The sequence below is a fragment of the Passer domesticus genome, chromosome 8 (assembly GCF_036417665.1).
Source record: "Passer domesticus isolate bPasDom1 chromosome 8, bPasDom1.hap1, whole genome shotgun sequence".
In the NCBI taxonomy this organism is placed as follows: Eukaryota; Metazoa; Chordata; class Aves; order Passeriformes; family Passeridae; genus Passer; species Passer domesticus.
The window spans coordinates 50,485,537-50,545,987 of record NC_087481.1 but is presented as its reverse complement, the minus strand read 5'-3'; the positions used below and the strand labels follow the sequence as shown (position 1 = coordinate 50,545,987).

The 60,451-nt window shown below is 38.9% G+C and overlaps 2 protein-coding genes across 3 annotated transcripts; one reads left to right on the top strand and one right to left on the bottom strand.

Annotated features, from left to right (window-relative positions):
* Positions 1-13,734: 13,734 nt before the first annotated feature.
* Positions 13,735-44,469, bottom strand: NHLRC2 (NHL repeat containing 2). The gene is made up of 11 exons (XM_064431356.1): positions 43,913-44,469; positions 41,853-42,005; positions 39,381-39,836; positions 36,918-37,039; positions 35,712-35,841; positions 25,773-25,872; positions 25,112-25,343; positions 24,538-24,660; positions 23,260-23,469; positions 21,972-22,197; positions 13,735-21,130 (listed from the first exon to the last, which is right to left on the bottom strand). The coding sequence occupies exons 1-11, from the start codon at positions 44,073-44,075 to the stop codon at positions 20,865-20,867; spliced, it is 2,181 nt and encodes a 726-aa protein (XP_064287426.1). The 5' UTR covers positions 44,076-44,469; the 3' UTR covers positions 13,735-20,864.
* A 47-nt stretch (positions 44,470-44,516) lies between these two features.
* On the top strand, positions 44,517-60,097 carry DCLRE1A (DNA cross-link repair 1A). Of its 2 annotated transcripts, none has more exons than XM_064431353.1 (9): positions 44,517-45,651; positions 47,179-48,663; positions 49,988-50,121; positions 51,275-51,393; positions 52,883-53,026; positions 53,929-54,074; positions 55,033-55,187; positions 58,573-58,714; positions 59,325-60,097. In XM_064431353.1, the coding sequence occupies exons 1-9, from the start codon at positions 45,237-45,239 to the stop codon at positions 59,489-59,491; spliced, it is 2,907 nt and encodes a 968-aa protein (XP_064287423.1). In that variant the 5' UTR covers positions 44,517-45,236; the 3' UTR covers positions 59,492-60,097. The 2 variants fall into 2 exon arrangements, with proteins under 2 accessions (XP_064287423.1, XP_064287424.1); XM_064431354.1 differs by lacking the exon at positions 44,517-45,651 and adding an exon at positions 46,522-46,680.
* Positions 60,098-60,451: the final 354 nt, after the last annotated feature.

The window sequence follows — 60,451 nt, the reverse complement described above, 5'->3', positions numbered from 1 at the left end:
TGGACCTGCCCGAGCCACCACCAGGGACAAGAGCAACCTCACAGCTGGGGCACGCCAGCTCTGGCAGGCAGGAGGTGTTTTTATTCGCAGCAATCAACACACAGAGGGCAGGAATCCTGTGTGCAAACAGGCTTCTGGATGCAGCTCCGTGGAGGAGCAGATCAGAAGAGCAAACAGCCCTTGACACAGCTAATGAGTCACTCTGGGCTGTGTAAAGGACAGTGGCTTTGTGGAGCTGCTGCCTCACAGCTACTCTACAGAAGATAAGATCTGCATTAAGCTATACTTCTTTTGTTCCATGAGTCAGGGAAAGAAAAAGTGCAACAAAAAAAGGAAGGGCTGGAAAGGAGATAAGGATTCCATTCTGAGTTCTGTTAAAACCTTTCTTTTTGTGAGACAGCTATTTTCTCCCTCCACAGCTCAGTGTCCGAGGTAAACCCCTCTGAGAGAGCTGTACCCAGGATGCAGCTGGAGTTTGATGCAGTAATATTTGAAGAAATATTTAAAGACATGTGAAGCACACATCTTCATATAAACTAAGACATATACACACCATTACTGCATTGATTATTATGTTTTGTACACAAAAGGAATAGTATTTGTACTATTTTGTTTAGTGGGGCCATTCTGTATCTTCATTATAATAAATAAGATTGAGATTCCATCTTGACTAAGAAATGACTGTAAGAATGAAAGGATAAGGCTTCTAATTCTCACTCACTCGGTATAGAGATATAAGAATGGAATAACATCACCCCCAGGAAACCTTTCAAATGCATGATTCTGGAAAATTCAAACTTTCCTTTGTAGCCACTCCTCTGTATGCTGTTATTCTTTTGGGGTTTCATTTGGAACCAATAATGTCTATAGAAATGTTGTTGGTGTTCCTGTGACCTAAAGAACTGAAGGTCAAGCCTTAAAGCTGAATTTAAGAAAGCAAATTTCAGCTTAGATTCTGCTTCCTTAGAAAGCTGCCTTAGCTTATTTTTCCTCCCAAGAAAAGTTGTAAAGTTCATATTTTTTGATTTGTTTGTTTCTGCTTCCCTTACTGAAATTGAAGGAAATTTGAGAAGAAATCATGGCAAGTTCAAGAAGAGAAGCAAATATTTCTGTCTGGGCTGGAGAACCATGGATTCTTTGGAATTGCTAGCAACAAGCCAGCAAATCCAGAAGCCAGAGAAAGAGCTGCAATTTTACAATTTCTAAGCAGCTCTGACTGTCCCTGGCAGTCAGCACTGCTCTCAAACCAGCAGAGGATGGAGAATAGAGTGGCAGTCCAAGAACCTTTGGCCATGCCGTTCCTCTCAAGATGGTAATGACCCACAGGCAAAGTGAAGATGTAATATTCCAAATGTTATGAGCAAACAGCACACAGAGCTTTCTAAAGTGCTGGTGTCATCACTATGGGGCCCAGGTGAAAAAAGAAAGGCAACAAACCAGCTGTGTAAAAACTTCCTTGGTAATCCTAAACAACGCACTGCTAAGTTTGATGTGAAGTGACTCCTAAAATGTGCATTGGTAAAACTTAAATCTTCAAAATATACTGTAGAATTCACTGCTAGAAGCAAGACCTACCTGCAGAAAAACTCATTTCACTGGTGCCAGAGCTCAGCAATGGAAATGAAGTAGATGTCCCTGCATTGATCAGGATCATGTTCTTTTATATCTTCTCTAATGCTTTGTTTAGCTTCATTAGAGCAAAGTGAATTTCCACATTACACCCATTTCCATACAGCTCAGAAACAAAATACTTTTACATTTAAAACCATGTTCCAATGACAGAAAGAAAGAAACCTGTATGTTTAATAGAAAATGTCTCTAGTGTCTGCAATATTTAAATAAAATAGCTGCATTTGAGAAGTTAGTAAGGTGCTGCTTTCCTGGGCTCCTTGTAATGGAAAGGATATTATCCTGAAGAAAAGAAAGAGAAAGAAAAAAAAGAAAAAGCACAGACAGAAATAAAAAAACCAAAAAGTCATAGAACCCAAAAAAATCTATAACTGAGTTGGCAAAACTACATGCCAAGTTTCAGCTAAAGACATCGAATTTCCGCTGACTGGTTCATCTAATTTACTGCTTTGTTTTGGACACAGGTTAAAATGCTTCAAAGGAAAGCTGGACCAACACAGCTATGCCCTGAATTTTCCAAGTGTGATGAGCTCAGTGTGGAGAACGAGCTGAGTATTTGACCTTACTGTGCACAACTTGGGTTCTCAATTTTTTTTCTTCCTTATTATTTTTAAAAGGGTTATTAAACCATGTATCTTATAACGAGAATATCTTTTCAGGGCAAAGGTTTAAAAGCTCAAGGAGGACTTCAGGGAACACTAAAATGAGGATTTGTGCTTAAGGGTGATATTCAGATTGTGACCCAGGTGCTGTGTAAGTCTGGCCTTGGAGAGCAACCAGATTGCCTGCACCCCAGAGGAATCTAAATACCATGTCTAGATTTGGCTGCAGAAATCTCTATATTCCTGTTTAGGCACCCACATGTGTGTGTGAGGGTCACAGCACTGAGGTGAGGGAGCTCCCATCCTCCTGGGACAGCAGCACTGGCCCAGCAGCCCAGTCCTGCTCAAGGAGAGGGTCCCCATTGGCCTTTCCTGAAGTGTATGGAGATTTGGGAATCAGGATCCCAGGCTCTTGCCTCTCTGCTGCTCATTCCCTTGTCACAGCAGCCAAGATTTTCAGCTCCCTGTTTCACACCCAAGCCATGATGAGCTGCAGGACCTTCAGCTCCTGTGACTCCTCTCTGCAGCTGATGTGCATCCAGCACAGGTTGGGCATTGCATCCTCAGTGCAGCCCCAAGAGCAGAGCACAAAGGCAAATGAAGTTGCTCATCCAGTGATATTCTCTGTGGGCATATGTCCTTGGGGGATAAACAGCAAAACCCAGCTGAAATGATTTGGAATGCTGCAGCATGACTGAAGTGCTCAGCCCTGAGGATTTCTAGTAACCAAAGAGCAAATGATGCTGCAGATGATGACTTAGATGAGCTGGCAGAACAGCCTAAGGTCTGTACACACTGTTGCCTAGCCACGTTTTTAAATCATTCCAGTTACCAAAATAGCCTAGAAAGTCTGCTCTGTCTTTCACCTTCCCAACATAAATAAAGTAATAAAAATGTTGGCTGGATTTAATTTGTGTATCTCTGCTTTCTGCACATTCTTTTTGGATTGGAATAGAGAGGGACAGTCCTCTCATCCACAGGACAGCCCCAGTTGTGAGAGCAGCTATTCAGGATTAACCAAATCTGGGGATGAAATGTACTGCATAAAAATGTCTGTTATTGTCTTTCCAGCACTATATTTTACATCAGTTCTGGAAAGACCTGCTGGAAGGCACTTCCCTTCCCAATTTCCTCAGTATTTCTCCTTTCTGCACTCAGCCAAATGCCAGTCAGCTTTGGTGACATATTTCTGGAGCCTGGCTGCATGACCACTGAGAACAGACTGACACTTATAAAGGGTATTATATAGCTATGAAGTGGACAGTTCCTGTTTGCTCCCTACTTGGAAACCTTCTGGCCCACAAATTTCTGGTTTCTGAACAAGCAGAGTTTTGGTAGATGTAAACTGAGTGAGAATGATATCTGTATGAATGAAACTCACAATATTATCCCTTCCACTCTAAATATTCTAACATTCTGTGAGCGTTTCAGTCCTCCCAAATGCCACACACGCTCTCAGAAGTTTTGGTTTTGCTGTTCATGGATATTGCTGCATACCTGCTGCAAACTCTTTGCAAATTTTGCTTATAGTCTTTCACTCAAGAACTGCAAGTGTGGTGATTTAATCAATTCCTGAATGTCATATCCAATATATATTTTCCCACAGCTCCAATAAAAGTCTTTCATAGCTGGATTATTTATTTGCTTTTTTTGTCTGCTGTATAAGTTTATTGGTGTCACTCGTTGAAGAAGAAAAGCAGCAAAGATCAAGCTTTAGGTGGAAAGCAATACAGTTTTTGAGGTTCTTGTCATTATTAGGGAAAGTAATATCAAAAGAGACAGTGAAGGGAAAATAATTTTGGGAGTCCAAGGTGTCTAGAATTCACAAATCCATTCAGATGACTTTGTTTCTGTTATTCCTACCCCTTGAGGCTGTGCTTTTTTAGTTCACAGCAAACATAAAGTAATCTGAGTTACTGTGGCCTTTGCTCAGATAACCCTGCTGGTGACACAGGCAGCAAAATGTCCAGCTGATCTTTCTAAGTCACTGTAATTTGACTTAGGCATAAGAATTTTAATTTTTTCTTTCCAAGATGCTGCCCTGATGTGCTGAGGGTTCCAGTTAAAGCTGGCACTGATTCAGAGATGTTCTCAGTGCTCACCAAAGCTCCCACTGTCACATTCAGCACTTCGTGAGGGGTAGGGTGACACCAAACCCCAATGTGGGGGTGATTTCCAGCAGCCCCTGGCAGCTTGGTGCTCACTGGGAGACATTTCATCACTGTCAGTGCCCTTTAGGTGGAGTTTGAGCTCTTCAAAGGTCCCCCACAAACTGTTGACCTATGAATATGAAAAACTACAGCCATATCCATTCTGGAAACCATTGTCCTGGCTGTATAAGCAGATTTAAGAAAATCACTGACCATAAATCTTCAGTATTTCCTTTGCCTATAAGGTTGTATCTCCATTTCCCATGTTCCCTCATACATTTTATTCTGTGATTTATATCCCATGCAGAAGCAAAGCTTTTTAAAATATAGAAGACCTGACAATTCACAGTTGTTGTAAAGGGTTTGCAGTTAAATTGTTGCCTCAGTTTCTAGATAGCAGAAGATGAACAGCCATCCTTTGTAAATTAGCTCCTTTGGGGAAACATTAAGTTGGGAATCCCAGAATTGAGTGCTTAAGTGCTTAAGTCACTTAAAAATATTTAGAACAGAGAGCTCACCTGACAATCTGGGAGCAGTAAAGTGCTCACAGGACTTGCATGGATGAAAGACTTTGTGGTAGACTAGCACTGCATTGCCAGATTCCTGCTTGATACATAATTTAATTTTGAACTTAAAGCTGCTCAGGTTATTTGATTTTTTTTATTGTGTTTATTGAGGATTTGCTCTGTGAAAACGTTCATATGTTTTAAAATCAAAGGAAAAGAAGAATTCCAGGAGATTAAAGATGAGAGTGTGTTAACCCCTGAGATTTAGGATGACAGAGCATTGTACAGCAGACAATATCTTGCTTACAGGGTGGAGGATGTGTACTACCAAGCTGGCATGCATAAAAATCTGACAATCAGCATTAACCACCTGGCCATACCACTGAAAGAATCTGTTTTAAGAAGTTGTGTAAATAAACTTTGATAGTTTGCATAACAACATATTCTTATCATCTCTGAAGCTGATGAGTTCAAACAGCAAGACACAGAGATTAGCAGCAGGAGCTGGTAATCTTCCACTTCTTTGGAAGTGAGATCCAAATTCATCTGTTCTCTGAGCAGACTAGGACTTCTTTGCCACAATGAGAACCTCTCATAGACACATTACAGGCTTTTTCCCTCCCCATTTTTTCCATGTTTATTTTGTAGGATAAGTGGTACCTACATGCTTTATTCAGGGCTTTTAATTCCTTTTTCACACGGCAGAAAGTTTTCATTAACAGCACAGAAAATGTAGCGCAACCTCTTAAATATCAAGCTAAGGAAAAAAAAATCTAGAAAATGCTTTTTATGACAGAGCTATTTAAATATAATCACATATCTGTCACCATATAGGACTGCTTATAACAGGCTGTCAGTTCTCTCAGAGAGAGGGGGATCTGCAGTCAAAGGTTTTAATCAAGGCAGGGTAGAATTTTTAAAACTTCTATAATGGGCATCCAAGAAGGAATATAGATATTCTGGGGCAGGGGAAGACAAGTACACTAGAAAGTAGTACATTAGTAAGCCAGGACCAAACAAGGAGAGTACTTATTTATGGTTGAGAGGGTAGGAAACTGATATATAATCACTGAGAACTGAGTACTCTCTCCTCCTACTGCCATAAAGCACAAAACCTGATTGGGGCTCTGTTGTGTTTCATGACAGCTTTGGTTATGCAGCCTTCCATTCTTGACTAGAATATTAGCTGCATTAACTATAGGTTGTTTATTTTTTAAATCTGGAAAGGTGTATGTGTGACCCTCTTCAGGCTTTAAAAGAAATAAACCAAAGTTAGAGAATCTGGAAAAGATCCTAAGATAATATCTTACTTTTTGTTGCTGAATTCATGGGTCTTAGATGCCTCTTTCCCAAGTTAATATCATGTATTAGGTGTTTTACACTTCAAGCCCCTCAATTTTACAGAAAAGGAAAAAGAGCACATTGTTCCTTCCAATATTTTCCTTAGTACTCTATTACCTCAATAGCAAAATCAACTAGGGAAAGGTGTGAAAGAGTTAAAAAGGCAGCTTTACTGAAGAGCTGAGCTCAGGATTCCATACATACTGGAAATAGGCTTTGCAAGTTAGTTCTAATAAAACATCAGAAAACAAGGTTAGCATATCAGACAGGAATTCTTCAGGATTAAAGGTAAAAATAAACCAGACCAGGCCAGAAGATATAGGTATCATTGCAGAATTTCCCCCAGAAAAGCTTTTGACCATCCATCTGTCAGGGTGGTTCCACTGGGGGTGCAGCTGGAATGCTCTGTGATTCCTCACTGACAGGGAGGGATCACACAGCTCCATCTCAGGGCAGGGCTTTCCACCTCCCCCACTGACCAGGAGACACCAAACCTGGCAGAATGTTGCTCTCATTGTGAATGCCTTTGTTTCCTGCTGCCTGGGCTGCAGCTCTGCAACACTGAAGGTGAAATCATCACTTGTGCCATGAACTGCAGCAAAGTCCTGGCACTGAGAGCAGCAAGCGCGAGGTCAGCACATCTTCCCTCTCTGCTGGGAAAGGCTCCCCATGGAAGAGTGTCCTGTAACTGGGGCTAACAGGGCTTTGACTCCTGCCTTTTCTCAGAACAAACAGCCTGTGCTCCACACTGCCAGGAGCCTCTCCCTGCCAGAGGCACCTGAGAGCCTGAGCCACCCTGCAGGAGCAGCGGGAGCACACGCAGCAAAGGTGATGGGAATGATGGGAAGCAGCTTCTGATGCTGAGTGTGGAGAAGTGTGGAAAAAACAGTTCATACAGAACAGGAGGTCTGTGGCTGAGGAGATTGAATCCCCCTGTCCCAATCTTAACCCTTCAAATTAAACCCAGGAAATTGTGACTTTCCAAAAGTTCAGTGCCGAAAAGTCAGGGGGGTGTTAAGAGCAAGCATTGATCAGGCACTCAGATCCCCACATCAGGGTAACAACCTGCAGTGCAGGGGACTGCCTGCTGGCTTTTCCAAAGCCATGGACTGCAGCTCTCTGGGAATTGAACACAGCCACAAAACTTCCCTCCCAAAGAATCTCTAAATGTGCCCTTTGCAGCAGCCACAGCGGGAAGGCTCATCCCTCCCCTCACATGTGTAGGATCTGCTGTGTTTTGGAGGAAGTCAGAGGTCACATCACAGATCAAACCCCATGTGTGATGTTCCTGTGTTTTTTATCTGTTTCAATCGTCTCCTCATCCACTAGAGGAGAAAAAAAGCCAACAAATATCATGAAGGCAGATGCATCTCTAGCCAACTTCAACATTTTTTCAGTATGTGATTAAACATCCCTATAAAAAGAATGATAAAATCTTTGGATCCTTTAGGATTTGAACCAGGACAGACATCCAGCTCAGCTGAACTCCATGTGCCCTTGTGGAATTCCTGGATTAAGGACAAAATTCCCCCAGTTCAGAAAAGTTTTTTTTAAAATTTATTTTCCTATGCATTGCTTAAGCTTCAGTGGGACAAGCAATGTGAGATTTATCTACCAACAAGTGGGCAAAATCAAGACATTGGAATGATGGAAGCAGAAATTAAAATTTTGTACAAGTCACCTATTTTATTCTTCTGGCTCCCAAATCAATTTTAAAAGCTGTTTTACTAAGATTAAGCGCTGCCAGGGAAATAAACCTGTCACACCAACTATTATTACCCTTTATATTAGCACAGTTCTCAGGAAAAACTCCATGGCACTGAGTGCTGTGTAAACACATGAGGAGAAGAAAGTCCCATGTCCATGGAGAGCTTACACTGAGATTTTACAACTGAGGGGCAACCCCAGGCACCAAGTGATGCAGAGCACAGCCAAGAGCCAGAGTCTGACAGCAAACAATGAGATATTATTGGTGTAGGAGTGAGTGATCTCAGTCCAGGAGAGCCTACAAGTTGATGACATTTCAGTGTTGTAAGAAAGGCTTTGCCAGTGTTGATGAGGAAATCCTTTTGAAAAATTAAGGGAAGCTTCAGAGCTTAGCTGTGCAATATTTGCAAGAATAATAGTGGATAATGGTGCAGAAAGATTAAAAAACCCCAGAGGATGGAGCTGGTGTATTGAAAATTAATAGAATTTCACAAATAGGAAATGACCAGGCTGAGAGGCACAGTGAGATATGTGAAGGGTCAGCATGTGAACAACAGCAGCAGGCAGAGCTGGCACCTGGGTTCTAGAAAGTCACCAGCCTTTGGACTGTGAAATCAACACCTGACAGAGTCACATCTGGGACAGGCAAGAGCAGGCCAATATTCTGTAGCTAACACTGTGTATTGTAGAAACTGAGACATGAGGTAGAAAACCTCAAACAAATGTTCAGATTAGAGAGAGCAGAGAAAAGGTGGGGGGAAAAAAATCTGCAAACATTCAGATACTGTCCAAATGCAAGGATCCAGTGAGCTGTTTAAACTGAATGAACACTGAACTTCTAAGGCTTGTCTGTAATCAGAATAATAAATAATTTGTAACCAGATGAATTTTAATCTAGCAAAAGATTGCTTGCAAAAGGAAAGGAGTGACATGAAGGAGTAATGAAGAGATGATTAGGAGTTTTTGGGTGTATTACATTTTATTAAGTCAAAGGAAGATAAATGGTGAGACTTTAGTGGAAAGAGACCATTCTGGAGGGGAGAGGGAGGACTCTGACTCCTCAGCATGGATGGTTGAGGAACTTTGTACCATCCAGGGACAAAATGTGCAAAGGCAGCAGGGAAAGAAGGATAGCAGTCCACAGGAATTTTCACCAAAAACTGGAGAAGGGAAAGAGGACTATTCAACCAAGGACATGATGAAGGAACAGTGTCCAAAGTCTGCAGAGATTTGGAATAAAGAGAAGTACAGAGGTAAGCAAAATGAAAATTTCAAAACTAAAATAGTGTTTGTGGACAATGAAGGCAACTGGCAGGCCAAGGAGACTGAAGATGGTTAGCAATGGATAATTAGAAACCTTGCTGAGAGCAATTTCAGTGGTCAGCATTGAGACATCACATTAGTGGGAAGTGGTACAGAGGTGAAATAGAGGAAGCAGAACCTCCTGCAAATAACACATCTCATGAGAGTAAAAAGAAAAGGGTAAGGGATGTACATGGTAGTAGTAATTTTTTTCCAACACAGGAGAAATTAAATTGCTTTTCTTTTGAGAGAAAGAAGCTACAAGCAGAGAGCTACTGGGCTGCAAGCCTTGGGAGAATTAATTACAGAGATGAATGGAGAGTGAAAAGGGTCACATGATGGCCATTAACAAGAAATTCAGCCGAGATTAACAAGAGGAGCAAAGCAATGCAGGGATAAACACATCTATTTGCTGCCTGAGAGAAATGTATAAACTCCACTGCCCAGTTAGAAGCAGGAAAATTTATTCCACCTGAGGGTTCAGCCTTCATCACAGGGTCAAACTTACCAGTGAATTGAGTCTCTTCCCAAACTAGGAGAACTCAGTAAGCTTTAATGCTGAGATGTGCTATTGAAGTGCTGTGCTGGAACATAATTCTAGTGGATTTTCCTCACTAATTTCCTTAGCTGACAGGACCAAAAAAACCCCAAATGAACAACAAAAACTGGAAAGTATGGGATTATAGAATCATAGAATAACTTGGGTTGGAAGAGACTTTAAAGATTGCCTCATTCCAGCCCCCTGCTATGGGCAGGGACACCTTCCACCAGGATGTGTCATTGCTTTCTGTAGTCCTCACAATGTTAAAGTGGCAAGAATTGCTTTGGGATAACTTGATTCCTCCTCCTGAAAATTTCTTTGCTTGACTGCAAACATTTCTGAGTTTAAAACATACAAGTTTTCTAGGTCAGCTTGTTGGGATTTTCTGCAAACAGCCAATTTCTTTCCTGGGAGCACTTTAATTGTAAATACAGCTTTCCTGTGAGACTGTTAGAAATTGAGTATGGATTAAATCCTGGTAATTTTTTTTGCTTGTCACTGTACAAGGTAGTCCATAAGCTTTCTGCATGTTAGGAAAGGGTGGAAAACAGCCACTCTGACAGGTTCACCTGAGCTAGGCTGTTCTTGGAAACCAGATGCATGCCTGCTCTCAGGTGCCTGTAGCAGGTGGTCCCTCTTATACTGTCAAGAAAAAAGCTGTGAAGTGCAGGGTCCCAGAGGGTGTTCAGGGTGGTCAGCCCACCCCTGAATGTGAAAGACCCTGTACCAAATATGTAAGAAAAACACACAATCTTGTGATTACAGGTGATGCACTCACATAAATGGGTCTCAAAGCTGCTGAGACCTCCATCTACTAACAATTGAACGAAAGTATTTAAAAGTCAGCAAGCTTGCTATATATTGGAAAAAAGACACACTTCTATATAAAATATACCATCCGTCCTGTTTCACTTCTCTGGGCTAAGTTCTGTATTTTTTCTCTATTTTATGTACTTCCATGTAATCTAAGCCTCCTGTAAAGAGAATTGTTCTGTTCAGCAGCCTGAAGTAAATAAGAATTTTAATCCCCTGATAGTTTAAATTCATAACTAATCCAGTTATGATTCAGTAAATGTTTCATTTTACACTTAGCAGTGAATTTGTGAGGCAAATTTTTGTCACTGTCTGGTAGAGACTCCATTACACCCTCTGCATCTTCCTCATAAGCTCTCAGAAGTTCTGCCACATGCACGTCTGATTTGAGTCTGTGATAACAACAGCACTTTATAGCACTTCCACTGCTAAGAGCATGGCAAAAATGCAAATTAAATCCATCTTCTTCACTCAACTGCATAAAGGAAAGAAAAATTTAAATGATGGGTTTTTCAGTAGCCCCCAGCAAGTTTCCTTTGGATTTAACTGCCACTTAAGCATTGATGCACCTACTCACTGCTGGGTGCATTTCAATGTTATATTTTATCCTGTGGTTCCACTTGCTGAATGTATTAAGATTTTGAAAGAATGTTATATCACTTGCTCTTGGTGATCTCTGTGTCTCAGTATCAAGCCCAGATAACTTCGAAAACATCACAGCTTTAGTCAAGTGTGTCAGTGTGCACAAGGAGGAGGAGGGAAGGCGCACAGACCTTGATGAAACGACTGCTTACGCTTGCTGCTGACACACATCAATGCTCTCATCAATGATAAATCATTATATCAATAAAAACATCATTAAACTGCTGAGTCTGCTTTGCTCTGATTAAAACACGTCACACTTTATGTGCTGTCATCTCAGACACAGGGCTCACTTCCCTGCAGAAGCAATGTGCTCACCCAAGTCCTGCTGTCTAAAGTGGGTATTAAACCTGATGTGCTGCCTTCTTGCTGGAAAATAAAGATGGTGTTAGAACAACTATTTAGTTCTCAAGGACAGTAATTGTAATGATAGCTTCAAAAATAACACTGCAGCTCCATGGTGAATGGATTTCAACAGCTATGCAGCACAAGGGTAAGTTTGACTAAATATTTGGTTGCAGTGAAACAAAATCTTCATTAATATCTAACTACTCCTTAATATTACAGCTTTGTTCAGTGTTTGGAAAATATCCTCAGAATTTACAGCCTGAGCTAGGAGCTCTGAGCACTGGCATTCCCACAAACTTTGCTTAAGGGAATGTCTGAGATAGTAAAATTATGGGGAGATTTAACTAAGGGTTATAACTTGCTAATGCTTCTCCAAAAAAAGAAACAGTATGTGCTGCTCTAGCAACACTTTAGAAAGCTACTCCTTTACAGGCAAAGGCTGAAATCCTCACCTCTGCTTTGACTTCTGTGCTTCAAGCAGAGGGCAGAGGAGCACAAACCTCCAAAGCCCAGTTACAGCAATGGTGGAACTTTGCTGCCCACACTGGCATGTAAAATAGCCATCAGGTATTGTTTTCAGTTCCTGGTGGGATTGTGTGCACAAAATACCAGGGTGACAGGCAGAAAAGATAAAATTCAGAAGGGCAGCAGAGTCCTGAGTTTGAACAGCCACAGGAAACTGCTTCAGATGGGAAGGACAGAGGGAGGGGAGCCCTGTTTAAAGCCCCATTTACCCAATCTCCAGATAAATTGCTCTTGGCAGGAGATGGCAGAATCCTTTGCAATAACAAGAAAATATCTTGGCCCTGTCAGTGATTTTAACATGAAAGGCTCTTTTCCCTTGCTTTTAGAAACAAGCTAATTAATAGTTTCCTAGAGCAGTAGCTTTGTGACCACAGAAATCTGCACCAGGCAGTGCCTCCTGGGGCTCTGGCAAAAGGCACCAGCCCAGCTCAGCCCCACAAATGCCATCAGCCATGAAAACATCACAGCCTGGTCTGCAGCTAGAATGTGCAGGTCTGTGCTCACACAGGATTTCTGTTCTAAGAACACACAGAAGTTGGGGGTAAAGGTGTCATTTCAGAGATGACAACAACGCCAATCAAGGCTCAGCTTTGTGACCTGTGGCAAACGCTCACTGAGATGCTGAGAGATTGTGTGATCTTAACTTGCTGAGTTTAGCTTGGTAGAAGCTTTTGATGAACTTTTAAGTAAAACAGAGAAATTACAATCGAATTTGAGTGTCTGCCAAATCTAGACTTGTTGCTGAATATATTGCATCTGCATGGAAATCAAAGAAAGTTAGCAGAGTTTTATAAGTAGTGTGTATAAATATTTTAAATATTTGAATAGATGAATGAACATGAGGAATAATCTTTATTGGGGTGGTGGGAATGACACAAATTCAACATAGTTACACTACAGTTTATAAGGTTGACCTACAGTAGACATTCCAGAATTTTTGTCACACAATGCTTTCATTAATGAGAAATCACTGTTTCAATAAAAACGTGATGAGCAGCACAAATAATAGATCATCTCTGGAGGCACGTTGGTGTCCATCTCCAGTTCTACAGGAGCCCATGACAGCCTGCAATATTGCCCTGTTCCCACAGGTTCTGGGTTAAGGCTGCAAAACTGTTCTCAGAGTAAAACAACTATGCTTTTTAGACACTGCTGCTAAAATACAGTTCAGCCATAATTATAATTAAACAGGGACCCACATGCTGCAAAGTGTGGCACAGTCTAACCACAGCAACAAACACTGAGTCAAGTGGAGCTCCGTGCAGAGGGATCTCATCCCGCAGCTAAATTTGCTCTGGGATCTCTGCAATAAACTGAAGGACACAATCAGGCAGCCTGTGACTCATGCAGTGCACTATTTCTAATGTGCAGAAATGAAAATAAAAGCAGATCTCTTGTTGCCAGAGCCCTGGAGGGGGGAGTCCTCACGACTCAGGCTGTTTTACAGACCCTTGGTCACCAAAGGGCTGACTGACACCCACGGCTGCAGAGCCTGTGGCAAAGGGAGTGGGAAACACACAGTACTTCTTAATTACAGCCTTTTATTCAAGCTGCAACCCCTCACAGCAGACACATTTCATAACTTCTAGATCTATGTTCACACAAAGATTGACAGAAAAACCCAGCCATGAAAGAAAACATAAAATTTTTTAATGTTTATTTTTCCATGAAAAAGCTTTACAAGGAGAAAGAGGCTGCACAGGAGAAAGCATACATTCTTTAATCACTGTTTATCTGTTGGTTTGATAGCCAAGGCTGACATTTCTTCTACAGTGTATTTATTTGTTCTCATAATATTACAGGACATTTACCCTTTATTTATAAAGGATATCATCATCTATGAATATTGTTAAGAACAGTTAAGCAACACTGTCAGTGAAGAATTTACACGACCTAGATCAGCTTAGATGAATTCTTCCATTTTAGTTCTCCTCATATTTTGTAACAATAAACGTAAACCACATTTTTAAAATATTCAAATATGTGAAAAGCTTTGCATCAAATGTAATGGAGAAACAAAGGTTTAGTATCTCAAAGAACAGACAAAATTTTCCAATTGCTACAAAGCAACACTGAAATTCTCAAGGAAGAAAATAAAATTCCTGTCTTTCCCCTTAAACCACCCGGAGACATTTATTAAGGTGTTAAGTGCTTGAATGTGACTTCCCTCACTAGCATTGTACTGCTGGGATTTTTAGATATCCCAGCAGCACAACCTAAATGAAGTTACACATTTTCACAGTGACATAACCTGACCCTTCTTCACTGCCCCTACACAAAACCCTCTGCTGTGTAAAGCATCTTTGCTGATCTGTAGAACAGATGAAAACTCCAAAACAAAGACCAAGTCTCCGTCCCTCAAATACCAAGAAGTGTCACCTTTGCCTTCCATCTCACTCAAACCATGATTTCAGCAAGCTGTTTGAAGTCTCCCTGCCATATTTGATCTGGAGTGTACAAAAGAGCTAACAATAATTTCAGGAGTAAGCTCACAAGACTGAGAAACAACCTCATTTTGAAGTATTTTGTAAGGAGTTTGACAAATAAGCACCTTAATTTCAAAGTAATTCAGTGACATGACAGAGAAGGAAAATTCTTCACAGTTTCAGAATTAGTAGAATTAAATCCCTCTGAAACTTGCACACAATGAAGGTTAAATAGCTTATTTCAATCAGTACTCCAGTATTTCTGTAAAGAAACACTTTCAAGTATTGTTACAAAAGGCACTGATTTTTTCCTTCAGCCATCAAGATGTAATAAAAACACAGAATTTCTGTCACACTGGGCCAAACTCCTGGCCCTAAAGGTATTTTCCACTAACCTTAGAGCACCTGGATTTCACCCAGTCACTGTTTAACAACCACCTCCTTCTTCTTTATTGATTTTCTTACAAAATCACATAGATCCACCACAGGTTTTAATGATACAATGATTAATGGTACATTAATGGGAATGACAGAGAGGAGAACATTTTAGTTGTTCTTACTCTATTTTAAAAGTGAAATTGCAGACTTCTGAAGTTAAATATTCAACATATAAAACATTTAGCAATTTGTTTCTCCACTTTACTATCAATTAATTTTTGAAATCTGGAAACCAGATTTGGAAATATGATTCAAGCAACTCTCAGGACAGATTCCTTGAACATATGGTTCAAACTCAGTATTTCAGATTAATCAAAAGCTTGGAAAATAGGCATTTTTTTCTCTTCTTTTAGATGGATGTAAAATCAAATTGGAAATTGCTGTTTTGCTTTCTATGAAGTCTGACAATGGCCAGATGGGTTGAATTTCTCAATCCTTAGTCAAAATGGGAAAGAATACAGTGTGGAATATCTCTCTTCTGAAGCATGTTGAGTACAGAGCATTAAGTTAAGGCAGATGTATGAACAGGTTTTCTTCAAACGGGATTTCTTTAGCTCAAAATTGTCAATGTTTCAAAGGAACTAGGCAAGACTTTAAAAATACTTGCAATTCTTTTGCTTAGCCCTAGAGCCTGCAATTGGACAGAGCTCCCTGGTATGCTTGAAAGTAAAGGACCACCAAAGAGGTAAACCAAGCAGTATTTAATTATAGCTACACAAACATTCCTCAACTCACACCCAAGCTTCCAGCTTCTCATCTGCAGCAGGAGCGCATTACCTGACAACAATTAAATAACCTGCAACAAGAAGCAAATTACTTAAGAGCTAAAATATTTAACCTATAGCAGCTGAAGTATTTAATCTCTAGCATCAAAGTTTCCTGAAACCAAGAGCCATCAGAATCCCTGCACAGGCTGCTCAAGTTTGAGGGGATGCTCTGGGGCAGCTACAACTCAGTGGACAGGGCCAGAGGTAAAGGGAAAACTTCTGACAGCAGCTGCACCAGTGCAAAGCTTGACCTGAGGACATCTTCTTACTCTAATGCTGTCTAGAATCACTTGCTGTTTACATCCCCTCCCTGAAGCAGGGGAGGGGCATGGAGCTGGTGGAGGGAATTATCCTTCCTACTTGGATCCCTCCATGGTAACGTGACATGGGCTGCATTTCACTGTGGAAACTACAGGAGGAAAGGACAGACCCAAAACCCTAACCAAAACCTCCCAAAATTGTATGACAAAGAAACTAAGATAAACTTGGAAACTTAGTCATAGGTGTGATGAGTCCTGGACAGGAATGAATCCTAATCCTAAATGAGAGTAGTGGCTTTATCTATAATAGTACAAAAACTATAAAATATAGATCTGCTGCTTCTAATGGAAGACAGTAGTCAAATTTGGTTACATGAACATAATGGAATGTAAAATATTAGTATGTTCTAGAATATTATAATATTGTTTCTAAATTAATGATCTCTTGTTGAATGCAAAAACAGATGCTGTGATTTAATTAAAAAATAACCAGGTCTCACGTTTTCAAAAATTATCTCCAATTACTTGTCATCATTCCTATACTTCGTTTGGGACAGAGAAGCTTCTTTAATCCCTGACAAACTTCAACAAAAATTGTAATGATAAACTCTGAATGCTAAATGTTTGCTAACCTAAATCAGTAATATTGATTGATTATATGAGCAAATGACCTGGCAGATTTCAGTGGAGAATTACTGGGGGTGACTGATGAGCTGCTGTGTGTGGAAAATTCTCCTTAGGTAGCACAACTGTAGCCTGGAGAACACAACGTGTCACAGCCCATCTCACACATTCTACAACAAAGAAAACTTAAATTTGAGTTCACACTTCTGTGAGAGTGTAGCCTCAAAGTGTCTTTGAGTCAACGAATACCAGTGATTTTAAAAATTACAAATCTTAAGAATGTACATAAATCTCTGCTATTGTCTGCTAAACTAAAACCATTTCAAACAAGATATATCACTCATAACTCTACAAAGTCAAACATTTAAAGCTTCCATGTACATAGAAAACCTTGTTAGGAATAAAATTCAAGACAATTTGTGGTCAATAATGCCTCTAGCTTTGCTAAAATAAATAGTCAATAATTAAAGGAACAGAAGGACATGGTCCTACATTAGAAGGAAAGTCTCTTCATTTTCATCATCCCCTTCCTCTGAGCAAGAGGTAAAGAATATACTTTTCTTGATGTTCTCTCAACAAAACAGTTTTAGCCATGGTTTCAGCTACAATATTTTCCTACTGAAATAAAATCAGTGCATTAAGAACATACACAATATATTGGAAGCCATATGCACTTTTTCTAAGGCATTTACCTGATGCTATAAAACTACTTTCTCTTGCTTGGTACCACACTACCACAGCATTATACAAACACTATAATGATCTACAGTGGAAGACATGAGACCCCAAACACAAACTGTGAAGAACTGCATCCAATAGGAAAGCTAAAAATGATGTAAGAATCTAACACAAAAAGAAACCAACCAAAAATATATGCATAAAATATGTGCCCACCAAGAGATTTACACAGTCATCATCCCTACCCTTCCTTCAACAGAAGGGACCAAACTACACAAAGATATTACTGAATTCAAACAACATGAAGGAGCTATTAAAACAAATTATCCTCCCTCTTTGAAACCACATCATCTTTTTTCTAATCTAACAAAAAAATATTATACTGCAATTGAATAAAATTACTAAAAACATCTCATGGAACTATTAATACATCCATTCAAAACCAAAAGCTGTCCCAGAGATGCAAACACTACAACTAAAAACTTAAAATGCCACTGAACTTGTTTCCATGATACAAATCAACCATGACCAATACTCTTTAGAGACTTCCTATGGTCTTTTAATGCTTTCTTAAGGTCTGCTGCAAAACTTTTTAAAGCCAGTAGAAAGTCATGTTTGGAAAATACCTTGATTTACAAACTTTTACTGTGAGAAACAAATCTGGGAGTGCTGAGCCATTCCAATCTGCTTAGAATTTTTATATCAGGGAACATCAAAACATTTAGTTCCCATACAAAGAGGTAGCATCAATATATCTGACTCTTTTTTACAGAAAAGTAACATTTCCCATTTTCTGCATCATATTTGGAAGATACTTTCTAGTAATTAAATAAATTTCTTGTAGCTTGTATATGCTATTCAGTTTACCTGTCTGGTGAAATTTATGGCACTTGTTATTAACTGTAAGAGCAGCTTGTAAACCCTGGAGGAAGAAATGGAAATAGTATCCCTAAATATCATAAGCTGTAAAAAAAATCTGTGTTTTTCTAATCATAGAACATTTGAATATCTGTACACTACAAGTGAAACAGAAGCAGTGACTCTGGGAATGTGTATCCTTATCCCTTGGACAAACAAAACTTTATGATTAAAGGCCAATCACAGTGAACACTTTTGGGTTTTTTTTTTTTTTTTTCTTTTAATATTGGAGTACAGGCAGTTGATAAAGTGATCTAATTGAAATAGTACAACATAATGTCATTCTACCTGAAAATCTGAGCTGGGGTTGTTCAGCCTGGAGAAGACTGGAGACACCTTCTAGCATCTTCCAGTACCTGAAGGAGCTGCAAGAGCTGGACAGAGACTTTTGACAAGGGCATGCAGGGATAGGACCAGGGGAATGGCTTCAGACTGAAAGAAGGCAGATTTATTATTTATTTTATTGGGAAGGAATTCTTTACTGTGAGAGTGGTCAGACACTGTCACAGGCTGCCCAGAGAAGCTGGGATGCCAGATCCCTGAAAGTGTTCACAATCAGGCTGGGTGTAGCTCTGAGGAACCTGCTCCAGTGGAAGGTGTCCCTGTCCATGGCAAGGGGTTGGGACAAGATGATCTCTCATCTTCCCACCCAAACCATTCTATGATGGGACAAAATGAGAGACAAAAGATCCATCTGATGAATTACACGTTCAAGGTAACTGTGACAGTCTGGTTCATTATTCTCAACTTCTGAACCTAATGCTTGTTTTTTTCTAGAGAGCAGCAGAAAATCTGCAGGCTATCTAGAAGCTGATTGAAGGTTTCCTGGCTACTATCCAAAGGTAAACAGACAAACAAGGAATTGTGGAAAACTAAGTTTTACTAAAGTGTAAAAACTAATAAATGCCCAAATCAGTTCCTTTATCTTCAACCTTCCAACAGCATTTGCTATCTGTGAACAAAGTATCAAAGCTTTTTCTCCCTTCAAAATGGCATGTGAGAATGGAGAGGCTTACCCAAAGGAGCTAAAACAGTGAATTAGGAAACTTGCTTAAAAACCAAACATAAGAATAATAACATTTCAGCCCTTGCTTTGCTGACAGGTGAGATAACAACCATTTCTGGTGCCACCAAGAACTCTCAGATAGACTGGCATTTCAATGGAAGGAAGAACCACACCACTCCCTTAAAACAAAAGCCTCTTGGGTTCATGACCAACATTTCAGTCAGTCTTTAAGTAAGAAAAAGCAACAACATCTGATAGTGGGGATTTACTGACAGGTGTCAGGAGTAATTGTTTTAGAAAAGACTATATAAAAAAACTCTTTCACTACTGCACTTTATGGTATGTGTGACTATCTTTCAACTTAAAACAAAATCATCTTCTCAGAACTGATCACCATGACCAGAGCACAGGGCCTTACCAATTACTTAAGCATGATGGAAACTCTTGCAGCTCAGGTAAATGAACTTGCACCACCACTATCACCCTGCCCCTTCTTACTATGGCAAATTGAGGGAATTTTATTTGCAAAACATTTAACCACCAAGGGCAGAGTTTTGCAATAGAATTTTAAAGCATTTTACTCAGAGATAAGGTTACCAGTTTTCTAGCAGAAGATCAGAGGCTCTAAACATGAATGTAAATAATCCATTATCAAGTATTCTGGTTCAGTGGCCACTATAACAAATCCATGGACTAACAGTGACTTCAAAAGACTCTGAATCAGACTTCAAGAGTGTAATATTCTTCACAATATTACGTATATGCAAAGTCTTCAGAGCAGTCTTTGCAGAGAAATCATAAAAATGGGAGTGAATCACTCTGTTTGAAATGGATGACATTTAATTTTTGCAGTGTAGATATTCAACCATTACCTACCACTTTCTATAAAATGTAAATTGGTATGTATCAGAAAAGCGCCAGCATGGCTTTGTGGTGGTTATTTTATATACATATCCACATTGCAGTGAGGCACATTCTTTGTTAAAAATCAGCATGAAATTCTTCTGCAGGAGCTTGAACGCTTCCTTGCACAGAAATTTCCCATGAACCTTTGTTCTTCAGGTAAGGCGGTGATGTTGAGTTAAAGCAAAATGCTCAGTTTGCATAAAACGAGAGCTGCACCTAGTTTAAGGTGTATTTTCAAAATACACATGTCATAGGTGTCACCACAGAAGAATAAGCAAAATACTTTTTCTATAGAGTGGAGAAAGAACTTCCTTTTGACATTCTATTAAAATGCAATAAGAGCATAAAAGGAATTTTGAAGTGTTAGTCCAAAATGATCTATTCTACAGTGCAAAGATCTTACAGTAACATCACAAAGTAACACCAGCTCTTTCAAATGGACTCTAAAAATTGTTGCTCACTTCTTCAGACTGGCAGACATCCAGTGTGTTCACAATTGGCAACAAGAGTCTGCAGTATTACAAAGTTATTGCTGCTACTGTAATGTAAAGAAATGAGGTTGTGATGATAAATTTTCCTGTTAAGCTGTAAGAAAAACTACTTCATTTTACCAAGCAAATTATTTCTTAGCTTTGTCATAAGCTCCTGGAAAAACAGAGCCAAGTCATCTATTTGTACTTTCTCCCACAGAAATGTTGGATAGCAAAATAAAGTGTGAAATCAGCTGGCTTTGTGTTAGTTGGTTACAAAGGTGTGTATCAGTTCCACTTGAGCTGAGCTGCCTTGGTCTGTGCCAGTGACCTGCAAGGGCTGGCTGAAGGAGACTCCTGCCATCATACAGGCACTGCTACCTTTGCTGCAGTAGTAGAGGCACGCTTTGATGGCCAGGGTGGCTTCAGCTGACACACAGCTCCCAGGCAACTGAAAGGGAATGACAGTTTGACAGGAAACATCCTTTATTTCTCCTGTCAGACATTGTCCTTGCAGCAACCAGGTGTTATCTGCAAAGGAAGAACAGATTTTATCATGAGGGTATTTAACACCATGTCTGAAAGCTACAGAAAACACTGATTCTACCTATAGGACAACAAGGACTTTCAACATGCAACATTAGAGGAAATTTTCTTCCCGATTATTCCAGTCATGAACAGAAAAGAAAATAAAAAAAGGAAAAATAATTTACAAATGCTTTACCAGTCATTTTAAGGAGAGATCCATGGCTTTGCATCAGCACTATAGGTGTATATATACAGTGCATCTTATTTAAATGCAATGGAATTGCAGTTTCTCCTATACATTCTTTAAAAGATATTAAAATTTATTCTGGTATGCACAAGCAAAACTTTTAAAATTAATGGCTACCATACATTTGCATCAGAGATCTAATACACCAGGTGAGATATCTGCCATAAATGCATTAAACTGTAGGTAAAATGATGGCTTTTCCAAACAGCAGTGTTGGTCTTATAGGTGGGTTGGTGCAATTTAGCAATGCTCAGGCTGATTGTTAGAATGAAACTTGAGTTTCACTTTGATTTAAATATTTGAGAGTATGTGAACTAAAAACCACTGTACACTACATACACCTAACTCATTGCATTGAGCCATAAAAGAATGCAGCATGTATTAATTCAAGCAAGAAGCAGTCTACCAGGTGTCTGGCTTTTTTCAATCTTTGCACTCCAGCTGTTAAATGCATCAACTCTAAATATCAAGTATTGCATCACAAGGTCAAAGAGAAACACAGGATGGGGAGGGACTTCTTGATTCATCAGACTGAGCTCCCTTGCACTGCAGGATGTGCTGACAGAACTCACTTCCCATCCTAACCAGGGACTTTACCTTCTGCTGTGATAAACCAGGCACTGGGAGCTTCCTCGTTCAGTTTGGAATCCAGAGGAAGAGTCAACTTTAATAAAAACTGAATTGTCTGGCCAGGAGCTACAGTTAGTGAAGGAAGTTCAATATTTGGTGCAGATTTAGGCAGTCTTGGCAGGTTTGCTATTTTATCCTTTTGCACAGGCAGGTTATCTGGAACATCACATGCTTCTGGCTTCAGGATAGGCAACTATCAGTAGAAATCAAACATAGTATTTATTTTTATTTTTATTAGTACTGAAAACAAATAACATAACTTTCATAACACAACCACAGCTTCAAAGTGACATCATATGGCTATTGGCCTAAAACTTTCAGTGTGAAACAATACTATGACAAAATAAAAAAAGGGTAGGAAAAAAATGTTTTCTTACAATGAAAAAAGCCTGATTAATCCAAATAAAAGCAATATTTATTATTAAAGCCATAAAAACCATAACTACTTTATAATATCCCTTCATTTAAATTTTTTACAGTTGGATTACATTTTTGCTTTAGATAAACTGCAAATGCATTTCCTTCTAATTAAACTGCATGCTTCAGTAATAAAATCCAGGATTTTAACTAATGCATATTGCACAGTAAAATAGAAGAGAATTTCCCAGAAAAGCCACCAACATGTTATATGATATTTAAACACACATTGGAGACTGTGTATTATTAAGTGCAAGAAACATATAAGAAGACGTTAGGATCATTATGTCATAAATATATGTGTATATTCATTTCAAAAAACATTAAGATACAGTGGCATTGTAAGGTGGACATGAGCACAGATTTGTTTATAATCAAATAAAGCTGTGCTCAATTTTGACAGTGGTTTTGATCTGACAACTTGAAAGCCCTTTATATATCTTGCTTTAAGTCAGTGACCTCCCAAAAGCATCTCTTACAGAGTAATTACATGGCCTGGTAATTGATTTCAATTCCTTTTTTCACAAAATGCTCATGAAATGTCCTTCATGCTGAAAACATGGGTGGTACATTTTAATGACTGATGTTTCTGTATTAACCTTTTCTAGAGGGTTGTCACTTTGTGTTTTCATGCAAAAGTTGCCTGTCTGAAGACTGAGGCTTTCCACGACTGTGCTAACAGGCAATGCTCATTTCCCTGATCATCACAAAACATCCTGTGGATACAGCTACTGTACCCAAAGTTATCTGTCTCATTTTTACCACACTTGCTGAAGTCTGAAATAGTAATTTAAAACACAAAACATCACTATCAGCCTGTTTAATAAGCATTACTTGCCATGGAAAGAATTTTTGTTTCCAAATCCAGCACTTTAATCTGATGGTTATTTGTGTCTGCAACATACATGAGGCGGCCGTTTTCTTCAACACACAAACCTCCTGGTTCATTGAAAGCTGACTGGGTAAAGCTGGAACCAACAACACTGCCTGCTTCTCCTGTGCCTGCCAGGGTAGCACAGTTCTTCATCTTGGGATCCACAACCTTAATCTAAGATCAACAGAGACACAAAGAGCTTCTCTGAGAAAACCCAGCAGGATTTAGATGTTCTGTACTATCTCATGTCCCACATTTCCAGCAGCCAGCACTGCTTTTCGAGTACCTCAGCTACCAGGTGTCCATCCTAGATGCTGTGCTATCACTCTTTACCAAGTGATATGTCCCATCTTTCCCTCTCCCCACTCCCTCATGGACTTCACTTCTTCCTTTGGTCTTCATTCAGGTTCCCTTCCATGACTTTGAAGGTACCTAACCCTCAGCTATAAAAGCATGCTGGATGACTTGTTTTTCTAATGTTTGCTGCCCTTCTAGAAACATCTGCAAAACAGTGAGAGCACAGCAAAATTAGCAGGCTAACTTGTAGATTATTTTTCTTCTACAAATAGATGGGGTTTTATTAAATAGCAAAAAATGTTATAATGTTTTATACAAGATCTGAAAAAAACCCCCATCATTTGCCTTAAAATTTCAATAAATATTTAGTGTTATATACTCTTCAAATCAAACAGGTTACTTCTATTTTAATGCAGCTAGTCAGTGTACAGTAAAAACCTTCTAGACACAGATGCTTATATAACATCACATAACAATCATGTAAAACAATGTCTCTTATCCCAGAGTTCCATGGAGGTAACCCATAATACTTCTCAAAACTTAGGTGGCTTTTTAAAGGGAAAAACAAGCCCTCTTGTCCTCTCAGTTTTATCAAACCTGCAGTATTCCTGAATAAGCCCTTCTAGCTCTTTTACTGTAGTTCAGCACCTTTGGGAAGGCACACAGAAAGTCTTTAGTCTGAACTGTAACTTGGCATTTGAAATTCACCTTCCCCAAGAGACCACCTTATCGACACAGAAGAATGTGACAGCAAAACAATGGTAAAGAGAAGGAACCAGAAGGGAAGGAAGGAAGGAAGGAAAGAAAAGGAACCCACCAAGGAATTAGTGTAATTCATTTCCTCAGCTCAACTGGACCAAGCAAAATCTATCTATGTTACAAAAATAATTCTTTGTAGTAATAAAAATTTCCAAGTCTGTATATAACAAGTTACTACACACTTACCTTATGATTATAGGAATCTGCCACATAAAGCAGCTGTCTTTTCTTGTCCCATGTTACTCCCAAGGGATGCTGCAGCTTTGCATTTATGCCTGCTCCATCCACATCACCAAAAGCAAACAAATTCTGAAAAATTATTTTATTTAATTAATAGATTTGGTTATTCAATGTGGACATGAATTTAAATGATTGTAATTGAATGGAAATTCACTGACTTTAAAAAAAATGAAGACAATTTCAAGACAAAGATACTGAAACCTGGAAGTGTGGGTGCTAACCACAGAAATGAAAACTCTTACAACTAAGTTATAAATATGAATCCAGCTGATTTAATGACCACACAATGCTCAATCAAATTGGCTGTTTTAAGAATAAGAGAAGTAATTTCTTATCTCAGCAGCAACAATCTGCACTACAACCTGAGCATCACAACTGCCACACATTTGCATTCCAAGCAGTGAAGTTAAGAAATTGATGGCCACGGAAACTGATTTACCCTCTCACCCCAAAAGTGGTTCCTCCAGGTCAGGCTTGAGGAATATTAGTAGGGCAGTGTGGGGAAGTTTGAGGTGATTACCAATGGGTCTCTCTCTCCTCCTACAAGGTGCTTCACCGCCCCGTCCTTGAGCGAGATGGTTCTCACGGTGCTGCTCTCGCTGTCGGCCACGAACAGGCAGCTCCAGGGCTCCTCTGGGGCCAGGGCGAGCCCCGAGGGCTGGGCAAACCCTGCCTTGTGTGGGTAAGCATTGTTCCTGTTCTCCTCGTTCCCACTCCCAGCAAAGCGAAGGCAGGCTCCTTTCTTTAAGTCACTAAAGGCAAAGAGCACCCAATTTCAATCACGGGTTTGAAACAGCTCCGACAAGATGCATAAACAGAAGCTACAGAACAGGCACTTGTGAGTTCTCAAACCAACTGTAATGCAGCAGTGAGGAATTATTCAATGCCTTTGTGCTTTTTTATCACCTCAGCACATCATTCATTACTAGGTAACTCAGCAAATGCAAGGAAAAATAACATTCAATTATATTGAATGGACCTTACCAAGTCATAGCTGTATAGCTGAAGTAGAATCTTTCATTTAATCTAACAGACGTGGGAAAAGGAGACAGACTTTTAAGCATATAAGCCTTTAAACTAAATTATTTTCAGTTTAATTTGATTATCTCTCTCTTTGGGATTTGAAAGCTTTTTATCAAGACAAGCAGCGATTTCACATTTCTCTTGGTACAGTTGCTTACCTTCCCTTTGGTAGTTTTCCACCTTCCAACATCAGTGCCCATATCTGGTGAATGCCTGCCATTGCTATCCACAACACATCATCTTCCTGCGTCCCTGAAACTTTTAAAAAGGGACACAGAAATCCAAATTTAAAAAAAACCCACTTTGGAAATGATTTATAATACAAACAAATCATCAAACCAACCTCTCTGTCCCCCCTACTCATCTTCCCCACAGGGGAAAAAATAAAACACAACCAAAAAAACAGGGCAAGAGAGAGATAGAGAGAATGTCTTTCATCTACCAAAACTTGCCATTTTTCTTCTTTTCTTCTTGCTATTTTATTCCCAGGGGTTTAAAAATTGTGGTCTTTATATCCCTACCATATAAAGGCAATGTTTCAAGTGAGATTTGCTCTTTGCAACATTCTACTATTGTGTCTGTTTCACATGTTATTTTTGATTCATACCAGCCAAACAAGTACCTATCTTTGCTAAGCATGGTTTTGGGCAATGCAATCTTGATTTTTTTCTTTTTTTTACTACACTAGTGACAAAATAAGATACTCCAAAAAACTACAGGGAGTTGTTAACAACTTTTGAAAGAAATAACCATGGCAATACCATTGTACATAATACACAAAGGACATCATGTTTTAAACTAAGGGTAGCTGATGCTTTCCCTGGAGAGCATCAACTGCAGTTTATTCAAACAGTAAATGTGACCTGGGCATTTCCTAATTTCCCCCTGAAGTAACCACACAATTTCCAAGTTGTTCTCCCTCAGCACATGTAAACGTGGTGTCACAAATGCAAGATGCACATCTGTGGAACAGTGACCTTCTGGTCAAGAAGTGTTCAAGCACGTGTCAAGCATCTACTTTTTTTCAACTTGAAGTATAAAACTGCTATTTAGCAATCCAAATCTATAAATAACTACACAAATCTTGCCCAGATAATACTTCACAAAGAAAATTATACAAGTGGAAATTGAAGAACATATTTGTACTCTATAGCTTTAAATGTAATCACAGTACAGCAGTAAAAAATGCATGAATGCAGGTTGTGGAAGACAATGAAAAAACTCCCAACAACCCAAAAGCAAAAGAAATTTACTCTTAATCTTTCCTGAAAATCTTAAGGAACAGAAAGTTGGCATTCAAAAACTGCAGTAAAATGAGGACAGTATTATCTTTTTAACACTGTCCCTTGTAGTTACAGACAACATCAACACATTTTTTCGAAATAAATATATTAAGTATTGGAATAACCGTCAGCCACTCAACAGAAAAATATCTTCAAATTGGTTTGCATTCACATGAACTTGTAAAGCATTGTGCATCTCATAACTGCTCCTGAAAACAATCTCATGGATAATTACCCCCCCCACCACCAACCAAAATAGTTTGGAGTTTCAAATTAAAAGCAATGTTATGTGAAATGCCTGCAAGCATTTTAAATCTGACAAGTCAGTCCAAAAAATGAAATTACCACATTCCCCCAACTGAGATCCTGCCATTCTTCTTCTAATTCTAAATCTTTTCTACACTACAAACCACAGGAGAGGAAAAATGGCATCCTTCTTTATCCAGAATTCATTTCCTTAAACTGTGAGCTCTCTTCAGAACACTACTGGTATGATTTTAACAGAGTTTTTCTTCAGTATTTTCTGTTTCTTGGATAAATATACAAGTTCCAAATACTGTTATCAAAGTAACTCTGGTGACTCTTTTCTGCACCTCCCTGTGGCTCCATGTTTTTACATAAACTAGAGCTCCAAAAATGAAAGTCGAACTTGCAAAGTGCCTAAAAGCTTTTTCTGGATCAAAAAAGAAATTGAGTTGCAAAACACACATTTTATAAATTACCAGAAACACTACCAAAGTTCCAATAATGCCAAAAACATTCCAGTATAAAAAACAAAAACAACACCTCCTTGTCCCAATCGCTTTTTGATTAGAGCTCGTTTCTAAGAGATTTAAGTTGAGAAAAGAGATTATGAAATCATTTCACTCCTTCCTATATAGTAACTGCTCAGCTTCGGGATTTTCTATTTCCATTATGCATATCTTGCACATTCAGATGTTACTATTCTAAGTACCACAGAATAAAAACTGCTTAAATCACTGGTCTATTCAGAAAGTGAGCTTTTTTATCTTGCTATGTTATGCAATTCATATCTCAGAAAGTTCTATTAATTATTTAATATTCACTTTATCCACCAATTAAATGAAGGAGTAACACTTGAACTGAGAACTGTTGAAAAATCTGTTCCATTCATCTATCCAGTTCTAATACCACAGACTGAAAACTCTCCTGTGACAGCTAGATGTTGAAAAATTGAAAAGGCTTCTTACTCTAATTCTGCAACCAGCAAGATGTATGAAATATGAGAAAAAAGTATCAATATTAAATTAAAATTTTACTGGATATGTAAGATTGATAGAGAGAAGATCTCTTCTTCAACTAGAGAATAAGGCAGTAAAAATAAGTAAGAGCTCCATAACTGTCATAAATTTTAACACAAATACTTTCTACTGAATGGCTGTTAGAACAAAGGGAATGGATGAAGCATGGAAACAGCACAGGCTCTTTGTGAAACTGTGGAAAATACGTCAGAGCTTTAATAAAAAAATTATAATAAAAAAACCCAGAAAATTAAAACTAATGCTACACAGGCAAAGTATTTTATCACACAATAGTCCTCGCATGGTTTAATTCTTTATGTTCTGACACAAAAGGCAGAAAAACTTTTTCTTTCACAACACAACAGTTTGAGGACATCACCACTGTTATCCTTGTACAGGTCTCATGGGAGAAGGGGGCCAGGAAGAGCCAGAATGCTAAAATTATGGTAATGCCATCATTATAATAATTCCTTATCATCCATGAATGGAAAGTATTTATTTCTAAAGAATTTATTATAAAACAACCTAAGAGAAAAAAGCAATTCTCTTACATTTATTCAATTAAGCACCACATTCCAACCCATCTTGAGCTGTTTTAAAAATGCAGAGTAGTTTCTCCTTATTAGGGTATGTGCTTTCTTATCTGTGCTGTGCCTGCATCCAAGTGAGGTATGGCTTGCAAATGGGATATCCTTGTGTTATAAACATTCCCTAACAGTGAACTACAGCTCTGAGTGCACAAACATTCCCCATTAGATGATGCCTCAGTTACTGCACAACGCTGCAGCTCCTGCATCTGCCTCTGCTGCACCTGTGTGTTAAGAATTCACAGTCCTGTCTGTACACAGGCACATCTTCAAACAGTCAGAACACTGCTGACCATTACTGGTGAGTCAATCTCAATGCACAGAAATTACTTTGTTTGGCACTGTCACAGCAGTATCTGTTTGAAGGGATTCCTTTCCCAGGACTACTCACACTTTCAGCCTCTCTATCTGGGACTGCATGGCTACTTCCAGTCTGGGAAATAAAAGCCTGGGAATCAAAGTTACATTTTGTGGCTGGCACCACTGACATTTTTTAAATAGACCTAAGTCTGAAAATATTATTCCTGTCTACTAATTTTATCTTTGAAGAAATAAAAAGAACCAAGGAAGAAGTCTGTTGGTAAACTCATCCTCTGCAAATTCTCAAGGAGCAAATTCTCAAGGGGCTACACAACACAACCTGCAGTTCACAGACAGGCACGTGCACGGTGAATGCACATCTCACCTGCTCTTCAGCCAGTGGAAGTTCAGCAAATTAAATTCAAATGTGACAAAAGAATACAGAATCAGTGCTTGTCAGTGACACACAAACAGCAAAGCTCCAAAGGAATGCTTTATCAGTGAAGCCTGGACTTTTACAAGTACACATAACACTTTTTGGATGACTAAAAATCAATTTTCTTCTTTTTTTTTTGGCTACCTGGCACTCTTTCACAGAATGTTGCATCATGCAAATGGCATGACCCTTTATAAAACAAAATGCTTCTGGAATTTTCCTCCTTAGTTAACATACCTTCCCTCTCATTAAGGGAAATCCTTGGATTTAGATAACAAGGGGATTTCATACAGTGGAGATAATAGGGAGCTAAAAATTATGACTGTAATTAAATACTTTTTTATTTCTTTCCCAAGTTTTCTAACTCAGGCCTTCTAACTGTAATGGCAGTAAATATTTCAAAAAATCCCAAGAAGAAGAGATAGTATTTGCAAATATGAAAGAACTAATTTGGATTATTTAGTGTTGGGATACATCATTGTAACTACAGAAGGAGCTAAGTCTGGTTATGTGTTTTACTCATTCCTAATTAAGCACAGCAAACACACACACTTGAGGGTACTTCCAACACCTGCATTCCATATTCAAAAGCACTTCCAGCCTCAAATGGTAAGAGTTAAAAAATGTGTCTCCTCCTTACCAGCAAAGCCTCCCTAAGACTTACTAAAATGTGTATTTTCAGCAGTTCTGCATCTGAAATGAGGAACTGATATGCCAACTATTCTTTAAAAATCTGATTTGTAGTTTAAGCTTCTTTATTGTGAACATAGATTTAATTAATAGAATCAGACTGTGGACTGTGGAACAAAGAGAATGAGATCTATCACTCCATATACAAATATAATACTTCTTTTAGAGAAGGCAGTTTCAAGTCATGGACTTCAAAACAATTCTAAGTTTGACACCAGTTAGGATGGCAACTCTGCTAATACAACTGCTTCTTTTTTATTGCAGAAAGTAATCACTGTCATTATGCATTTTGCCAAGACACAGAGAAATACAACTTGGAAAAGCAGCCTGTCAAACTAAATTGAGTAAGATTACTATGGAATATTCAGTCACTACTCCCATTATATCCTTACAGCAAGACTTCAGCCTTTGTATGTCACAGGCATGTTTATACCAAAATATTGACATAAGTACCTCATTTTTTAAATTGTTTAAATAATGAACATGAGAAATACTAATCAATTATTTTTTTACTATTACTGTTCAGCAATACTCATAAACCCAAAATAAAGACTGGGTAAGGTCCTGCTTCACTGCAATCCTGCCCTGTAACTTCCTAATTTCTTATTTCTCTAAAGACTTTTTCACCTAAAACAGTTCTTACACAGGAATAAAACCTTCACTTTACTTCACCTCTCTCTTTAATGAAGTTACTTCTTGTTTGAAATTCCAAGAATCTCAAATAAAAAACAATGGCTATTTACAAGTAATTTAGGATCCAGTTCAACAAGAAAATAAAGACAATGCAGTTTTGTATCAGTGATGCCTCTTACCATGATTTTCTGTGGAACTACACTTGTATAATGACAAAGCCAAATGGGTGTATCTGTGAGCTTGTACTTTGCACAGGAAACTGCTAAAGAGATGAGCAGGCCTTTTGCATTCAAAGTAAATCCACATCGCTACCTCATCAAGTCATATCACATACACAACATATCTTTGGAAGAATTCTAGCTTTGCTTTGTCCAGGAAAATGATTCCAAATTAAAGCCTGTTGATAGCAAAAGCAGCTCTTTTATTTTCAGCTATTACCCAGGAAAATTTCTTCCACAGGACAGTGACAGCCACAGCCTCAATGACAGAATGAGACCAGATTAGAAGGAAAAATGGTGACATGTAGAAGAAAGCATCCCTTCAAGATTCAGACAGTTCACACATAAACACTTCATGTATGATCTGAGCTCAAGCAGGAAATGCTAATTGTTTACTGCTTAAGTGATTTTTAATTTTTTTTTTTTTACATTGTGAAAGAATCACCATGAGTAATACAAGAAAAAAATGTTTGCTCTGGAATGCAGTGGTACCAAATAACCCTCTAGCAGAAACACAGAGAAGGATGAAAAATATCTTACATACTTTTGCCTTTTAAGGGCTATAAAAATTGCACCAGCATGATAAGGTACTGTACTTTCATTTAAATCCTATCTACATAATACTTAAATTGCTGTAAAAAATTCCAAAAAATATACTGAAAGCATGGTCAATACTGTACTTGGGAGTTTCTATAAATAGATTCCAATCATGCAGTTTAAGACCAGATTTTGGAATGTGAAACACATGGTTAAGTCACCAAGCACAGGTCACTGTCCTGTTCCTTCCAGCAAGAATGCAGCTATCAAGAACATTTCATGCTCAAATCAACTGTGCATTAAAGTATCACTTGCTTTCAACACCCACTAAATAAAAATAGCAGGGCACAACAGAGAAAGCTAAAAAAGCACACAGTAATTTTGTAATGTATTTTTAAGCTGCTGTCCCTCCCCTTCTACTTCCCACACAATCTATATCAATGCAAATTTCAGCACCAACCTCAGCAAAGCCAGAATTTAAACCATGGAGTTCATTCAAGAATTTTAACAGGAGGGTAAAACACAAGCTCAGTGGCCACAACTAAAGAAATAAAAAAGATGACAAAGAAGAATACTCTGTCTGAATCCTACCATCTGTTTTGTCTCCATTAACTCCCCTGCCTCAAAGGGAAACATTTGTGCCAAATTTGGTTTAAATGGTGTTTCACACTCCTTTAATCTCTGTCTCAGATTTCAGCATCTGTATAGAACAGGGCAACAAAAGCCTACTTAGAAAAATACTATGTGGATACTTAAAAGAATGCTACATAGCATCAATTCTGAATATTAACTTACCTATGTCCTCAAAATTTTTCTCAGTATTTTCCATTTCTCAACCACCTACATATTAAGGTTTTAAAGAAAAAAAAATATTTTTCAGTTGGCCAATACATACTCTAAATCCTATGTCAAGAAATGTCAGGAAAGGAAAAACCTTTCTCTCTCCCCATCTTTCCCCTTTGAGACTTTGAAAAAGGTCAGCATAAGCTGTTTAATACTATCTAATTTAGTATATAACCTGCTTAAGCATTTCAACTTCCTTTTTCTCCCTTTCATGTTCTGGATAACATGGCTTTGGACACTGAAAGGAAATTCCCAGAAGTCTCAGTTGTTTAAAAACTATACAATACATATTTAAATAAACAACTATAAATCTGTCTTCTGAAACTGCAGAGTTTAAGCTATATAGATCTAAGGAAAATGGGAAGATATGGTGTTATGTCCCACATGCCACAAAAATCAAACTTTTAAAATGTATAATAATGAACCTACATTTGTTGAAGTGCATGTTAACTCCTACAACTTGCACAGAAAGATATAAGCATAAAAAAAAGGACACTGCTGTGTGGGTGCCAACAAAAATAAGTTTTTAAACACTCATAAATTACTTCACCCATGCAGCTGCCTGAACAGACACTGGCAGGCCAGTTTTAATGTTCTGGTAACGGTAGAAGTTGTAGGAGGGCACTCTGAGAGGCACAAATGCACCTGATGTTACACTGCAGAGTAGCAGAAGACCCCACCATGCTCAAGCAAGTTGTGACTCAACTTTACAATTTGCAACCCAACAATGCAACCCTGGCAAACCCTGCTGCATTTCTGACAAGCTATTTTGATGTCTGGTAACAAACTTAAAGAAGTCACTGCAGCTTATGACAGTAAAAAAAGCTTGTTAGACATGCACTGCAGCCCTGGTTCCTCGTGCTCTGAGACAGATTCCTGTTAACATTCCATTCAATATAACTTTCCATTTTTACAACTCTCTCCAGTGGTAGTTTTCTAAAGAATTTTAGAATTTACTGCTATTACAGTAATGTATATTTTTCTCCATTTTATCTATTAGGCTTATTACCCTCTCAAAAAAAAAAAAAGAATTTTAATTGATTTAATCTCTGCTTAATTACATTTTGTGGCAATCTAAATAAACATCTGGCTAGTAGGTTCTAATTGAATATAAAGAAACTGCATAGGTCTGAAAAAAGTGCATTCAGAAGATCTGATTTCTATGCAAACACTTATTAAAATTCAGCAGTGTTGAACAGTACAGATGACTAATCCTCCACAGGTGACTCACTCAGTAAATACTATGTTCAAGTTGATAACAATTATCATATCAATTAACATTTAACAAGCAGAGCTCTCAAAACTAAAAAATAAAATCACCATATATTTAACTACTGACAGAAGCAGAAGAAAGCATAATGAAAAATTAAAAGTAAAATTATAGGATACTTTGAATAGTTCTGTTAACCAGCTCAAGTTTCTGAAGCACTGATCAGTTATTAGTCCCCTCTGTTGATCTGTGAAACAGCTCTGCAATAACATCCCACAGGGATCAGCTTTCTGGTTCAAGATCTCTTGAAAATGACTCCACCCAGCCACACAACTCTCATAATTCACAAAAGGAAAATCAGATTGTACAAAATTCAGTAAAACTCGTGCCTGCATTAGCAGCAGCCCACACCTAGTGAGATTATCTTTCAGGGCTTCTCCTTGCCCCTCCAAGTAGGATTCCACATGCTTGCACAGACTGTAAGAGTTGCTGACCAGACCTTTGAAAAAAAGCTGTTTTTTTGCTGTACAAAACATGTTAATGGAAGTGTTAAGTCTGAAAACACCCCAGTTACTCAAGTAAGTCCTCCAGGCTGCAGGTTGTACTCTGTCTATACTGACAATGTATTTGTACCAGAAGATTCTACACCATGAGCATTTCTGAAGCAGCTTCATGAACCTGTTGGACCAAGGATAGAGGAGGCCACAAGGATGATTTGAGAGCTGGAGCAGCACCTCTGCTATGGAGACAGGCTGAGAGAGTTGGAGGTGTTTAGCCTGGAGAAGACTGAGGAGACCTTAGACCACCTTCCAGTACATAAAGGGGCTAAACAAGAACTGGAGAGGGATTTTTGATAAGGGCATTGACAGGACAAGGGAAAATGGCCTCACACTGACAGAGGGCAGATTTACATTAGGAAGAAATTCTTGACTGTGAGGATGCTGAGGAACTGACACTGGTTGCCCAGGAAAGCTGTGGATGCCCCATCCCTGGGAATTGTTCAAGACCAGGCTGGATGAGACTTTGAGCAACCTGGTCTAGTGGAAGATGTCCCTGCCCATGGCAGGAGGGTGGGAAAAATGGTCTTTGAGGTCCCCTCTAACCCAAGCCATTCTGTGATTCTATATTCCCTCACACTTCAGCGTATTTTCCCCCATCACAACTGACACAAGATTTTAACAAATGCTTCCACATCAGTAAAGCATTATTAAACTTGCAAAGCACCTCTAATTTCAAGATATTAGAGATAAATCATGCTCCTTCCCCACCCAGTTTTTCTGCAGATAAAAGAAATTCCAATAAGGGAAGTCAATTTTTCATGTCTGAAATACCAATCTAAGGGTTTTATGCCACATCAAAGCATTGTTCTGTCATTGTTCATAAACTGGCACCTGCAACTTCTAAATTAGACTGAAATGGAAACGTGAGAAAACTGTTTCAGCTCACAGTCAGTAACAGCTGAAAACATGGCAGTTATGAGATGCCAGGCTCAGGTGTGTGTTAAGTGAATTGGGAAAGAAAGTGACTTAAGTCCTCTGAAGGTGATTCTTGCATCCTATTATGCAAAGATTTATTTTACCTCCTGATGCTTGCATGGTTTGTGCCAAGGTATTCCTCTCCTGTCTGACAGACTCTATAGTGATTTTGAGTCTAATGATTTTATGTCACCTAAACAGGAATAAACAGAGGTCCCCAATAAAATTATTTTTATTTCCTAAACTTAAATATTTACAAGTGGTCGGACATGTCTGTATAGTCAAGGAAAGGAACTTTTAGACAATACTTGCTTCCTGTAAAATGTACCTGCTTCTTAAGTGATCCTGGCTTAAGGCACTGGCCTAACAAAAGCAATCATTTTTCCTTCTGTGTTTGGATCCAGTAACTACATAACTTGACACAAAAGAATTTTTCTTCCATCAAGTAACATTTCAGGATCTAAAGCAGAACTGCAGGTACCATCTGAAACTATTGTGTTTTAGACTCAGTCTTACAGTAAATCTTTACTTCTTTTGTGTCAGATTAATACCAAAACAGGAAAACATTTAGCAAACAGTCAGACATGTAAATATGAGATGTTAAAGCTCAACTGATACAGTACTTGAACTTCCAAAGACCACATCCCACGGAGAGCTGATGGGCTGCTCTTCTCCTTTTGCTCCACCTTCCTTATCAACACCTTGTACCCCAATGCCTGCTACAGTGGTCACCACCTGCAACTCCAGGTCAATCTGTGTGAAGCAAAATGACACATTAAATGAACATATGAAATTAACTTGACCAAAGTTACAGATAACTTGAGCTAGATGTCAAAACCAGAGAAATCCTGACAAATATCAGGCATTAGATTGGGTTTTTTTAGGGAAATAATTAATTTTATCACAATGCTCGCTGATGGACAGGGAGCATGGGGGTGGGGAAGCAGCAGGCAGAATGAAAATCATGTGTGTAGAACTCTATTCCATGTGCAACAAAAATTAACATTGAGAACTTGCTCAACAGCTGTAGAAGAAAGCATCACAAATTTCTGGATAAACACTTAGATAAACAGTGGATGTGGTTTTTAAGTTTTTAATTATGTATGACATAACAACTCACATACTGTAAAGTATTTCCCATCTCCGTATAAAATAATCTGTACAAAGGCACCTCAGATGCTTTAAGGATGCACCTCTGATCACAAATGGGATATTGGTGAGGACCCGAGGCCAAGGTCTTCTGAGATGCACACAACACTTCAAATAATAAGACAATATTATATTGCATCACCAAATTTTCCTTCTGGTTATCCTAAATTTGACCTAACCTAATGTAAGATCCAAAGCTAAAACTTTGCAAGTGTTTAATCCAAAAGAAAACAATTGCAGCTAATTCTGGGCACTTACCTGCATTTGGGAGACCCAAACAGCCCACGGAAGTTTGGATATTCACTGCACCAGAGCACTACAATAACTGTAGATAAGAATCTGACACTACTGGAAGTGAAACAAAACCAGTTTTTGCTTCTAGTACTAAGAATAGATGTTTCTCAAAACAGGAAAGTAAGAGTGACTAGGAAAAAAAAACCAAACTAAAACTGGAGCCCTGTTATGCTATAAGGAGTAGACCACCTCATTTGCATTCGAAAGGAAGCACAATATGTAGCCCTTAAAAAATCCCTGCACAACAGTATTTCTTTGTAAAACAGTGGACCAAATTTCCTTTCTGATGTTTTTTAGAGAGTAATTCATGTGGTGTAAATTTTCACCTGAGTAAGTAGAATACAGTAGAAGAGATTAAACTTTGAATTTCCTTATGGAACAGTTACCTTCCTAATTAGGTGATTTTCTGTATCAGCCACATAAATAACATTATTTTTTATAGCGATTCCTTGTGGTGAGTTGAAAGCTGCCTCTGAAAATCCTCCATCTCTCCTTCCACTGTTTGGACCTATAAATAAAACACAGCAAACTCAAAAGTAATTTCTGAAAAAAGTCACTTTAAAAATAAAATGCACACATTTAAACCTCTAGGAGAATTACATATTCCAGGAGCTGCTTTCACAGCAGCACCTTATACATTTTATATTATTACTATTTGGTGTAGTCTCATTTTAGTCACTGTGCTATGTAATCAAAATAGCCTGGTGCTATTAAGCTCTGAACTCATTCTGCACAAGTTCTCTGCTTTTTTAAGCTCATATTTTAAAGAGAAGTCTTAACAGGGTTCTAAATTGTTCTAGAGGAGTCCTAATAGGGCTCTAAATTGCACTAAAAGACAACAGCAACAATAGAAGACAAAAATAAAAAACTATAGGGTTTTTTTTTATTTTTGTATATCATCAAAGCAAGCCAGCAGGAAAAAAAAAATTCCAAAGCTCAACTCTATATCATTGGTTTAGATTTTGGTGTAATCACAAATGAAACTAATATTTTATTAGCAACGTTTTCTCATTAAGAAAACTAATTAGGAAGAAGATGATATGGAACTAATGACACAAAAGAACACTAAGAATGATGGAGTGACATTCTTCTGCATACAACAGTCAGGAAACAGAAAGGAACATAACAGTCTGAAGGTAAGCACTGTACTTCAGAGGAGGCAGCATTTAAAGTGCATTAGCAGGATGTGTCAGCAGAAGACATTTAGGTATGAGTTACGTGTGTACCATGATTTATGATGCAAATAACAATTTCAACCTTTGTGCATGCCCACATTTATTACTGCATTATCAACTTCATTACATTATTTTCTGCCCACTGACTCATTTAACTGAGTCACTGAAACACACAAACTTTTACAACCTCCTGTCAGAAATCAATTTAGACCTTATCAGACACACAGGACTGAAGTACTGGTGTGTCAGATTCCAGGAGCTCTCCTTTAAGAGTGAGGGTGCACATTCCCAGGGAAGGGAACAGCACACAATGCCACAGGCAGGAGGGTACCAGATTGGAGCTTAGGACACTCCTGAATTCCTGTTTAATGACTGTCCCAGAACACTAAAGGTCAGCTTGTAGGCAGAGACTTCTCATGTATCAAGCAGAAACCAAATTCTCTCATATTTGCTGTAAGAAATTCTATTTGCACATCCTACAGGAGAAAGGTATTTAGGCTAATACCTTAATGATAAATCAGGTTAACTTGGATAAATAGCCTGTCCAGACAAAGCAGTGTTACTTCAAATAGCAAGAGAATTTTCCTTCTTTTATTTAAACAGAAGAGTATTTTTATGAGATTTGTAGGATCCTGCCCTGGGGCAGGCATTAGTCAATTCCAGACTCAGTAATATAGGACACATCAGCACACAGGTCCTGATTCTGAGACATAAACAAACCATTGTTTTCAATAATCTGAGGATCCAACCACTTCCTACATCCATCTGTTTTGGTTGTCCTAACAGTTACATCCTTGCTGCACTAAGATGTAACTGACCATTTTAGTAGGTTTACAAAAATAACAATCTCACTTTTGAAACAGTAAAGGATACAAAGTGTGTGCAAATTCTCTTAATCTGCATTGTAAAGCACATTGTTATTTCGCAAAAAGGACCTATGGATTTTTGTTTTGTAAAGCTGAAATGTAACTTATATAAACTTTGTAACAAAGGTAACTAAATCTAAAATATTTTCACTATTTTCACAACTTGTTTATACATTATGATCTCAGATCTGATGAGAAGACAGGTCTTCTTATATGTACTAAGGCAACTGCATTCTCAGGTGCCTGTGTACTTACTGGAATGCCACTGTTCTTAGTAATTCTCCTCTGCTTTTGAAACCAGAGGAGATCCTAAACAGGAATGATCTTCCATTGAAAAAACTCAATAACCAAACAAAAGACACACACGAAAAACCTCTCTTCACAACACCACTACAACTCAAAATTCACTTCTATTGGAAAGGGAGGCATTACAGTCTCTGGTCTTTTCCTTACCTTGCTGCTTGATGTGGATGTATATCCTTTACACCTAAAACCATTTGCAACTCCTTCAGAGGAATAATAAATGCATTTTTGTAATTCATATTGGACATCACAAGAAAACATGAACTTTAGACAATGAAGTAACGAAAAACAATTAGGCATCTCTGACAATTGTATTAACAGATTCCCACTGATGGTTTTACACTTTACCTCCCCAAACTGAGTAAAAGTGATTTTAGTTCAAAACAAAATTCTGGCAATGCTTACCAACTGCCATCTGTAGGAAAAGAATCCGCTCAGGAGGCACAGCAAACACACTCTATCTTAAACTGAAATTGCTATAATAAACTTACACATATGTCCTTACCTCCAATAGTGTGTAGAATTTGTCCATTTTTACGAGTAACCAAAATCCTGTGATGCCCAGTGTCTGCTATGACCAACCTTCCTCCTGAATCATCTACAGTCACTTTGCCAGGAAACAGCAGAGGAGAAGGTGGAAGGGAGTCTCTGTACAGCTTTATTCCAATGCTGTTATCTTTGATTTGTCCTCTTTCCTTGTAGAATTTCAGTGTTATAGAAGTAAATAAAAACAATTTCTCTCTGTGTCCCTCCCCAACAAGAGAAAACAGCATATTTCCACGAGGCCCAAGAATGACCAGAGTTGGCCAGCAGGACACTTCCAGCTCGTGCCACAGTGTTGCATCTGCATCATTTACTACAGGATGGACAATATTGTATCTCAGGACAGCACTTTTAATGTTATCCAGAACTTTTTCATTTGGGAATTTCGCTGAATGGACACCAACGATAACAAGACCATCTGCAAAGAAAAATGAAGTTGTGCCACTGAAACGTATTTGAATAATAATAAAAAAAGAAAAAAAAAGAAAAAGGAAAAATTAACAGTTATCTCATAATCTGTTTCCCAGAATGAGAGAGGATTTGAACAAACAGAAAGCAATTTTATCTCAGTAGGAATATAGATAGTTATGTACAGAAAATACTGAAACTCAGAAATAACTATTAGGTAAAATTACCACATTTTAGGACCATTACTTCCCTGGCTGGCTGACATGAATTGTTCTCAGTTCCTGAACCTCTATACACTAAGCTAGAAAATACTTTTAAAATAATTGTGGGTAAGTTGTAGCTGTTAAACTGATACTTTGGGCTTTTTTAAGAAACTTAGGACACCTCTCTCTCTTCTGATTCCTATACACAACCATAATGTTTTAGAAAAGTCTTTTTCAGTTAACTAGAAGCCACAAAAATAACACTAAATCATGGCATTCCAGAATTACCTGGACATAAGAACTTCTAGATAAACAGTAAAAGATGCAGTGAATAGGCCTCTGAAATCAATACAGTATTCTGTATTTCAAATAAAAATGGCAGCACTGACAACTACAACAAAATCACAAACAATACTCATCACAAACAAGGCAGGCTTGAATATAACAATTTCATGATTAAAAATTAAAAATTCACCATAACTGTTACAGTCATATCAACTCTACTGGAAAACGATGTTGCAGTATCAGACAGGTGAAGTTGTGCAATCATTAACTGCTGAAATCCAAAAAGCACGTCAAATATTTTAACTGTGAAGGGATCAGCACCAGAGCTTGTATCTGTCCTTCAAAAACATCATTAAAGCTGGAAAGACAATTCTTTAGTCAACACCTGAACAGCACAAGTAGGGTACAACATTCCCTCATGAGGAAAATGCCTGTGGAAATGAGGGATGCTATGCTCAGAAATAACAATATACACTCCATTTAAAACACTTTCTTTGAAGGATTACAGCAGAGCACAACACTGGATTTATGCCAAGCTATTTCTGAATATTAAAAAGTACTTCCTCTTATAGAAGTAATTTCTGGACTGCTGATAACATGAACTGAATATGCACTGGGGTTTAAAATAACTTTCTGAATGCCACTTGAAAAACAGAAATAGCACCACTGAAGATAGCAGCGAGAGCATATCAGATAAAGATGCTGGGCGACATTCAATCCTATGGAAAGCAGCCCTCACTTTGAAACAGATCTCCTGAACTTCCAGACAATAGAGCTATGGCACATGTGCTATAACATTTATAATGATTTAGGATCACCCTAACATTATAGCCTCCTGTGTTTAAACTTCTGTCTGGTGATCACACAGCTGAAGTTTCAACATGCTCCAGGTAAGGGCATTTGAAACAAAGTCATCAGAGCATGTAACAATGTACATCAATTACATCAAGGTTTGTTCTGTAACTAAGAAAAAATATTCCTTCAAGTATTCAAACATGAAATTGAAGATCCAAACGCATTATGGGACAGGTGCTTTGCCCAAGCAAGATGTTTTGTTCTCTCAGCTTTTATCTTTCTCAGCCTTCTCAAGCCAACAAGTCTCCTCTTCCCTTTCTCCCAGTAATTAGTAAATCTCGTTTGCCTGGTGTGAAGAGGATCCACAATGATCTTCTTCTCAGAGCTGGTTCCTCAGCCAAGGGCAGAAAGTTACCTACTTATATTAATTTTGCACCTGTATCTCACATTCTTGAGTAGCTTTTTGAGAGTCACTTTATTTATAGAGGTATCAGATTTGGGCTTTAAGCACATATCCTGTTTGCCTAATTACACAGACACAACAGACACTTTATTTAACCCATTTAAAATGTGATGGAAGTACACACAGCCACCTTTTTTAGGCTACTTAAAAGATTAGAAGACATTTTTAGACACCCCTGAAATACTGCCAGCAGTTTAGTAACCAGCAACAAAGTGACTCAGCTCCTCAGCCTGCAAGAGTGCCAGGAAATTCTATTTGGAGCCAGCCAAAGCACTTTTACCTTTATCAGAGTACTGGTGCTCTAAGGCATGGAGGTCAGGCAGCAGGTGCAAGCAATTGATGCAGCAGTAAGTGAAGAAATCCAACACCACAACTTTTCCACAAAGGTCTTTGTGAAGAGAAATAGGACCTTCAGTGTTTAACCATTGCAGATCTGGAATTCAGAGAACAGCGACAGCCAGTTAGGGGAAGGGGAGGGAAAGGCACCAACACCACACAATGTTCTTGGTACTTTTAACCTAAAAAAAATTTAAAAAAGAAAGAAAAAAAAAAGAGTTTGACATCCCTTTTTATGCACGTAGAAAAGCAAAGAAAAATCCTTTATTTATCCAACTCATCCTTATGTTCCGCAATTCTTCATAATTAATAAGTGAAAATATTATTAGTAAGATTCATTGTAATTTGAAAGTGTAGTTTATATTTTTATATAGGCACTTTTTAACTGAAAGAACATGTAAGCCTCAGAACAAATTTGATACATTTTAAAACATGATCTACATTATTCAACCCCCAACAATGCCATTTGGGTAACAATCAATTATGTAAAACTCACATAAAGGCTACTAAAAGTTTAGAAGTGTTAAACCCTTAATGATTTTTTCCAACAGTTCTGTAAAGAACTGATTTCAGAGATCAATGGAATATTCTTGTGCTTATAACTCTGATCTTGATTTTCAAAGTTTGAAATCACACGTATCAATTAATTCTGTCATATGGGAAGAAAGAAAAGTTTTTCAGGTACACACACAGTAATCCTGGTTATTTATTTTAACCACTTCACATGCACATGAAAACATTCTTTCCTCCTCTGATCCCATTACAGGTACCAAGACAAGGAATAAATATCCTAAAATGTGATCTGCCAGTATTATCTCTTAGCATTTCTGAAACTTATAAAAGGAAAAGGCAGTTATGATAAAATGCAAAGCTAACTAGTCTTTAAACTTTCACTTTGACAGTTTCAGAAAATAAGCTCTTATAGCTCCAGAAGCTATTCCCACTCAAGTCAGCAGGAGGCTTGCTTTGTGTTTCACTAAGAGGAGGACTGTTCTCTATCTCCATATATTTATAAACATAAATGGATGCACACACATTTAGCTTTGGTGAGAGTAATGAGAATAATTCAAGTATATGCATTATTCCCACAGTGTAGAAGCTTTGCTGTTCACTTTTCAAAAGAAAATGGCAGTTTATATATTTTACAGCATTTCTCCCTTTTCATTAGAATTAAAATACCTTTCATGGGCTACTTCTTTGAGCTCTTTTTAGAGGAGAAAATAAGCCTTGACAGAACACTGGAACAATACTAATGGCAAAAGCTAAAATTCAATTCAGGGCCCCAAATCTAGGCAGAGAGCATTCCTTTTGCTCCACTGGCCAAAATCCGTAATTCATTCCCATGACAAGTGTGATTTGAACCCTGAAGTTCCCCTGCTGAGCTGTCTTGCAGTGTGATGTGAGCTCCCACAGCTGCAGGGAGACTCAAAAAGACCCTGAGCAGGACCTTATATTTTGATATATTTTGATTCCCCCCTTGCCACAAGGAGAGACATAGCAATGTGTGAGAGGGGCAAACCACCGCAGAAGGATGAATGACATCTCCAGGAGAGTTTGCATTACCAGGGGCGTGAAAATTGACAAGAGCGGCTCAGTCATGGAGCAGAGCGATGGGGAACATCCTTAGGGATGCTCCGGGAAACCAAGGGAGCTCAGGAGAATGCAGAGAGTTAGTAAGGTTCTCACTATGACCACAGGCGACAGATATAAATACACAGTACAGATGGGAACAGGTTTAGAAGAGAGGCTTTACAGAACGTGTTTTTGCAGCCAGTACCAGGTAGAGGATGTTTAAAGGGGTTCTTTTGCCGTGCCCTTCCCTCCTGGTGCTCCCAGGAGTGACATTTCCTGTAGTTCAAGTGCCATTTAGACAGCGGCTCACGGGGCCGGCCCTGCCCGGCCCTCGCAGGCAGCGGCACCTCCAGGCAAAGCCCACACGGGGAGAGCCGGGGCTCCGCCGCCTCTCCCGGGGACCGCCGGCCGCGCCCGGGCCGCGCCACCCACCTCCGCCGAGCTCGGGCACCGCCAGGTCCCGCTCGCGGCTGTCCATTTTCTTCAGGTACTGGTAGACCAGGTTCTCCTTCTCCTGGGCAGTGTCGGCGTCGAGCAGCGCGTACTCGAGCTGTGTCTGGGCGGGCAGCAGCCCCGCCAGCCCGCCCGCCGCCATCGCCTCAGCCGGGCGCTGTTTACCGGCCTGGCGCTTCACCGCCGCACATTCGGCACCGCCCGCGGGGCCAGGGCGGAAAACCGCGACTGAAGAAGAAAATAAAGCACAAAGTACAGACACGCAATAACTCGTCTGTCTTAAAGCCGGACGTCCTCACTTGTTCCGTGTTTTTACGTATCCTTGGTTTCCACAGCAGCACATTCCCAGAGCGAGCGCACAGCGGAGATTCCCGCGCAGCAGATTCAACACAGCCAGTCTATCCCGCCCGGCTGTTTTATTCTTTTTTAAGATATAAAAATTAAGCAGCACGGGAAAAAGTCGAAACCAGGCTCCAGTAATTTAAACGGTGGGATCTGTGGCTTTTTGGGGGGCGTACAGTGGGAGAAGCGGAGGAGATCGGTGACAGCCGCGGTGACGAACCTGCGGAAGCGAATGCGCGGCCACGGCGGGAAACGGCCGGGGAGGCGCCACCGCGGAGCGGCGGGACCCGGGACATCCCGGGGAATATCCCGGGACATTGGGGAGCGCTGGGACATCCCTGCGGGCATCCTGGGCACTCCGGGTCCCCGGGTAATCCCTGGGAACATCCCGGGACACTGCGGGGCACCGGGACACTGGGGGACCCCGGGTCATCGCAGAGAGCATCCCGGGCACCGAGGTACTGGGACACACCGTGGAGCAGCGCCGGGACCCTCTGGAGGAGCATCACAGGACACTCAGGGGGGACACTCTGGGACACCCCGACGATGATCCCGTAGCTGAATCCTTCCTCGTTTTCTTTTCATTTTTTTCCTACTCGGGCAGGAATTTTTAAAATCTTCCTGCCCCGCCGAGGCCCGGTGGAGGTTGCGATGCTGGGGACGAGCCGAAGGAAATGGCTCACCCTGGAAGGCTTTGCGGAGTCGGGCCCTGTGTAACAGGAGAAACTGCAAATCTACAGAGAGAGGCTCGTTGAATTGTTTTTGGGATAGGATCCACCATGCTCCTGTCCCATCAGGGACTGCTGCTTGGTTTGTGGCCCAGTGCTGCTTTTTTAACATGGGCTTCTGGAGCTTTTCCTCAGATGGTGAAGAGTGGAGGGAAGAGCAAATATACTAGCGGGAGGAAAGGCAGGTTTGTGAACTGTTGCTTAAAAGAAAGGGGAATATTTAATGTGTTGACATGTCTGAAGATGCTTTATTGGAAGAGGACATTTGGGAGTATAAATCCATTAGGAAGCGAAAGCATCAGAGTAACTCACAGAGCATCTCCACTCCTGTGCAGGAAGTAAGTGTTGGCAAAGGCAGGCCAAAAAGAAAGAGAAATGGGAAAAAGAAATCCACAGAAAAAACTGGTACACCTCAGAAAACCAAGCAGAGCTCACGGGCAGGTGAGGATGTGGATGAATGTAAAGAAGACAGTAGTGTGCACTCCCAGGACAGCGTGGGCAGCCTGGCAGAACAGAGCTCACAAAGTGCAAAGCCCGTTCACGATGGATTCTGTCCCAGCTGCCAGATGCCCTTCTCTTTGCTGTTGGTCCAGACACCTCAGTGGCACGTCTATGAATGTTTGGAAACTCCAGGACCCGTTGAAAAAGGTATGTATAGAGTAAGAAAAAAGCTTTCAGAGAAAACTTACAAATTTCTCACGAAATGTTGCTGTAAACCTCATTTTTTATATTCAGCTCAAAATCTGAAATGGTAGTCGGTATGATTTTTATAATGTTTTATTATGTTGTTACTGATGAGTCCTATTTTTATATGAAATTTTTGCTTCTTTGTGAAAAACGTGGAAATCTGACATGAAAATCTCCTTTCAGAATCTAATCTCAAAACTCTGAGAAAGTTTCTTGGCTGTTTATCAAGTTTTAGTATTTCATTGAACAAACTGAATGTACATATTTAAAATAATGAAACCTGTTACAATGTCAGAAAAGAACCTTCAGGCAGAAGAATGCTACTTTTGACATGAAGCTTCTATTTCCCTAGGTGTAGATTTTATTATCTTGTATTCATGTTGATTTGTGATTTGTTATGTTGTCTATGGACATTTGGAAGCTGAAACATGCTAATTTACTTGAAATGTTAGCTTGCAGTTTAGAAATTTTATATATAAATAGAGACTAACATTCCTGTATCATAGAACAACCATTTTCTTTTGAGCTCTGTACAAGAAAAATAAAACCGACACATTTCAAATTCTAGTTTCATGGGGAGATACCATATCTAAACAGATTGAGGTATCCAATTTATGCCCTTAATACACCTCATAACTTTTGTAAAACAGAAAGCATACAGTCAGGAAATGTGCATAAAGGCTGTTTTAGGTAATGCAACCATTTTCCTTTTTATATTTTGATAACTTTCCTTGAGTTTCTTCTTCAGAACGATGACATGTAATTCCTTTCATGCTGATTTTGGCAGTGCTTTTAATTTAAGGCAGGTGTTTTAACACCTCATTTCTGTCTTACTCCCGTAATTAACAGGTGAAAAATCCTTCTGGTGGGTTTATGCATTCACTTTAAAAGCCTGCAAAGTTAGGCTGGCAAATTGTTACTGGGAAAGGCCTAGGAAAGTGTATGGATTTTTTTCCTAGCATCTCAATGCTGAGTGTTTTCTTCATATAGGTAAATACACAACTTTTTTTTCTTTCTTTTCCTAGTGTGTAATATCAGACAATTTAAAATGGAATTTCAGGTTCATTCAGAATTGAGGTTTGGTTTATTTGTTTGTTACTTACATTTGAAGTGTACTGGCTGTTTCTGGTACTACTTCTCTGAGCTTGTTGCTTGAATGTGAGACAATTCTAAACCAGAAGCCATGTGATTACAGAAGCACAGCATTGAAACAGGGTTAAATGTTCGTGTTAATGGGATGCATAATTCAGGCATAGTGCTGCAGGAGCAGCAGCTGTTTGGTTTTAGGCTGGAAGCTTCTCATTGCTCAGCTCAGAGCAGTGGTAGCTTGAAAATTAATTTTTACTTGTACCTTCTGTCCTCCAGCAGCTGTAGTTATAAGAAAAAGCTCCTAAATGCTGTGTCACATGCGATTTTTATTTTAACTGTGCCAGCTGTACTTGCAAAGGTGTTAACATTGCTCCTTTCTTTGTCTCTTTCTTTCCACAGAGTGTCCTGATGGTCTGCAGTGCACCTCCACCATTCCATCTCACTACAAGCGCTACAGCCATTTTCTGCTTGCAGCAAACAGGGCAGGGGAATATCTTGTAAACCCTCTGGCAACCACTGTGGAGATGAAGATGACATGTTCTACTGCTGCAAAGCCCAGCTGCTCCCCAAGTTATGCAGAGGAAACCTCAGGGAATGAGAACCCCTCTACTGAAATAAAGCACACCCCAAACAATGACTGTGCATCAATAGTACGGAGTTCACCACAAATGAAGTCTCTAAATATAATTAGTGGAAGCACTTCCTTTTTTGCAGGTGTTGAAAAACCTCAGCAGACACTTCAGCTGCCACAGATGGCAGATAATCATTGTAAATTTGAATTTTTTGATTTTGCATCCTCTCAAGAAAGTGAAACAGGAAAACATCTGTGTGTGGAGAAAGATACAAGTCAGCCAAGTCTGCTACAGTCAGGAGTAGACTTCAATGACTATGGAATTTCTTACTCACCACTAAGTACATTTGAGGAAAGTGAAGAGGAGGAGAAAGTAAAAGTATCACAGAATGAATTATTTGAAGTGCAGAACTCAGAAGAAGACTCCAATTCCGTGACATTTAAAACATTTGATGGACTTCTCTTACAGAGGAAGCCTCAGTATGAGCATGCAAAAATAGAAAATTTCATAACTAAAAAAACCCTCTGTGGTACAGAAAATACACTGAACCATCTAGATTCTCAGCAAGGGGTGGTAGCCAGTGGATCTTCTTTTGCTTGTAGTTACAAGGAGGCTGAACAGCCAGAATTGATTTCCTCTGCTGCCAAAGCAAGAGCCACAGAGTCAGAAGATGCTGGTGCTTGTGCTCTGGGTTCTGCATATGGGAGTTTTACTGGGACATCATCACTGCTAGACAGAGAAGATGCTGGCTCTCTTCTGATACAGAAGAGTAATGTTTTGAGGGAGCCAAGTGACATTTTAGCTGGTACAAATAAAATGACTGCCAGTGCAATTGATAAAACAGCTCGCCAGGAGAGTTTGCAGACAGCAGTGGAGAAAAAAGGAAATCTTAGTACTGCTGCTGTGTGCTTTCCCAGCCCCATCTCTTCTAAATCAGTGCCATCTCTTTCATTAGCAACTATGAACACTAAATCCAGTCCTGCCAAAGAACTTAAACAAATGGACATTGGTGTTTTCTTTGGATTAAAACCCAAAGCAAAGGAGGAACGCAAAGGAGAGGCGTCTTTGAATGAGAAAAAGCAGATACCAGGTTCAGTATCTCCTAATGGAAAGAGGCCCAGACAGCAAAAAAGGAAGGCTGAGGGGTCTGTGGAAGATGTGGAAGGAGTTACAGAAAGTTCAGGTAAAAATGAAGCCATTGCAGATGTCCGTTCTGGTGGCCAACGAAGGTGGAGAAAAAAATTTAAAGAATTACCTACTGCCGGTGAAGAACCAAGAAAAAAACAGTGCCCCTTCTACAAGAAAATACCAGGTGAGAGGTAACTTGGTTTTTCATAGAGGTTAATTTATTTTGGCTGGAGTGTTTTGTTTTTGTCCTAATTTTAGACGTCAGTATTTTTACTCTTGATAACTGCTTTCTTAAATGATTTTTAAATGTATTTTTTAATACATGGTCCTAATTCCTGAAATTAATTTTTTGCATTGCTTCAATTGTGCCTGAAAATAGCGTTGTCAATGGCAATCATTTCCTTAACACTAAGGTAAAAGAATTGAGTTTAATTTTGCATTTGAGCTTCAATAGTATTAGAGATATTCATTTTAACTATGAAAACAAAGAAAGAAAACAGAGCAGAAGAGTTTAGTTAAGAAAACAGCCAAGAATTTCTTAGGGGTTTCCTCAAGCAATTAGGTAGATTAAAGGATGATGGTTCAACATCTTAAAAAGCTTCAGATGCTCACACCACTAAAGTTAGGTTTGGGTCTGGTACCTCTCAAACACTTGAGGAATTTTTGGTTAGGGATTTTTACTTAGATCAGATTCTTTGACTTGAAGTTCTAGCCTTAATTATGTAGAACTCTTTCCAGTTCTCCTAGAAGATCTGGGAAATTTGTGTAACATGAAATGAAAAATAAGAGTGCCACACGCTGAATTAGTTCTGTGCACTGTTTGGTGGTTTTAAGAAAGTATAACCCAATGGAAAAGGAGTGTTTATGGGTATGTTTTCATTTAAAAGAAGTATTTGCAGAGAGAAGGGTTGTCTTCTATACATCTGTCTTTATGCAACATCTTTCTGTTAACACTGCATACAATGGCAATCAGTCACGTTTCATCTCAGCAGAGAGATTTGAAAACCCCAGGTTGCTTGCTTAATAATTATGTTATTGCGTGCTTTAAGAAAAATATTACGTTTAGGATAATCGAAGAATTGCAGTTTGATTGCAAAATGCAGTTCTGTTAAGCTGCAGTTACCTGTTTACTGTTAAAATATTAGTATTAGATTTCAATCTATGTGAACTTCCAAAAATACCAGTTGAATACAGATAAATGTGTCTGATTTGCTTAACCAGTTGCCATCTCTATAAGAGAGCAGCTGAACAACATATCTGGGAGGCCTTTGAAAGTGTGTTTGTGAGCAATTTGTGAAATTTATTTTAGTAAGTGAAAATCTCTTTCTGCAACTATTGACTGATACACAAAACATGTTAATCTTTAAATGGCTCCTTCAATTGTATGCAGAGTAACTATTACTTTTTAATTGGGAAGAAAGGAAAAAACCCCAAAGCATCATGTGATTAGAAATTGGCTCTGAATTTTGCTTGTTTATTGGCTGGCTTGTCTTCCTTCTTTGCTGTAGGAACTGGTTTTACAGTTGATGCCTTCCAGTATGGAGAAATTGAAGGCTGCACAGCTTATTTCCTTACTCATTTTCACTCTGATCACTACAGTGGACTAACAAAAAACTTCAGGTTTCCAATCTACTGTAATAAGGTAAGGCTTGTCAAGATTACTAGATACCATCATATCCATGTGCAGCTGTACTCACTTTTGTACTGATGGAAGTAAACAGAAGATCAGTGGTTGGGGTCCTTTATTGGGTCAGTGGATAAGTACAGGGGAAAGTACATTTTGTTTGTGAGAAATCCTTACCTTGACTTGACTGATCAAGAGGATTAGTGAAACTTCCCTCCCTAGATACCATATAAAAAAAAAACAGGTTTAAAAAGGATCTCTAGAGGTCACATAGACCTATCTCCTGCACAGTGTGGGTCTGCTTTCAAAGTTAGATCAGACTGCAGGGAGGCTTTTGTCAGTCAAATTTTGAACACTGGCCAGATTTTACTATATCTTCTTGCAACCTGTTGCAGTGCTTACCTTTTCTGTTGTTTTTTTTCCCCCCCCTAATAATACATTTGAAATTTCTGGTTTTACAACTTGACATTGTAGCATTTTTTGTGTGTGTGCATCATGAAGAATCTGGCTCCATTTTCTCTGAACTATTTAAGTGATGGAAGCCTGAAATAGATTCTGCATGAGCCATCTCTTTTCCACGTTAAGTGGAATTATTTTAGACTGATGCTTTGTGTCCTGTACTTTGGGCTGCTGAATGGCCACGACTGCCATTAGCTGTTATATGTACAACCAGCTCTTCTTTACTTGTAACATGGGAGGGCCCTTTGCCTAATCAACACATCCAGAGCTTGCATCAGAAAATCTACTTATGGTTCATTCTGGAAGCTTCCTGGAATGCTTGTGTCCTGTGTTGCCCTTGCAGCTGCAGTGACTGCAGTCCTCCATGAGAAGGTCCAGGGGCCTCTTACCTGGAAACGTCTTCACTTGTTTAAATAAGGTTTTACCTGCCTCTTCCTCTTGATTTGACAGTGTGCAACAGATCATCTTCCTCCTTGTTTATCTCCTCTCTGATTCCAATCCATAGCCTGTTGACAGGCTTTTAAAAGTTTACTATCTAAATACTGCTTTTCTCAGTTTGCTTTTTGACAAGTCAATACTGCTGAAAGGTTTGGTTATGCCCAGGGCCTTATAGTTTCTCTCTAAGCCTGTCTGGCTTTGAGAGCTTTTGTTTCTAAAAGAACAGTGCTTCTTTTAGACTTTGTTCCTGTTTTAAATGCTGTCTGTGTTGCAGATAACTGGCAATCTGGTGAAGAGCAAGCTCCGAGTCCAGGAGCAGTATGTCCACGTGCTGCCCATGGACACGCAGTGTGTGGTCAATGGGATCAAAGTGCTGTTGCTCGATGCCAATCAGTAGGTATCACTGTATTTCTTGTGGAAAATTTCTTACAGGTAGTTAGCTTTTGAAATGGGTGAGTTATCTTCAAAAATGAAACAGGGTTTCTTTGAATTTAATTTACCTTTTTTTGTGTATGTTGTGTTAAACACATGTAGCTCCATAATTTTTGTTTGACAGGTTGAATAATTTTCTAGTGGTCAGATCACTTCCTGGTTTTTGGTGTCTAGTTGGGAACCTAGTAGATTTGATTATCACATACATTAGGTTTCTGTAGCTTGAACTGATGATAGGGAAATCCTGAGCTAAAGAAAAATGTGGTACTTTGGATCCTGTGAGAGACATAACCTAGTTAACATTTTGAAAATTGACCTTTGAAGAAAAGGCTTTTGAAATCTGGACAAGAGTTCTACTGAGTTTGGTGATAAAGGGTGTGCTTTTGTCTGTTAGACTGGCACTATGTGGTAATGCTGGATTTAAAGTTCAGTGCCACCTGATTTCCTTTCCTGTGCTCTTGTTCTGCCTTTTGGTACTTTTTGTTGGCCATGAGCTAGAGGAAGACTCCCTTCCCTGCTATACATATATTGAAATGCTGGACTGTGTCACAGCTGGTTTGAACATTGCTTAGTGTAGGATTTGTTTGTATTTGGAGAGTTAAAACTCCATTAAGTCCTCTGAGAACCCTCTCTTGGAATGAAGCAAGCCTTGTTGCTTATGTAATTTGTATACTTCTCATTTTTCCTGTTTGTTCCTCTGATTCTCTGCTCCAAGCTATGCATACCTTAGCTACAAGTTCAGCTTCTTGAAGAGTTCACCAATTCTGTCCTTTTCACTTTGTTTCATGCCAGTTTTTTTTTTGAGATTTCATTTACCCTTTGCAGGTTACTGATATCTAAAATAGTCCCACTCAGGTTTTCCAGTCTTGTTCTTCAGAGAGCTTTGGCAAGCAGCTGCAGAAGGCACAGTGGATTCACTGTCACCAGTAAGGGAGTTGTATTTATAACCAGGGACTTCTGGATCTGAAACAACATTTAAAATCTGCAGGCAGAATTTAAAGGAAAATGCTCCAGTAAGTCCTGCAGGAAGGAAGATGAGTCTGCAGCAATACTGTTCTGTTTCTCTTGAGCAAGAATGCTGCTTCTCTTTGGTGTGCTGTTTCCCCTTTGAATCAAATAACAGAATGATTGTAGCTGAGGCAGGATCTGTGCCATGCCTAGAAGGTGGGGCATCCCAAAAAGGCAGTTAATGTTTGATTGCTTTACTGTTGGTGTAGATTTTTTGTTTCTTCTTTCTATCTCAAGTGAGAACTTAAGCTTGTGTGTGGCCATAGGATTAGCTGCAGAATTCCTTTAGAAATCAGGAATTTCTAGCTATGTTAGTCTGTATAGTAGCTGTGATTTAAAATGCTATTCTGCATGTGTTTCTACTGATCTATCTCTTAAAGTAGTTTATCAGTATAGAGAGTTGACACAATTTGTATAGAGCTTTTTTGTTTGTTTGTTTCAGTTGTCCAGGGGCAGCAATGATCCTTTTCTACCTGCCAAATGGGGCTGTTATTCTGCACACAGGGGACTTCAGAGCAGACCCTTCCATGGAGCGCTACCCTGCTCTGATGGGCCAGAAAGTCCACACCCTTTACCTTGATACCACGTAAGTGGTCTGGAAATTGATTTTTTTTTTAATTTATTCTTTGTTTTTCAGTTTAGTAAGGCTTTGAACCAAATGTAAACCAGTATGGACCAAATAAATGTAATTGTAAATTGCATTGCTGTGATAACACTTTTTAGCTCTATTTAGTGTTGAATAAAAGCAGAGACTTATTAAAAGTATGTGTAGCTTGTTCATTGGTTATGCTGTTACATTAGAGAATGAAAGTGGGTGGTGGAAAAGATGCTGAAGTATTTGCTCAGATCACCATATTATTTATAAGTGGTATTAAATTCAGGGTGCCAAAACTCATGCATTAAGTGTTTAACTCTAAAACAAGAGGTTTATGGAGCACTAGTTTTCAGTGGATTCAAGTCTATTATAAAAAGGTGTGAAGGAATTCAAAGGTGAGAGTGCCAAAAGGCTGAATCAGTTTTGGGAGTTTTCATTAGAGCTTTCTCTGATTCATTTATATAAAGTTGTTTTGTGTGAATGATGACTAACGCCCAGCTGCAGACTTTCATTTCTGTTCCATATGGTTCTGTGAATGAGTAATGACTTATATTATGGTTTGTGTGTATGACAAAAAATAGATATAAGGATATAATGAAGACGTGATAGAAATATCTAGCTTGCAAGAGCATTTGGTCATTATGAAGAATAAAATGTAGAATTCAGTGCCAGAGAGTGAATAGTTGTAGAGAAAACTGTGATATATGCTCAGTGTCATTTTTGTTGCAACAATTTCATCTGGGCACCTCAGTGTTTCTAATAGACTGCTATTATATAGAAGAGTAATGTCTTTTTCACTTACTGTGTACACAGAGTTTTGAGGGCTTTCACGGTAATTTCAGAGGTCTTTTATCTTTGGTAACAAAGTGATATATTTTGTTTCCCTGCCCCAGATACTGTAGCCCTGAGTACACTTTTCCTGCACAACAAGAGGTTATCCAGTTTGCTGTCAACATTGCCTTTGAGACAGTGACTTTAAACCCACGAACTCTGGTTGTCTGTGGCACTTACTTCATTGGAAAAGAAAAAGTTTTCTTAGGTATGTGAAATAAGTGTATTGGATCAAATAACTAAATTAATGTCTAATTTAATGTTAGAAGGTGGCTTTCTTGAAGGTTGTTTAGTCTGAATGTTCAGATATTGTGTAAAGAAATTAAATGTATTTAATAATCCTCCTGCTATTTTTTAAGTTTTCTATTCAATACATTTTAACTTTCTGAAAGAAATAGTGTTCTACCATGTTTACAACTTTCCCCCCACACTGAATATATATCTGTGGCCAGTTTGTATATGAACCTCTTTAATTGATTCTGGTGAGAAAATTGCTAAGGGCAATTAAAAAAAAATAAATAGGGTCTTTTATGACATTTTTGTTGTCAATAATTTCAAGAAAGAGCAAAGGGATGTTATTCTTAGACTAGAATTCTATTTTGAGCTTTCCTTCCAGTTTATATTATATATCTTTCCTGACTAAGTGAAGATCTTGTGTGCTGTGCTTCACTCAGTTACTGTACCAGGAACCAACATGATTGCCCAAATGTCTGCTTCAGAGCAGTGAGATGTGCACCATTTGTGCATATTTAAAATCATCAATACAAAACTTGCTCTCACTGAAATTTAGTCTGTCTTCAATGTGGGCTGTTTGTCACATATTCCAAAAGCTGCACATTTCTGGCATCTTTGGGATAAATACCAGTTCACCTCAGTAACATTCAACCAAAGAAATGTGACTTAGAATTTATCAAGGTACTTTTCTTTCTTTTTGGTATTGTCATACAAAATTCTGCTGCTAAAATGTTGGGGACAAAGGTTTTTAACACCCATTATAGGATTCTCTTCTTAATGTTAGAATACAAAACACTACATCCTATTGAATATGGATTTCTTTTCTAATGGTAAAAATTATCTTGTACAACAATCAGGACTATGTCCAAAACAAGCCAAAAAAGAACTCTTACAATTTTCTTTATCTGATTTCTTCCTAATGAATCCTAAAGCAATTGCTGAAGTTCTGGGCTCAAAAGCAAGTATGTCCCGTGACAAATACAAAACCCTGCAGTGCTTGGAGTCAGCAGCTGTCAATTCCCTCATCAGTGTGGACTGGAAGGGTACTTTGCTTCATGTTCTTCCCATGATGCAAATTAATTTTAAGGTAAGATCAGAAAATGGACTGTTGATAAATGTGCCAGTAAAATTCTCTTGGCTCCTCCCAGCCAGTGCTGTGTTTGGTGCTTTTTAACCTCTTGCCAGATTATATTTATTTAGTGGGGCTTTGACATGTAGCAATACATTGAAAATGAAATGCAATTAAACATTAATAACTTCTCCAAACATGATGTGGTACTTGTACAAGATAAGGTGAGGCTTGTTCAAAGACCTGCTCTTTGCAGGCCTTTTTGAAGTAGATTTATGTAATGACTGCCTGATCTGTCCTCTTAGCAATTAATATATTGTGACATGGAGCTCCTGTTTTCAGCCTGTCTTTTACCTGGTCCAGTATAGGAAAAGTCTAAAAGGATTTTCTGTCTGTGAGCCCCTGTTTTGAGGCAGCCTATGAACATGACCAACTACTGCACTTCTCTAATGTTTGTTACAAAAGCAAGTAAACCAGTTAATTTTAAAACATGATTTCATCTAAGTTGATTTCAAATGCACATTTGGTTGAGATTTGAGACACTGAGTTTTTGTTGTTGAGCATTTTTTTCTGAGAATTTCTTAGTTTGGAAAGGTGACTAATTCCTAGGTTATTCTAAATAGACAAAATACTGAAGGGCAGTAAGGTAAAGCAGCAGGGTCTAGATTAAAGTAACCTGGAAGAAAGGAAAAAAAAACAGTGGCTGTTTATGCCTTACAGGCTTGGATTAATTTTCCTGTTTTGCTTCAGGCCTGCTGTGCCATCTCAAGCAAATCCTTCAGACCAAGATGGTATTTAGCTGCAGGACTAGTCAAGGTCAGAGTTGACCTAAAAAGGAGTAAAAAAGGCTATATGGTTTGGATGGAGCTGCAGGAGATGGAACTTAGTATCTTAATGCTTTAACTTTGTTCCGTGATGTTTTCCCTGGTGGAGCAGAAAATGAGTAATGGAAATATGTATGGATTTATTTTTAGTGTGCTGTGGTGTCTTAAACAGGAATTGATTTTAGTTTCTTCTGCAGATTTCTGGGTTGCCAAGTCCCCTGTCCCAGCATGCATGGATACTGACACAATTGGACTTTCAGGGCTGAAGGAAACCCCAAGGGCAGCTTTACTTCCCCAGGGAGGCAGTTGTGTCAGGCAGGGTCTCACCTCTGAGATCAGGAGGCTCTAGACAAATCTCCAGTGTGACAAAAGCCATGCCTGGACCCTGAAAAGGGCCAGGAAAGATGAAAGGCTCGATGATCTAGTGTGTCAGAGTCCTGGTGTGACAGCAGGGCCCTCTGTGCTGGGGCTGTGCCCTCAGGTGTGGAGTTGAGTGCCATCATTAGTGGTGCTGTGTCCATGGAATCTGGGCCTGCTGGGGACACTTCCAGAGTGCCAATGAGGCTGCAGCTGGAGGAGTGCCTGCGTGGAATGTACTGTCAAGTAAATGTGGAGAATTTTAAATGCTTAAAGATGAGTTCATATGATCATTTATCTTACTTTTGAATTTGGTATATATTAAGAAAATATTTTTAAAAACCACCCCAGAGATGTGGTACTTCACTGCAGTATTTGGTTTTACCTCAGTAAAATGCAGGGATTGCTGTATGTACTGACAAATGGCTGTTCTTGAATAAGCCAGATGAGTTTAAGTGGTGTTAGGGCAGGTGGTAAATTAAATATTTAATCATGTTTGAGTCTTTTCCTAACTTATGGAATCTGTTTGTGTATGCTGCTGACTTTAGTGGCACTGAATATCAGGCTGTCATGGTGATTGAAGGAGGTTGGTGTGGCAGTGAAATACATTTTGCATTTAAAAGGGTGAAGGTTTAGAACAGAGTTGGCCAAAGCAATAAACGAAGAAATTGGAATGTGTATTTAAAATGGACTTGTTATGAGCAAACACAGCAGTCATTTGTTTTGAGGAAAGAGGCCATCTTTTCCAAAATGCATGCATGGTTCTTTTGCAACAAACAATTTTTTTGTAACTCAAAAGTTGAGGCTTTTGACTAACTTGACTATGTGGTGGAAACTTTCCAGGGAACTGAGTTCTGTGTGTCTGTGACTCTTTCATGTTGTTTAACTCGGCAAGGTCTTGTACTGGCATTGAGGTGAGACTTTCAGAAGTGAAAGTGACTGAAATGCACAAATAATTTTTAATAAACTTGAAATTGCATCCTTAATGTGACTGTTACACACTTGATTTATAACAAAACTCAAAAGCAGATTAGCATTGTTAATATAGTAATCATTGCATTTGAAGTAATATATTTAGATTTCATTAGAGCGAGGGGAGAAAATATGTGAATAATTACTTTAATCCATGTTAATACTCCCAAAATGAAGTGTGAAGGAGAATTAGACTGCTACAGTTATACCTTTAATCAAGTGAGGACTGAACATTCACAGTATATTGAAAGTCACAGCAGTGAGCCATAATTCCTGTTGCTGAATGAAATATCTTCTGTGGTAGAGTTTTTAAAAATTCTTTTATGTACCTGCTTTGATGGATTCTCTATGTTGCTACCTGACATTGTAGTGAAGGTATTGTTAAAAGTGGCAGCTTTCTGCTGCCCAGTTTTAGAGTTCTCAAGTGTCTGACAGGTTAGATAATTTTCTATCACAGCCCATCTATCCTCCTCTACCCTCCTTTTTAATCAGCCTTTATTTTGTATTCCTCTCTCTCCTGCTAATACAAAGTTTGATTTTGAGTTCTGTAACCTTGAAGGGCTTTCAGATTAGGAATTTGCCTGTAACATTTTATACAGGATACATGAAATTGATTTTCTATTTTTAACTTGAAGCAATACTGACTTCACTTTATGCAGGCGTAGGATTGTACATACTAGGAAACTTTTTTCAAGGTAATTTTCATTTTAGAGTGAGAAGATGAGAGGTGGTTTCCTTCGTGTCTTGGAGAGGTGGTAAAACATGGTTTAGTGCTCAGAGCAATACTTAGCTTGTGCACTGGCTTGCTGCAAGTTTTTTGGGGTAGGTTAATTAAATCTGGTTACTTGTGGGCATAAGCAGGTATCAAAACCTCTGTGATGATTTTGCACTGAAGCAGCAATTCACCATCTTCTGTCTCCACTCAGCTGCTGACCTCCAGTTTAGGGGAGGAAATGAGTGATTTGTGGAGCAAGATTTACAAGAAGGTGTGATTATGTGTTCTAATCTGTAATGCATAGCTGTTCATATGTACTTAATTCAAATGAAGAAACTGAGATCCTAAGGGACAAGTTGTTTTGCAAATGTCAATATTTGTCATTAATAATTGCAAGGTAGATGATCATTGAAATTAAAAAATACCAGCACATGAAAATACAATGTAGTCTGAATCCTCTCCATTGTGAAATGGCCAACCTGTAGTCTCACTAGCTATTTAATGGGATTAAGTATATGCTATTTTTTTTTTACAGGGCTTGCAAGATCACTTGAATAAATTTTCTGAGAATTTTGATCAAATTCTGGCTTTCAAACCTACGGGGTGGACCTACTCTGATTCATGCCTTTCTCTGGAGGATATCAAGCCTCAGACAAGAGGAAAAATCACTATATATGGTATGAGTGGCAAAGATTCAGTACATTTGGTTTTGTGTGGATGCTTTTCCTATTTTTATTCTGGAAACTCCTACTGATTTTGCTGGTAACTCATTGAGAAACTGAACAGATACCTTCAGGAGATATCTGTGGAATGAGTAATCGAGAACACCATAAATGCAGATTTTTACATACATTTTGCACCTGTCTTGTCATGTAAATAAAGACTTTCACCAGATACAAGTGGAGACTTCAGGGATGGAGTCTTGGCCTGACTGATGCTGGTGGCAGTGTAGTTCCAGAGCCAAGATTTCATTCTGTGTCTTACTTGTTTCTGAGAGCGTCTCTTCCTCTCAGTTCTTATTGGTGCGTGAAGCTAAAACCCTTAACATTCCTTTAACCAGGTCATTGATGTTGCTTAGCTTGCACTGATTAATGACTTGGTGACTTAATGCAAGCTAATTTTCTTAGAAGGGAAAATTGGAGGGAGGGAAGTAGTTTTACCTTGGCTATAAACTTGAGATCCCAAATAGGAATTGAAGAAACACTTTTGTCTAAAGTATTTTGTAGCTGGAAGGCTTGGAGGAAGCTCAGTGGCCTGACAGATGGCTGTGATTTGTTTTCATTTCAGGGATTCCTTACAGTGAACACAGCAGTTACCTGGAAATGAAGCGTTTTGTTCAGTGGTTGAAGCCACAGAAAATCATCCCCACTGTCAATGTTGGTGACTGGAGAGACAGAAGCTTGATGGAAATGCATTTTAGAGACTGGATGACCGAGGGCAATAGGCATAAATAAATATAAGGAAGAATGTGTATTTCAAAGGAAGTAGGCTGGAATGGGAATTGAGTTCCTGTGAGTTTTATTTATCTCCCTTTTCCATGAAGCTTTCTTTAGGGAGGACTAAACTGCCATTCTTTGAAGAAAAATCAATTTGGGAAAAGAAAAAAAGGCACCTTGCTTTCTTGTGTATGTACTACTTTTTGTTTCCCCATAACATACCATTTTTGCAATTTCATATTTTAGGTTATTTTTATCTTACTCCTTTTCCCCTGTTCTTAATTTTCCTCAAGTTGTGGAGATGCTCTGATGTGTAATGCTGGGGGTTCAACAGTCTCCAGGATAATTTCTGCAAATAAGTTATTGTAATAAATGAGACAATATTAAGCTTATGCCACATGCTGTCAACTCAGGCTTCAGAGAAGCTAATTTCATGAGGCAGGAGTGACTGTTGTGATTTAAATCTTGTTAAAAAAACCTTACCTTGTGAGAGTATGGACTTGGGATCCTGCAGCGTATGTACTTTAGACAACTGTTTACAAAAGACACTTCTACATTCTGTTCAAGACGTTTTTGGTTTTTTTTAGCGATCTTTTTTAAAATAAAGAATATATCTAATGCCTATGTGTTCTTTCTGAGCAAAATGCATTTCATTTCAGTGCCAGAGTTGCTAACCTGAACAACCTGTCTGCACTATCTTTGGTGAATGTGCTGTGTATGTTGCTTGTATAAAGTTGCTTGTGTAGTGCCAGTTGTCAGCAGGTGTTCAAAGCACAGAAGTGGTTCCCCACCATGTAATCTCCACTGGGGTTTGCAGGGTTGTTTATATACAGGTTTGTCACCTGAATTCTGGAAAGACAAGAAAGGCAAATACTAGCACTGGCCACAAAAAGGTAAATTTCACTTTGCATTTTTTGCCCTGATTCCTACCAGATTATCCAGTGCTGCTTTTTCTGCATCTGCCTGATGTTTATGTAC

Excerpts from the sequence above, each read along its gene's own strand:
- DCLRE1A (XM_064431353.1), top strand. The coding sequence starts at position 45,237 with ATGTCTGAAGATGCTTTATTGGAAGAGGACATTTGGGAGTATAAATCC. Across the intron at positions 48,664-49,987 it reads CTTCTACAAGAAAATACCAG|GAACTGGTTTTACAGTTGAT; the intron begins GTGAGAGGTAAC and ends TCTTTGCTGTAG. Across the intron at positions 50,122-51,274 it reads TTCCAATCTACTGTAATAAG|ATAACTGGCAATCTGGTGAA; the intron begins GTAAGGCTTGTC and ends TCTGTGTTGCAG.
- NHLRC2 (XM_064431356.1), bottom strand. The coding sequence starts at position 44,075 with ATGGCGGCGGGCGGGCTGGCGGGGCTGCTGCCCGCCCAGACACAGCTC. Across the intron at positions 39,837-41,852 it reads GCACCAGTACTCTGATAAAG|ATGGTCTTGTTATCGTTGGT; the intron begins GTAAAAGTGCTT and ends TTTTCTTTGCAG. Across the intron at positions 23,470-24,537 it reads CAGATTCCTATAATCATAAG|ATTAAGGTTGTGGATCCCAA; the intron begins GTAAGTGTGTAG and ends TGTTGATCTTAG.